The sequence below is a fragment of the Rhea pennata genome, chromosome 17 (genome assembly GCF_028389875.1).
Source record: "Rhea pennata isolate bPtePen1 chromosome 17, bPtePen1.pri, whole genome shotgun sequence".
Lineage (NCBI taxonomy): Eukaryota > Metazoa > Chordata > Aves > Rheiformes > Rheidae > Rhea > Rhea pennata.
Genome location: NC_084679.1, coordinates 650,961 through 723,049, shown reverse-complemented (window position 1 = coordinate 723,049; position 72,089 = coordinate 650,961). Strand labels below are relative to the sequence as shown.

Genomic DNA, 72,089 nt, shown 5'->3' with positions numbered 1-72,089 from the left:
AACCCAGCTAAGCATGCAGGTCTCTTGTCTCACTTTAGCAGAGTAAACCCCTGCCATAAGTCTCTGTAAAAAAAGTCTGCATGTTGCCATTTTTTATTTGGGCAATGAAGCGGAGGTCTAAGGAGCAATATATTTTTTTAGCTGTGGTTATAGCTTGGAATTAATGATCTTCCCACAAGCACTGAGCTAACTGGCATTTTCTATTATCTTATTGAGAAAAATACCACAGAAAACATCACTTCTAAAGTATGTAGTACAGGCAGGTAGCTTGGGAATATCAGGGAAATTTTCTAATTAGTTGCTCAAAAAAGTGCAGAAATTTAATCTGAAACTGTGGGCAAAAGTTTCTTCACTCCTCAACAGGGTAAATCCCTGCTTCAGTGATGCCATCCCACTTTCCCGGGCCTCAGTAGTAGCCACAGGAAGAGCAAACAGATTGTCTTGGCAAGGTGAGCGCAGGCTCTGCATCATTTCAAGCCATAAGCAGATCCACACAGCACCTGACAACCACTTTGACGACTGCCCCCAGGGTGAGGCATCCAGAGGGTTGGCAAGTGCCTGCTCTGACCATCAGCTGCCAAGAGTAGCTTGAGGTCAACCCTAAGATTTAACACACATTTTCAAGAGCATAGGAAAAGGCATTCTTCGTGATTAGCTCTATCAAATCCTCATGCACATCGATCTCATTACAGCCCAGAAAGCTCATTAAGTCTCTCAACAACAAGGGGAAATGAACTGTGATTCTGAGCACAGCCCACCAACAGATCAAGAATCCAGTTATGTTGAGGATACAGTTCATATTACAACCAAGCAAGAAATCTATCAAGTCACTTTAATTAATTCCCCTCCTCCAACATGCTTGCCTTCAAATTGGAAAGGTCACACCCTCCTGTGAGGAAGTGTTGTCTGTTCATCTATTCCGTTTTCCCAGTGCTTTCAACTATGGACTCTTAGAAATCACTAAGTTACAAACTATGTCAGTAAAAAGAAGCAAAGGTCCCCCTAGCTACAGTACCAGTTCAATCTTCCCATCCTCTGCCCTAATCCTAGGATTTTTATACCACTCATTCGGTCAGCGAGGTCAACAATGCCTTTTATTAAGACTAAACAGTTGTATCCATTTGTAAGCACTTCAAACTCTGCCCAGTGCAAAACTATAGAGAATGACTGCTACTTTGCTGGAAAGCATCTCTGAGCAAACATCTCACAGCCGTTCATGGGCTAATTCAGCTTCTCTTCCTGCACACAGATGACCCACAGTCTAGTCAGATCTATCCACCTCAAACCTAGTCAGAGCTGATTGCACCCCAACCAGTGCTTCAGGTATTTCACATTCTATACTGAATGTAAACATTCCCAACTCACTCTGTTCTGCTATGGGCAGCTGGCACTGCCATGTGGCTCCTTCCTGTTCTCTGCTTGGCAGCCACCTGCCCCAACCACAGAGCAGTGGGGCACACAGACATTCACACCCCAGGCTGCCACTGCCTGGGCCACAGAAACATGCTGAAGTTGGGGGCAGGGGAGAGCTCAGTGTGTAGAGATTAATTTTAGCACGCAAAGAACCAGATGAAGACTTGCCACCTTTGGCCAGCCTGTAAACAAGGCTAGGAAAAGAGCTTCCAGAACAGCTTTCTAATGGAAAACAGATAGGCCTATTTCCTGGGCTCCTCTCTGAGGCATCTTCCCTCTGGGAACGGAGGAAGACAAGCAGATGTGCTGCTCTGTAGTGTCCTCGGGGCCAGCTTGCAGTTACTTGGGCACTGTTCTTTGCCTCCTACAATGTTTTACAGAGCATGAGCCCCTGCAAACACCGACCAAAACCTGGTTAGTACTTCATAAGCTGCATGCAAGCATCATCAGCTCCCAGAGCCCTCCTTCCCATTGGTCCCAGGCTCCAGACACAAGACCTCTCAGCTACTATTAGCAGCTGATGACAATGTTTGCATTCTGCAGCATATGCTGGTGACAGAGCAAAATGCTCTGTGTTCATATCAGCTTCAAATCCTTCCACTACAAGTGCTTAAAACTTCTATTTGGTGTCTCAAGTAGGAAGGTAACAAAAATGTTAATGGTAGTTTGTCTTTTAGAGCATTTCCCAATCAAGCTGTTATTTCTTTCCACTGAAGAGGCACTCAGACAGGCAAGGTGCCAGAAATAATCAGACCAAAGGATGTTGTAATCTCTATAGAAATAGCTCATCTTTTTTTCTAGCTGAGATTTTTCTGAGCCATACAGGCACACCTACCTGAGGCTGAAGTGCCAACAGCCTGAGGAAGAACCCGATACAGGAGAGCTGGGATGCATCAGGAGCATCCCTGGGCCTGGCTGCCTGCACTGGGCTGCCACCAGGACAAGGGGTGGGGGCTCAGGCTCACAGCTCTTTTCCTGTTTTCTCAGAGAAAGAGGCTGCTGGTATGCAGGCTGCCTGCACAATAAGTACCCTGCAGAAAGAGCACAGGCAATGCCTCAGCTGCACAAGCCATTACAGGGACTACCAGCAGATCACAAGGAAGGCTCGAGAGCTCTGGGTGACCATGGTACTGTTTCAGGGTTGTGAAGACAAAGGAGAGAAGGTTTTCCCATCTTTTACAGAGTGGATGGGATACCCTCACTAGGGCAGAGCACATCACTGAAGAACATCAAGGAAAGCATCATTCCTCACATTACTAGGCTGTACCTTAATTTATTTGCACTTCTCACAGAATTCCAACTCCTCTCTTGCAGTCCAGTTACCAACTGCAGTAACAGCTTGAAAAACACCAGATCACCACTCATCCACACTCAGGAGAGATGAGCTCAACCAGAACAGGGGCAGAGCAACTAGGATCACCAAAGTGCTGGACAACCAACGTCACAAGGCATGGTAGTATTGTCCAGTCTTAGAAAGAGTGTGTTTGGATGGTTCACTGAAGGTACAGAAAGCCACTGGGAAAGAAAAGCCTTATAAAAACTGAAGGACAAATCTGTCACTGAAATATAGAGGGAAGAGCAGGGAAGAGCAGGCCAGGAATAAACTGAGACTAGAGATCATCAGGACGTTTCCCACAACTGCAAAAGGAGGTTCTAGAGCAAAATATCTGGGTTTGCCTCTACTTTACATGTAGGACTTGTTTGGTCCATGTGGCAGCACACACTGTGTGCTAAGGATCCCCTTGAATTTGTTATTCCCAAAATTCCTCCAACCAGACCAACCAAGCCCCTCCCACATGCCCAACTCCCTTTTCACACTCAGAGTATCCAGAACCCCATCTGAATTTCTCCCTAAGCCCTTTTCCTCTGCTGCACACCCAGACACCCACAGCTTCCTTTCCCTGCCCTTATCCATGCCACCTTCCTCCACCCATTGCATGCGGAGCAGCCCCATATACCCACATTCTAAAGCCCTCCCAAAAAAACAGATACAGCACTCTTCCTTCAGTTACCTGCAGAGAGAAGAGTGCCTCTGAGTTCAGCTCCCTCCTGAAAGTAATTTGCAAACTGCTGCAGACTGATGAGCTTAAATGCCAGCATCCAGCCTCCCCACTACATTTATCAGGAACTCTTCAGTTGCACTCACATTGCTCACAGCTTGTCAGAGGGTGACAAATCAGTAGGAGAATTCACCTAAGAGGGCCTGACCCCAGGATGGGATGTAAAGACAGTGCCCCACAGGTCATTTAATGAAAAGCACCAACTCCAGCTCATCAGCACACACACACACAGCTCCAAACACCTGGCTCACCTCAGCCAGGCACCTCCAGATTGGCCGAGCTACCAGCCAGTCCCCTACCATGCACACTGCCACAGCCATGCACATCAACTGAAGACATCACAGAAGAGCTGGATGAGGGTCCTCACCTTCCCCTTTCCAGCCCTGGGGCTGAAGAAGCAGAGGAAAGAGACTCATTAGCTGTGGAAGGGTGAAAAAAGGCCTGCAGAGCAACCTGGGCTGACACTTCCCAGATCCCCACTCCCCCCAACCTCAAAAAAAAGAAATCAGTTGCTTCAGAGAAAGTTTGGAGGTCTGCTGCCCTCCAGGGTTATGCACTCTTAGGAGTGAGAGCAACATGCAGCAGATACCCAGTTTTCCATACAGCACTCCAGAGTGACATACAGGCTACAACTTGTGGTATTGCATCCTGCCTGCCACAGGAATAAACAGCATCATGCAAGTGACAGCACTACAACCAGAAACTGAGGTCTCTGCCCACACAGCAGGGAAGCCAGGAAATGCAATACTGGTGCTCCACAGAGCCTCCACCCTGCACACACCCAGGCTTAGTGGCCACACATCCTGGAGGAGGTATGCCTATATCCCTTTGGAAGACATGCTAGTGTAGCCCCAACCCAACAGCTAGCTCCTGCTTCCCACACACCCCAGCAAAGCATGCCTCATGCTGCCGAGGTGCTCCAAGACAGAGTTCATCTCAGGCTGGGGGAGGCCTTTGGCATTTTAGGAAGAGCAGCAGCTTGGGTTCATCACTGCTCCTCCCAGACGATCACACAGATGCAAACACACCCTCCCAAGGCACACAAACACAAAGGGGACATCACCCCACCCAGGGCACCTCACCGAGCAGCTGCCTTCAGGGACGGTGCGCGAGGCCCGCACGCTACCGGGGGCTGCCCGCCCTCGCACAGCAGCTGTCCCACGCGTTCCGGGCACGCTCCATGCTCCCGCCCCAGCCTGAGAGCGGGCCTCACGCCCGTCGGGGGAACTGCGCTCGCTTTTTACCTGCTGGGCCCCTGCACCGCTGCGCCAGCCGCCGGCGAGCCCCCCCCGGGCAGGGGAGCGAGGAGCAGCATCGCCCACCGCAGACGCGCCTCGACGCGGCGGCGCCCGCCCGCCGCAGCGCCTTATATAGCTGCCGGGGGCGGGGCTGCGCGGCCGGCCGGGACTCAGCCAATGGCGACCGTGGTGCTGGCCCGCCCAGCGCAGGATTGGCTGGGAGAGCCGCGGGGCGGGACGGGCCCTCTGCCGCTCTGGGCCCTCTGCCGCTCCGGGCCCGGCGGGTGAGGCCGCCGCGTGCCCGCTGGCGCGCCGCGGCTCGCGGAGGCGGGCCGGCACGTGAAGCGCGTGAGCGCCGTTAGCGCCGCTAGCGCCGTTAGCGCCGTTAGCGCCGCGGTCGCTTGGAGAGGGAGGCGCTTGAGCGCCCTCAGCGCCGGGGGCGGTCACGGACGGACGTGAGGCGCCGGATGAAGGGCACGACGGGGCCAGTCCCCACAGTGTGTTCCCAGTTAGGAGCAGAAAGCTTCGGGGAGTTACTTATGTATCGATTTTTAACCTGAGTGCCATCCAGTGTGGTCATAGTAAGCACTAAAAGTAACTTAGCATCTATAAATAATTTCTCTTTTAATTCAGCTGTCTTTCGAGAGTAAATGGAAAGGGCCTAGGAGGTGGAGATAATCCACGAGGCTGCGTGTGGCAGAGCTGCAAGCAGCTCCCCTTGCGCGCCAGCAGCTTCGGGCCCTTCCCTGGGGTGGACGAGCGCCCGGGCCACCACTCTGGCCTTCTGGCCCAGGAAATGCAACCAAGGATCTGGCTGACAAACGTTACTGAACAGGTGTATGATCAACCTAAAACGAGAGCATATCCTGTTTTTCTGTGCTGCACCTAATGAGGGAAAGTAAATTATTCCTCATAGAAATGGTGAACTTAAAATGCTGAGTGTGTCAGCTGGGAGACCTTCGAGCGCACAACAAATGGGAGGTGATAAACGCAATCGGGAGGACTCCCGCCTTGGACCTGCTGCCGTGGAAACTGGTGATGCCTCTGTGGAAATGCTGTCCACAGCAATAGCTACTCAAGGCTGAGACCCCAGTTGTCTCTAACACCAAGAAACACACCTTTTCATCATAAAGAGCTATCTAGAGTTTAACTAAATGAGCACTCTGAAAAGGGTAGTAGACGGGTTATTAGAGGCAAACATGCTGGCAAACAAAATCCATTTCAGATAAGATAAATTCAGAAATCCCTAGAGAATGTGAGACGATGGTGAGGTGATTAACAATGGAATGGCCTAGAAAGAGAAATTCAACCCCACTACCTTCTCCTTGAAAAATCTTACTCCTTCACTAGCAAATTTTTCTTATGGACATCCATTATGCACCATTCTCTTAAGACAGATAGGATGGACAGTCAGAAAGCCCCATGATCTAACAAAGAAGGCATATGTACAGCAATTCTATCTGTCTGGATATGTAGGCTTTGTTCATGACCATAATACTTGAACAAATGCCCAAGTCTCTCAAAAGAGTATTAGCTGATCCCAAAAGGCTCACAGATCTTGTCCAGGAGGAAGTTTGGGAGATGTTTTGCCAGATTTTATAAATAAAACTTTCCTCAGTATCATGAGGAAGCATTAACAAGCCTTATGGCTGTTAACATAGCTGCGAAGCAGAAAGATTACTACAGACACTATACTGCTACCTGCACACTCAGCCAGTTGGGTTTTCGTTACAAATCCATTCATCATCTCATTACTGTCTATCATGAGGGCTCCAACACCAAGACCAGATTCACTTAAGCAGTGTGAGCCTTGCACTCTGCTTCCTAAAGCAGCTAGATTAATGGGAAAAAACATCTTAGGGAACATCCTACCAAACAGAGGAAAACAGTAACATCCTCTGACAGTTCTTCAGCAGCAAAGCACAGATCCCTAAAGGGAGAAAAGTTCAAAGAATCTCATGACCTGATGGGGCAGGGACCTTGTGAAAGACTATTCATGACATGCTTTCCTTTCTGTAAAAAGACTTCACAGCTTGAGCTGCAAGAACAGGAGGTGCATTTTCTCTACGCAGACATGGTTCCACATAAAAAGATGGTACAATGTCAAACTCTCAGCACTGCAAGAGAACAGAAGTAAGATGGAAAAATATAAGCGTAAAATACAAATACAAGAAATAAATTACTGTAATCCCATTTGCTAGGAAAAAAAATTTAAAAAGACATCGCTGTTAGCTGAAGCACAAATGTTTACTGTCATTAAGAAAAGCATTCAAAATATCGGTGAAAGGGACAGATTTCTATCACTCTCTTTTACAATCTATCTTTACATTATGCTTTTTCAGAGCCACAGAAAAGGATCTCCAGTGCCCAAGTCAGCTATGTTAATCAAAAGAAATCTCATGTTAAAGTTGTTGTCTTTCCTCACTGAGCACCTTCTCAAGCAGCATTGGTGTTCCCAAAACTAATTTCTGTGGAGAACTGAAACCTGCATGTGAAAATACAAGTAAAAGCAAGAAGTGGGAAGATTTCACACCAAACTGTTTACTATCTGCTTAATCTATGCACTCCTCAAGTTCAGGCCTAATTGTTAGACACACTCACTAAACAATTAGACTCACAAAATCTACAGACAAAAGTCATGGTGCAGCTACTAACCAATGTGAAGGGAAAAGGAACAGCTTTATTCTTATTGGCTCTGGCAAAAGAGTCAAGGCCCATTAAGGTAGTGTCAATGGCATTAATGGATTTTGCAGGATCTGGTTACACAGGTTTCCTGCCTGTGCAATGAATCAGTACTTTTCCACTGAATTCACCAAATACCATCCCATGGGTCCAGCTCCTAGAAGAAGCAAATTCCTACATCTACAGCAGGAGAGTTGCTGTGCCTACTCGCACCTTGAGTAAGAATCAGAATGGATGCTGCATTGTATCCCTCACTGCAGCTTGTCAGAAGTCGGAACGGACTACCTCAGGGAAATGAGAAGAACCTGCAGCTTCAAACATTTACACAGTGTATCATAATTTCTGAAACAGGAAGATGTTGCAAAATCTGGTCCCCTACTTCTTCAAAATTAATGAATGATTTTCTGAATACTATCTTTTACAGTGGAAGATTCTAAGATTAAGATAGCAACTGATGGACAAACAAGCTACATAAACAAGGAGTAGTGGCACACCATAATGCATACATTATAGACAAGCCATTCAGGTGAATCCCTACAAATCTGTACGCAATTTCCTTAGATCAGTGCAAAGCCTTTAGCTCTGTGCCTCCCACATTTTTCGCAGATATATTTCACTGCACTCTTGGGCCTTCTTGTCAGCCATGTGCTCCACCAGATCTTACTTGCAGGATATGAGACAGACTGCCTGCTGATTCCCTTCCTAGAGAAGGCCTGACCCTGCCTGAGGGATGCAGAGCAGCATGGTCAGCCACACATGGTGGGAGAGCATCACATCTGCTCCAAGGGTGGCAGCTCTGAAGGTGCATTTCCATAGCTTGGATTTCCATAGTGTCACACTGGCAAAGAAAGGAGAGCGCTAGGGAAAGAGTGGCTCAGGAAGGTTAGGAAGAAGGCTCTCTTCCACCAGCCTTTCAGACACAGAGGTCGAGGGCTTCCAAGGGTCAGCAACCCCTCTTAATATTCACCAAAGCAGCAACAACAAAGGCAAGCTGGGGAAAGGGAAGCGTTCCTGTGGAGTCCCATCTTCACTCTGGATACCACTCTACAATGAAGTTATTTCAACCCGCCCATAGGTTAAGCTATGGCTTTCATCCCAATAGCAAAGTTCCTGCTGAGCTCTTCTTGCAAAGGCACATCAAGCAGAGACTCTCAGATGACATCTAACCTCACCCAGCTTGCTACAGCAGCCACCTTTCTCAGCCAGGCTGGTAATTTAGATAACAGAAGAGTATGTGTAAAATGCATAATATTTAATAAGACCAGCACAGGGTCAGCAGCCCTGTCTAAGCAGCACTCTGAAAGCTCGCATCTGATGTAAATGTTATCTTGGACATCAGCAGTGCTTGGTAAATAAAAAGACAAGTTCCACCTTCCAAAGTAAATTACATGAACGACGCTTGGTTTTGATGATGATTCCTATGAGGCAACTCTCTATTATTTGCCTTTCATACACCTGGGCAGTAACCAAAAAGCCAAGGTCACTTATTGCTTTCTGATTCAAACAATCTGGATTATGTCTCTCCGAAATCATCACCACATTGTGACAACAGCTGGGAAGCCCAGTGAAAGCACTTCCCTCTGCAGTTGTACAGCTGCCAGGCACACTCATGTGATCAGAGTGTAAAAGAAAGGCCTGGCCACAGCTCCAGAGCAGCACATTTGGACCGTACACTAAACAAGGATGGATTCTGGAGTGCCCTAGCTCCAAAACTAGCAAGCTGCAACTGGATGTCTTTCAGCACCCATTTGGTTCTGCAGAGGGAATGTGCACACTACATCTTCTCTGGTATATGCAATGAGAAAAAAACCTGCCAAGAGATGAGAGATGGCAATACCCACTGGGGCTTGGGATGCTATTTATGCCTTGTTCAAGGAAAGAAAGGAGTTCTCTCTACCAAAGCCTTTGGGAGACCTGGGACAGGGAGGAAACATTGCATAGCACTGGTAGTGCAAGGGAAGGAGCCATCGCTGTGCCATGCATTAATTTCTACACCATCAAAATCAGCCCAAGACTGTGTTGTACAAAATCCTACGACTCCAAAGTAAGCTCCAGGTCTACACCCTTGTGCACCCCTTTACGTAACAGTGAAGAATATTCGGCACAAGCCACCTGATGCAGCAGAATTGGAAGAGATAAGCATGTAACCAGCTTTTTCATGTAGCAAAGCACACTGGAGTTAGGTAGCAAGCAAAATTCTACCACGATAATAATAATTCTTTATAAAAGCAAATGTTACACCAAACTGCAAATGCAAAATCCACTACCAGATACAAGCACCTGGTTGGGACATAATATTGTTGCTCCCCTGTATTTTGCCCGCAGCAAAAAGACAATTCCCTGTACAAAAGAGAATTAGAAACTTTAACAATACTTTGAGATTGGTAGGAGAAGCAGACATGGTGGATGAAGCATTTCTTCTGCTTAGGGATGGACTCATCACAGGGAACAGAATAGTACTTCAGAAGGCCACGGAGCAGAAGATTTGAGTTCTACTGCCACTCTTCTGAACATCAGCTCTCATCATGCCAAGCTGAATGAGTGCACTGGGACATACACCTGAGGGAAAAGGGACATGCAGCAGCACCAAGGCCAAGCAGCACTGGGAGAGACCGCTCCCTTCCTTCTCCCTTCTTCCCTTGGTCCATACTCTTCCTGCTGAATATGTGGCAGACAACAACATCTTGTAGATGGTGGCTTGGCACACTTCAGTACTGATTGTGCTGACAAAGTAGACAAACTAGAACATGGGGATCCCAATCCCTGACTGCAGAAATACTGCTACAACCCATCAGAGGTGCACACGTTCCCAGGCAGCCAGGCTGCAGACAAGTGGCATTCTCAATGTGTCAGAAACAGTGGCTTAAAAGGGGTGCAGATAATGTGGAGAGTGACAGGGCCTTAAGAAAACAGTAAGCACTTTGCTATGGTGACTGGTGTCTGATGCAAATCTTGGTCAGCATGACTGCAGGAGCAGAGGCCCTCCAAAGTTAGAGGAAGGGATGCACACTCTCCTGTCACACCACACTTGAACTTTTCACAGGTAGTGGAGAAAAAGGATCAAAAACTCTGCTATCAGGCTGCTGATGTGTTAGAGAGAATAGGGTCAAATTCACCTGCAGGTCACCATGACAAGCAGGGGATGCCTGCATATACCCCACAAAGCCATCCTGGAGTGCACCACATTTGCTGGGGCCCTCCAACAGCCAGGACAGACCATCTCACTGGCTGCTGGTAAATACTTGCACACTTTCTTCCCTCTCAGAGCCCCAAAACTGGATTCTAGCTCATGACTTAGAAGTGTCAGATTGGGAAAGACAGGTCCATCCAGTGCTCTGCTGATACAAGCACCAGGAACCCAAATCCTCTCTTACAATGAAGCAAAAGTCCTACACTGCTGCTGTCAGTGACATAGAGATTTTTGGCTTATGCTTTCTTCCACCTCTTACCTCCTCTCATCCCACTTCTCTTCAGAAGTAGCTAGTGCAAGACATCATGGTGGCCAAAGGCAGAGACATCACTGCAACACACCAACTCTGCTAAGAAAAACCAAGCAGATGAGTAACTCTTCTCCAGATGAGCATATCCTGGCCAAACACAGCATTTAATTGTCCCAGCAAAATGATTGTATTCTCTCTCTATATATATGTATCTGGTTTGTTTCTTGCCTCATGTCTAAAACTCTTCTAAAAGTCTTGACACATATAAAATCTGCACTTCAAAGCCTGTTTGTTAACCAATTGCTTTGGTGCTAATGGGTAATAGCCACTGGTGTGGTGACAACTGTGAAAACTATTCCCTCCCTAAACAAAGTTTCTCTATAATAAAAGATGTGGCTGTCACTAGGACATGTCACCTACCTGTTTTCTTACCTTGGTTCTTAATCATGAATTTAGCACTGAAGAGAGGGGCATGGCCAGCCCCATACCCACATGCATGCCAGGCTGGACTGAAAGTGGCAGAAGGGACAGTGCTCCTCCCAGCAGCTAGATCTGGTGCCCTCAGCACCCTCTGCGCCAGCGTGCATCACATCACCATATGCGCACTGCATTAGAAGCAAGATTTAGTTAGCAGTGAACAGTTTATATGACCCTCATGTCTTGCTGAGGCAGGCAGAGCTGGTGAAAGCACATGAGGAGTTAAGCTTTTTCTTACAAAATGTTTAAAGATGTGGTCTGCACACTTGGTGAGCTGCAGCATTTGTAGGCCAAAACGTTTTGCTGCATATTTCTGAAATTATTTGTCAGAAAAGAACGTCAATGACATAGAAAATGAGTTGCAGATGTAACCTTTTCAAGCATCAATAATAACTTAAACCATTTGAAACTGAATCTTAACTCACAAGTGACTGCATCACACAGGGTAGTTTCTGAAGCAAGGACTAGCACATCAGCTGCAGAACCATAACAGATTCCAACAATGGCACTCTCAGTTTAAGTGCCTCACTCCAGCTCCCCCACTTAGCAAAGAACAATTTAATCCTTAGACTTGCCAAAGCTGCTTCCCTTCCTGGGACCTTTCTTCCTCATTCCTCGGCTGCCCTTGGGACATTCTACAGTGGGGAAAGAGGTTTCCAGATCAGGTCCAGCTGAGTCTGACAGTTCACTGCAATTAGGATGGACAGAGTGCTTTCTCTTACATCCAGCATACAGGCAAAGACACTCTTGCAAGAAAAACTCATACTTTAACATTTCCTCATTTGCTCCCACTTTGATACACTTCTTTGCCACAGTGAGAGTCCACATCCCAGACTAATTGGGTTATGCAAGAACTCCTCACTAGAAAAGATGTATGTTCACACTGCAGCTGTCCTATAGCTAGCAAAGGATTTCAATATATGCAGCAGCTTCCTCAGTTCTCTGCATGGGGACATTTGCAGCTTAAAGGAACAGTGCTGCTGTCTCAAAGTCCAGTGGACCCATTACTGCTATGGGTCTCCTGACATGGCCAGATATCCAGCATTGTTACCACACTGGTATTTCTGCAATAAATATCACCACTATATTCCCAGAGGCACAAGCTTAAGGAATTTAACTACTTTAATACAATAGGCTCAAATTGCCTAAGAATGTTTGTGCATCAGTGTGAAATCAGAAATTCGGGGAGGGGGTGCTTTATCTGTCAAAGGGCAACATCAGGGGGCTGACAGAGCAGACAGTGGGAAGCTGGATTGCATTTGATACGCATCAGCCCATCAAACACAAACAGCCTTTAAAGTGCTGAAAGACCGAGCCAGCCCTGTTACAGACTGTGTAATAGCCCCACTGGGGTCTAACTGGGAACATTCCCTATAAGCTGTGCTAGACCCTGGATAGGTCTCTTGGCCTGATCTTTGCATCATAAATCACAGAAAAGGGGATACTTCTTAGCAGTTCAAATTAAGATAAAATGCCTTAATTATCAGGCCAACAGCTACCTGTGCCATCTCCTGGCTGTGTATTATTTCAGAAGCGACTAGGCCTCAGCCTTGCTGTGCTTTATGGCTCTGTCAGAGCACAGAGTGGGGAGCAAGCAAAGCCCTGCGTGGGGGGGGGGGGGGGTGACAATCACACGGGACGAGGGAACGCTGATGCACTTGAGCTGTAAATATTAACAGCTAGCCTGGTAAGGTCAGCGGACGGGACTGACTTCCTGCCTGGCTACCCTGAGCCACTGCTCCAGACCAGCAACTAGGCCAATTATCATCAGTTAATGACTTTTCAATAACAGTTCGTTCAGGACAGAGAACAACAACAATCTAGGCCATAGCACAGAGCTGCCAGCAGCCAGCAGAGTTTGTTCCATTTCCATTAGGGAGGCCAATCTGAAATTGAAATCTTGGCCTAAATGAGCAAACATTAGCCAAGTATTGACAAAGTAGAGGCTGGCAGGCCCACACAGTCGTCCACAGCAAATGCAGCCGCTCCTGTGGCCAGCACAAGCTGTCGGGTCTGCTGGCTTTCGGCACCCCCTCCCAAGACCAGTTGGTGAACAGCAAATCTGTGTTTTCCTCTTTGCCTAGTTATCAGGCATTCTGCAAACTTGCTGGAGAGTTACCAGTATTTAAAAAAGAGCTGAACTTAGATTATTCCAGGGAGGAAAAAAAAATGTAAAACAAACAACAACAAAAAAAAACTTTGCTTTCAAATTAATCCCAGGACCTTCACCTCTGAAAAGATCTTTTCTCCAGCCCCCTGCTGCCATGGCCAGCTTCGGCACCTGGGCCCCATCCATCCAGCACAAGACTGGCCTCAGGGCCTTTTTCAAGGGGCTCTGCAGCTTTCTGTGGAGCATGAACACAGCCAAGGGGAATAAATAACATCAGCCTCCACACATAAAAAATAGCCCTGTTTTACAAAGCAAAGTCTCAAATAGTAAGGGGAAAAGGAAGAAAGGAGTTAGAGGGACATGTCTGACTGACCCCTCCTAACTGTGTCCAGAGTGCTACTGAGTCACTCATCTGAGCAGGGTGCATGGCTCATAATAACCGATCTGCCGTCGCCCCCTCCCCCCGGCACCGAAACCCCATGCACCAGAGAATACAAGGGGAACAGATGGATTTTCCATGGGAAGGAGCTGTGACTGTTCCTTCCAGTCAAACATGTCAGCTCCTCAGAGCCATGTGTGTAAAATATTAAATGCGCTGCCTTTGCTAGGACAGCAGCCCTGGGAGAGGGATTTTTTGGAATATTTAGAAGGAAATACCCCTCAGTCTGACACAACAGAAACAAGCAGCATTCACAGGCTCACACAGCCAAAGCCTGAGTTTATCATTTCTAAGAATTCAATGGTAACAACCAGGTTTTTCCTCTTCCAGGTGCTTCTTGTCAGTAAGATGCTACAATGGTAAAATATTAAATTGCATTAAAGCAACAGTAATCTCTCAACACAATGGCACGCCTTTACCAGGGATTGTAAGCAAGAGAGTTGATAACATGTATCAAGTTTACAAGGCAAACAAGCTTAGGAGGTTATTCACACAAAGTGCAAGCCACTGGGGTTACCTCAGGCCAAAACTTGCGCAGAGCATTGTGCTAGACAGAAAGATCTCAGAGCTGAGAGTATCACAGCCGTTTATTAGGAAGTGGGGCAATTCCTAATCTCAGTGCATCAAGAATAGACACCTCAAAGGTTCATGAACTGAAACCATTTGGTTTATTTATAAATATAATACACGTCTGTCTATCTTTATTAACCTTGGAAATTTTAATAGTTTAAAACAGACTGAAAACCAGCCTCTGCCACATTCACTGACAGTGCTGCTGGGAGAGAAGGCCACAGCAGACATGGTAGTAGTTCACATGGGATAGCAGGCCATCAACCTCAACCAATTCCTCAATAACGTGTCAGAGTAGTCAGCAGAACAGTGAGAAGCACAGTAGAAAGCCTGAGGCTTGCATGCAGATCTACAGTGGCACAGGCACTGCTGCGGTCCAAGTCCAGTCTCTGTCAACCCAGCCATGATACAGGGGGAGCCAAGATCTCCCCAATCCAAAGACATCAATATCCTAAATAGCCTCGTCAGTCTGCTAGTCTTCCCCAGGCCTAGGCTGGCTTCTTCAGAACTGCAGGAATGGCTTGTGCACATATAGGCCTGCATGCTCACACACAGGGCTTAGTGCTTGCAGGAAAGGTAGCTCATTCCACCCTCTTTTTGCTAGGAAGCCTCAGCTATGTATCATGTGGTGTTTCCTTGCATGTAAGAGAGGGGGGATGCAATGCCGATGGGGTCAGGAGCACAGTCAGTTCTGAAACACTTTCAGTTTCACATGCTCTTCTGAAAGACAGAAATTATTGTCCACAGAAATTAACAAAATAGTTCTGTTAGCAGTAATAAGAATAATTAGAAGTTATATATTATATGTAAATAAAATTACACATCAAAACACAGCGTTAAAAGAAGGCTAGGTTTGCAAAGTCAGAAGCTAGGGAATGCCAGAATTCGTGTTGACTGCAGTCTTCAACAGCACAGAGCCCTTGTGCTGAAGCAGTATCTCCAACAGCTGGCAAGACATGCTGCCTGCTGTCCTCAGCAACACAGCTGTTAAGAAAGGATGCACAACACAGCAAAACTGGTTCTATGCACAGCTAGGTCAGGGTTACATACAGAATATCTGGTTTTATTCCTGAAGGACAGGAGTCATTTGACCTGGGCATAAGCTGCTGTGTGAAAGGCTTCAAGTCTGTCACCAGGCATGTTAACTCCTAGAGAGATAGGCAGTCTTGTGCAATGACAGCCTGAGAAGAGCACAGAAGTATCACTAGTAGGCAGTAGGAAACTGAGACAAACTCATGATTTTTCTGGTTTCCATCCCAAAACAATTCTTTTGGCTGAGTGATGCTCTGAGTTGTTTGGCAGACCAAGATGAGGGAACATACATAAGCCACAGAATTTGGATCATTTCAAATGTAAATACTCTAAAAAAACAACCCAGAAAAGCTTCCTAGTATTGGAGGCCATCCTTTTTGACAGTAAAGCTCCACAAAATCAAAATATTTCCAGAACTGACTTTTCACTAAGAAGCAGGAAGAAGAACAAATAAGGTTTCAAAGACTAAAACACTACAAGAGGTGCAATCCTTAACTGGACAGTCCCTCTCAGGGATGGCATCTAAAGTATAGCAGGTGTGAAGAAGGGCACCTGAGATGAGAGAAGGACTGAAGAGCTGTCCTATAAGCAGAGGCTAACAGAGCCTAGCTTGTTTAACACACTGTAGCATCAGTTGAGAAATGGTACCATTTTTCTGTATAAATATATTGTATAGATAAATACTAGGAAGAACAGAGAGTTATTTAAGCCAAATGATAATCCAGCACAAAAACAAATGGGTGTAAACTTGCCTGGGCACTTCTAGGCTTGAAATAAGATTTCCAGCACCATGAGGTGAAAATCTGAACCATCAACCAATAAGAGTAACAGGGACAACACATAATTATTTAATGTGTTCAGGAATCACATGAAGGCCGGTGAGAGCAGGAAGCAACTCAGAAAGGAGGAGAACCTTTCCGGTTCCAGTCCAGTATGTGAACACAGGGCATTAGACAATGACACTGTCACGACTTGGATTCTACCAGATACAAACTGCTTGTTACAAACAAATGAACTTAATTTTGTGACAAAGAGGTGCTCACATGTGAAGAGGCATAAGCATTGTCATCAGCATCACAGCAACCCTGGTCAGCATCATGCATCTCTGGGCTGCCCTTCTGGTGCCATATGCAAGTTATTGCAGAAGTCCCACACAGGTTCATTGCATCACAACATTCCTACAAGCCACATAATAACCAATCTGAACATGTCCAGCTTTGTTATTTTAGCCATACTGTAGAGGCTCTTATTTACTTGAGAATCGTATGTTTTCTGCCCTGGTCCTCACTGTATTCAGAACAGTTATTTAGCTTCAATAAGCCCCTTGTTAAAGCCTTTCCCCTTCTGTAATCTCATCAAACTAACCAAAAGGAGTTTGTTCTGAAATAGAGTCCCATTTTGTAACCTGGCTTCCTATAGGAGTTCTCCCCATGCACACTCAGCCCCTCTGCCACAAAAGGGGTCTGCTTGTCCTAGCGCGCTAACAAAACACTGCAGTGTGTTTGGGTTAGCCAGCAGGGGGTTAATGAAAAGCCCAGCCCTGGGGACTCCCACCTTATCTGCAATCATGAATTTATTGAAGAATGTGTTAATGTGCTGGATTTTATTCATCAGGGGTCAGGGCTTTTCAAATTCTTCCTCCCAGCTCCCCCTCTTTCCATCCCTCCCCAGCAAGCTCACAATGCTGTTTAAACAAAGGGCTCCCAACACAAAGAGCAAATTTACACAGTAAAGTTTTCTTGCAAGCCCAGAGCAGAGTCTGGAAGAATTCCAGCTTTATAAAGAGAAAAGGGGGTGAGAGGAATGAGGGGGAAGGGAGAGAGGGGCATTTTACAGAGGATAAAAAGAAATTGAGAAAAGTTCCCACCTCCTGAAGCTCAGAATTGAGTATTCTCTGCCAGTTAACCCAATCCCCTGAGGATGTTTCTTCAGGATATGAGCCCTCATAACTGCAAAGTTTTCAGTCTTCTTCTTGAAGGAGGCTGAAATTACTATTTTAATTAATGTTTTAATGTTAAATTTAGGGTGTCATCTCAACAGCTTCTTTGTCTATGGATTAATAACATTTGCCACTAAAAGGACACCAGAAACATTAACTAGGGCTAACAGTTTTTCCCTCATACCAGTTTTACAGTTGGTGATGTAAGTAGGATATAACTAGAAATAGTTCAGCTAAGTGATGGTCTACAGGCCATGCAGTGACTATGCCAGAGGTGAAATCAAAGAAGTCTCTCTTCTCACATCCAGCATCCTTGTGTCACGCACCTGTAGCAGGCCAGGTGACAACCGGGAGGTTTCTGCAGGGAGCTCCCCTTCAGGTTACCATTCTATGACTCTGAAGATGCACACACCCACGGACTAGAAGAAAGGTGGTCTAATTCTAGTACGCAGCCTGTACACCTCGTGAGATCTTTTTCTCTTCCATCAGTTTGGACATTATCCCGAACTCTACTGTTGGGATAGAGGGTGTTTTGTTTTAACTAAGAGTTTAAGACCTCCCCACTGTTTTGTCAGTTTTAATTGTGCTGGTCAGAGCTTTGGGAATTAGGAAACAGAGAGCAATCCTGTACTAATTAACCAGAGATGACCTAAATGATTTTCTTCAGGTCTTGTCACCTCTACTTTCTACATTATCATTAATAAGCTCTGGCAATGACTCTGAAAGAGGGAAGGCTCAGACTAGACATCACCTCTATTTCCGTCTCTGCCCAGCAGGCATAACATGAGTTTACCAGTACAAAGAGTTTTCAGACATTCTACAAGCAAAATATATGTGATGTTATTGGCCATAAAGCCACAACTGCTGGGGGCCACACACTATGGTCATCAAGTGGGAAAGTAACTGCTTCAGGCAGGTAGCTTGGAGACTGTGGGAAATACTCAATTCATATTGAACGAATACAATCCTAATTCCATTTTCTAACAATTTTCTCAGCCAAAATAATGTCTTTGACCCAAATGTTCATTCCTGCATTTATTTATTTTGGTTTGCAGGGACATCTATGTTTTCTGCCATACTCATAAAATCAGCAATAGTTTCAAAGCAGCTAGTACAGATAGTAACCTGGAGAAAAGGGTTTTAAATGACTCCCTGGGAGTAAAATACAGTAGCCCACAAACAACAAGGCAGTACACATTTCTGTTCATCTTTGTTCTGCGCAGCTCTGTACTGAATCAGACAGGTATGTTTGTTCCAACGTCCCAAAAAGGTTCAAAGTGAGGGTTCCTTAGGCTAATGGATTTTAATTCTTAATGGGCAAAACCAGGAACAAAGCAGTTCTGAGCTCTTTTGCCATGTTCACAGCAGTCTCCTCTGAAAAGCAGATATATTCACAACCTGCTGCACAGCTACTTGTTTTCCAACTGTTAGTATATTGTCAGGTGACTGCAGAGGGGCCTGGCAGATCCTCAGCAGAGTGGATCCAGCTGCATTGTGGATGGATCCCTGACTGCTGAACATACAATACATATTTATAGGGTCTCTTCCGTGACAAGAATTTCAAAGCCTCATGGAGAAAATAATTCAAAGGACATAATTAAATCAGTTACATGGCTTGGGAAAAGAAAGATGTCTGCAGCCAGATTTCAAATCTCAGCACAGCTTCAGAGCACAGGGAACAAAGATTACGAGAGCAAGAACTATAAAAGCTCTCCAACCAACTACTTGCTTTTTTTCAGTGAATAACCTGTAATTCCTGCTTAACATTGATGCAAACCAAAACTAGCCTCTGAGGACAAAGAATACAGGCAAATGTTCAGGGGTAAGCAAGCACCTCGCCAGCATCACCAGAGATCATGGATGCAACCCGAGCTATATCTAAAGCCAGCACAAATTGCAGAAAATCAAGAGATCAATCAGTTTATTTTCATATGTTAACTTGATGCATGATGAATAGCTAGCTACTCTATTCTTCAGAAAGGAGGAGCAGCAGCAGTGTCTTTGCATACAAGCAGCTCAAACTGTCAAGAAGCAGCTATCACATGTACTAGAGGAGCCATGTGAATACAAATGTTAACACAAATTATGGCCCCCCCCCCCCTTTTTTTTTTTTACTAAAATAAATAAATAAACAAATGGAACAACAATACTTTAAACAGGCTGGGGAATAGTGCAGAGTCTGCAGCTGGGAAGCTGCTCCTTGGAGACTGCTCTCACCGCCTACCCGCCTGACTCGGAGAACAACACACAGACAGCAGAAGACTATAGGAACTTCAGTCTTCTCCAGACAAGCGCCAAAGCCACAGGTCACAAGAGCAGAGTGAAGCTGTAGAAGAGAGAGGATACAATGAGGCCAGCAGAAAGGTCTGCAGAAGCCCAAGACAGCTGTTTGGGCAAAGCAGCCCAGACTGAAAATTGCAGGAATGTCTCAAGTATCCATGCAGCTGAGAGGATCATAATGATCTTAACAGTACTGAGTCACCATCTCCAGAATGGGAGGACTGGAAAGAAGTCAAGAGCCATCAATATGCATGAGGGATACCAGAAGCTCTCTGCTACCAAAGTCTATTAATCTGGTTTTGCAGAGAAACTGGAGGCTGCATGGGAAGAGAGAACTATCTCACCTTCTGTGGTTTTCAACCGCGAAGAAGGAACTGCAAACAATCCAGGAGCTTTGTTTCTCTTTCTATCTCAAGAGCAGAAAGAAGTCCAAACTTATTAACACCAATAACCAAGAAGTAAAAGTAATCTCAGTAAAAACTTGTCAAATATTAAGGTTTTATAGGTGAAAATCAGGGAAACCATGCACACTACTTACATGGCAAGGAGCAAAAAGGTGTGAAAATATGTAGATTTATTTCTCAGAAGGGTCTCACACAAAAAAAAGTAAACAAATAATTATTTTTAAAACTAGAGTTATCAAGTATCTAACTTATAATTACCAGATTTAGTAAGAGATGGCATTTCAAAATCAGTTAGCTCTTAATAGATAAGGTTAGCAAATGCCTGTTGCAGTCTCTGTACCTAGCCAATATAATGAGGTAAGCTCACATCCTTAAAGCAAATTATACTTCTGTTCCATACATTGTCCTTTCCCTTCAAGAATATTAAAAGTATGGTTTGAAAAATGAAGCAAGACTTCTCCCTCAACTCATTTGAAATGGCTCTCAAAATATAGTTTTTTAGTTTTCCACTTTCTCACTCAATGCTGTGAAAATCTGTAAAGGAATCTTATGGGGACTACAATTTTGGGGTATTTTCTTTCTTTGTGATGCGTTATATATGAATTAGTAGATACCTAATTAGGTATAAACACATACTGTAAGATGCAGGCACAGTTCACTAACCGTGTGGGAGACCATATGGGTTCATCCTACTATGTTGCACATTGAAAAGTAAAGTTCTGGGTTTTAAACACTATACAGCTTTCTGCATCTCAAACTCACTATGAATGTGACGGCCAAAGGAAAAAAAATGTACGAGGCTGAGCATCTTTTGTTTTCCCACAAGTACAAAAAATGTGGAAGGTTACTCCTCAGTTCAAAAACACTGTGTCAGAACATTGCCCAGGTTATTGCTTGCAGTTTCTTTGCTTTGTAAAATACTATATGCCATTTCTCCTAAAGGATTCTCTAGAAGACTTGCAGGAATACGAAGGAATAAGAGTTTTATCTGAATAACTGAGATATGAAGAGATTTTTAAGAATCTAATAAAACTTCTAGCCTGTTTACTTTTTATTTATAGCATTTAACTCAAAAATCTTGCAAGAAAGAAAAACTGTGAAAGACCCAGCATTCTTGCTTAAAATAAGGTTTGGAAAAACTTCCTCTTCTACCCAGTGATCCTCCAAACCCACGGAAGATCCTTCTAAAACTCAGATGTATTAATAATCCTAGATTTGTGTACTCTTTCTCATGAAGCCACTTTTACCATAGACTGAGTAGCTCAGCCAACCTCATGGATTTGCTACCTGTTGCATTATAGAGGAGAAATTACTTACACTGGAAGGATGCTTGCAGCCACCCAAGTTACTTCCAACCTTGGCTAAACTCTATGTCCATCACAGTTTGAACCAGAAATTCTCAACAAGATAGACAATTTGACTAAGGGACTGTAACAAGAACACCAAGTGACCTGTGCTGCCACTTTACATGAGAGGAAGGAAAGGTCATTTTACCAGGTACAAAAAGGAAACCCACAGAGCCTAACAGTTACTAGGAAAAAACTACATCCCCACATCTTTTTGTAATAACCTGCCTTTGTGTAGAAGCCGTATCAGTGGGAGAAGCAGACTGACAGAATTAGGATTTCCCTAGATCACTGGCAAAATTTGTCCTGACCATAACAGGGCCCAAGGTTTACCTATTATCTGAAAAGCATTATTTCACTTCTTCACATCTTAGGGAAAAAAAACCTACTATAAAAATTAAAAATTATGCTATGAAATATACAGTAGCCACCATTAACATCATATTTATTGTTATTTAGTTGCTCAGTAAAACATATACAGATATGTACAATATGCATGAATACAGAAGACTGCACTTTACATATTTAAAAAAAAAAGAAAGAAAAATAACACTCAATTTCATGAGCTATTGTCACAGTCTTCCAACCAAGCATTTAAGAAATGAATTTAACAAGATTCAAAAAAAAAAAAAAAAAAAAAAAAAAGATTAAAAGATTACAGGATTGCCTAACACACAGCAGAGTCAAGTTTTCATATTTTACATGTGCAATAACATTTTTTTCAGAAGAGTTTGCTATGCAGTACGGATTACCAGTGTTTTGATTCTTTTTCTTTTCCATGAACCAAATTTAGTACAAAGAAATAACATCCTTTTGCTTAAGGCTGTTTTAAAGCTGTAATATTCTTGGGTAGTGAATAGTGATAAAGTTATAACTGCCGGAAATCACAGCCTGCAGTTTCATCAGTCAGAATCTATGAGCGGATGGACTGAAACCAACAATTTTAATAGAGAATTTCTAAGACAAAATTAGACTATTTCCTCCATTAGCCTTAAGCAATAAAGGAGAAACAATTCTATAAAAATGGGTTATGCTCTTATACACCATCCATTGAACAGCTGTGAATCTAGTATTTGAGAAAACCTTACACTGCAGATTAAAAAAATAATCAAAATTTACCAGTTCTGGTTTTGTCTGCTTTTCCCCACCCTCCACCCACCACCTCCCTCCCTCCCAACAGTAGAGCAAACACACCCCACTTTAAGCATTTTGATGACCTGTGGTCACGTTACATTTTCCTACTTTAAGGAACGTGTGAACCTTTTGTCTTAGTATTGGTGCCTGGAAGCTTTCATACTGATTTCCTGTTTTGGAAAGGTAAACTAACCTTAGAATGACCACCTCTAAGTATGGTATCAGAAAAAGTTCCCTAAATGACACAGATGACATGATTTTGATATTCATTCCCTTTCACCCAAACCACATAATGAAATCCTTACATATTTGATGAAATTCACTATAAGTGAATAAAAATGAGTCTAAACCCTCTCTCAGATGTTCTAAAACTGAACTAGAACAGCAAAGAACTATGAACCCTATGAAAAATGATCTGGAGAAACTTCTCAAGAGCATTTAATAAATAAGGCCTATTTTTTCTTTCTTTTTTCTGGCAAAGAGATATTTTTTATCACTTCTCACAATTTAAATGTAAAAGATATATGGCTTAATTTGCTCTTACTTTTTAACTTAAAGAATAAGTTAAAAGTTTAACATATACTGAAAAAAATCAGCAAGGTAGGTCAGGATGAAACTCACCCCAAAAAGGGCAAGAACCAAAAGATATGCAATCTCCAAAGTATAACTTAAATTGGTGCGCGTGCGCACATGTGTGTGTGTGTGTGTATGTAAGAATGGAAAATGCTAGGTAAGGCAGAGAGGATTTTCCAAAATAAATTAGAAGCCATATTTTTACCTGTTGTTCACAAGATAAAGCAAAGATTATACCCATCTTATGGGCACATTTACTATATAGCTCTGACTTCTTAGTGCAATGTTCTCATTGTTTTAAAGCCTTACATGATACGCAGGTGCAAGTTTAAATCATTCTGGCTTTATGCAGTCATTTGGGGGAAATTTGTAACACAAAATTTCACTCTCTGTTGAACTGGACCATCCTCTAAAGGAGGCAAGCTTAGACCTGTCTGGCAGAAAGAAATGGCTCAGTGACGAGGTCTTTTGAGTTAGAGATCACACGTAGGTTATAGCTCAGTTCTGCCAAGGATCTGCCTTTGACACAGCTCAAGTTGACACTCTGTCTGTGTCTCAGTTTCCCTGTCTAAGACCATCTACATCTTACACAACAGGCTTTTATCTACAGCTCTCAAACATTCAGCTGAAGGTACTATTATTCCCAAAATTAAGTATTTCAATTCTTAGCATGTAGTGCTATGCTGATATTTTACACATGTTAAAAAAATACAGTGCATTAAGTGTCAAATTAATGGAGAAAACGAGTAGAGTAAGATTACCACAGGCAATAAAAGCTTTGTGACCAATTCCTAGTTGTTGTCAGTGGCAAACACACCAGGTATGAGCATGAAGTTACACTTGTCCTGGTCAGACATATGTACCATTTCTGTTCCGATCTTTGGCAAGAAGCAAAGAAACTGTAAAGTCCAAACTACTCCAAACTGGTGTTACCTAATAGCTACAACTCACTGAGCTGGCATATTCTGATTTTCTTCAGTTGAGAATGTCACTTAAAAATAAGCTAGATCCAATAGAATAAGATTAGCAGAAGGATTGCCTGTAACTCTACTAGTTAACAAAACTATATGGACAATAAGGCCCAGAAGAAGATCAGTGTTTATTTTTAACTCCTGGTTATCTAAAAATTCTGTCCTCCCATTAATAGCACCAGCAATACCAAAGCAGATATTCAGCTGCTGCAGAATGTCAGAGCTCCCTGGGCCTCCAAACTGTACAGTTCACAAGCTGGACATGTCCCTTAATTTCAGTGTATTACAGATCTAATCCTCCTCTCATTTCATAAGATTTAAAGCTCTTCCACTGTTTTTTATGGAATTGTTTCCCACTTACATTCCTATAAGCAAGCAAAAAAAAAAAAAAAAAAAAAGTCTCAAGTGAATGAAAATAACCACTTCAGGATAGACATACAAACTGCAGAGAGCAAATCAGAAGAAAACAATGGGTAAGACCAACTGAGTCAGTATCTTTCTACTTAAAGGAGGATTTCTTTTTAAAAACAGATTTGAAATGGTTGGTCCAGTCTTCATTTAAAGGTCTCTTCCTGGTAGCATAGGGTGTGCACCCCTGACCTAAGGAAGCTTGAAAAACCTGTTCTCTTGAATGTAGAAGGAAAAACTAAAAACAAAGAAGTATGCCATCAGGCCTGCGCTATGGTACAGGAATGCCATCAGACCATGAACTCTTCCTAAATTCTCAGCTCTAAGTGCTGAAAGATAGTGTCATGTGTCTAGGCATGTGTTTTGTCGGGTTTACGCCAAGACACACCTAACTTGAACAAGCATAAGCTGCAACAAAACTATTAGAATTGTGGAACTAATCCACCAAAGCACTTATCCCCACGTTTCATCAGATACATACATTTTACTTAGTTTAGCATATACAAGTGCTTTGTTAGAAAGGATGTAAAGTTAAACACATATTTAGATGAACTGGGACTTAAAAAATCACAGGCAGAGAGGCATATGCCAGCACTGGGAATGCTAGCTATTATTCTGTGAGAAGTATTTTAGTAGGGATATTTTATTGCAGGCACAGGGAAGAGCTGTTCTTTTCAGTAGCACAAGCACCTATAAATGGTACGAAATATCGTATCTTTTTGTTCCAAACCAGGTGAGTATAAGACAGCTCCATTGTCAATTGCTTCAGGATGGGCAAAAATTCTTATCCTAGTGGCAGCCCCAATAAAAACTAAAACAGTATTAAAAATCAAACTTCACCCCTCAAAACTTATACAGAATAAAGTCACTGACCAGAACTATAATATTAAAACAATCTGTGCATGGCTAATAAGAGTACATAAAAATAACAGAGAAAAATCCTGTCTTTATAAACCTGTGATTTTTCTTTTTGAAGTCACATATGATTGAAAGTGAAGATCCTGTGGCATTAATATTTTAGGCAGAATTCCCTCTCCACTGATGTCTACGGAGAACACTACTTCAAAATAATTAAAGGCCCAGCACCATCATCCAAGATAAATACAAAGCAGTCTTCAAAGTCCATCCCTTGAGAAGGGGCACATTTTGTGATTCCATAAAAGAAACAATAAATAACACTAGAGACTCTGACCTTTATTTCACAGCTAAAACCTAAATATCCAATGAAGTTTTTAAGTTTCAGGGAGCAGAGGAAACCAAGCTGGCCTGAACAAGGGTGGGACTGTTCACACTCCCTGTAAACAGAGGATACACAAATAACAGACAGTGTTACGTAAAACCACAGGAGTGTCAGATCATGTCATTTTTGTTTTTAGTTGGTTTGCTTCCAACTTACTTCTCAGATGAGTATTATCTATCAAGAGCAGGAAAGCATGTTTTTCCTTTTATTGTGTGCATCTAATAATACTGTTCTTCATATGCATAGCAAAAATGGGTCCTAGAACGAGCTCAGGGCATCTAACTTGGGGTTTCCCAGTCCTGATAGAGGAGAAAACATCGACCCCAGCATATGGGGAATGGTGTTTGAAGAAGGGTTAGAACAAAAACACTCTCACACCAGGACAGAGATGCACGCAGATCTGCAGTCCCTGCTCTGACCCTGGCAGTCCCTCGCTCGGCACCAGCACCGCTACGGTCACCACTGCGCCAGGACACCATGGCAGGTGCCCCAGGGACAGCGCCACAGCCACCACGCTGTTCCTGACTATGGACGAGTATGCAGGAAGCTACCTAACACTTCCAGTCGACAGCTATCTTCCTTCAGCAAACGAAAGGGGGAAAAATGGGAACTTTGCTTCAGTACAGCCTTCCAGGGACTTTGGCAACTCCAGTAACAGCAAGATGGTAGACTTAAACCCAGCCTGGCATGAGGGAGCTCAGCATCCCAGTGCCACACCAGGCTTACCTCCATGTGGCTAGGACATTGCCCCGCAGATTAAGAGCAACACACAGGCGGTCTTTGTAGCTTTGGGGGAGATTTCTTTAAACAGTTATAAAATAAAGTGACAACTCCAACAACTGCACCACAAATGTGAAAGGCTGCAAACCACACTCTGGAGCATGTCTGCACCCCTTACTCAGCCTTGCAAGGGAGAGAAGGAGGTAAAACAAATTCTACTGCAATCTGGGTGTTTGGGGGAGAAGATGATAATTATTAATCATTTAAGTAAACTTCCTGTTAGACTTATTTAGAACAAAATTCAGGGCTGTTTGCAACAGAACTCTGTATCTGGGCTTCGCACCAGTAAATAAACCAAATCCTGTCCTCACCTAAAGAGGGAGAGATGGAGAAAGCAAACGTGGGAGGGAGGTGGTTAAATTGTGTTATTAATGACAAAAAAAAATCTTTCCAAGAAAGAATAGAATCATTGCCTGAATATCTAACAGAGCATTAATTGTTTGGTTTGTATGTGACTGGCGAAAGCTGGGTGTCAACATGTAATATAATGATGATAATTTCGCTTTAACCGGCATTTATTCCTGAACTGCTGTTCTTCAGGATTACCATTGTAATAAGCACTGAACAAAGCAAAAAAAGGAAAAGGAAAAAAGAAAAAAAATGAAAAAGAAAGGGAGGAGGAGAAGTAGTATTTTCGTCTTATTATGACATATGTGACTTGGACATACGCTGAGATGAAAAAGGAAAGGCCTCATCTATAAATGTATGCCAAGATTACAGACTAATGGGAAAAAGTGGTCTAGCAGGAAAATCTTAAGCAAAAGTGTGCTAACTGCAGAAGGGTTAACACTGGTAACATACTGTGGCAGAAGATTAAAAAAAAAGTTGAGGTTTACTTTAAATTAACCCTTTCCTGTCCATATGCCACTAAGCAGGTACCAACCTAGAAAAATAGTCCACCTAGCAGTAGCGGCCCTTTGAAATTAAAAAGAGGAAAAAAATAATTTCTTTTGTTCAAGTCAGGGCAGCCACAAAAGTCCCAAATCTGTTGGAGATGTCTGAGTGCAGGGATCTCCATGTCGGCACCGCAGTCCGGCCCTTCGCCTCGCCCATGTCATCCGTGCAGTGAACCGAGAGGCATTGCAAGTGGCTGCCAGTCTGCGCCGGCGCTGAGGTCTTGTTCGGGGGAAGGTCGTGGGCTGGAAAGGGTTAATAGAGAAGTTATTATAACAACAGCGCAATACAACGAAGCAAATGCACAGCAACAGCAATAACGCAGCTCCCAGGCAGGAGGCCAACCCCAGGCACGGCGCGGGCAGCAGAGCAGCCGGGGAGCACGCAGGCGCCGCCGCGCAAGGCTCCCGGCCGGCCCAGGCGACACGCTGGCACGCGGGCGCACGCGGCCACCCCGCTGGCTGAGCCACTCCGGCGGCAGAAGGGTCCGGCCAGGTGGCTCCCGCCGGGACGGGGCTCCAGCGCCCGGGCGGAGGAGCCCCCAGTGCCTGCCGGGAGCCGTTCCCAGCTGCTCGCCACTGCTCTGGCTTCTTCACGACCAGTCAATCAACCTCCACCTCCGTGACTTCCATCACTTGCAAGCTTTCTATCTCTTCTACTTGTTGGGTCCGTCTGGCTGAGATAAACTGCTTAAGGATTTCTAATTAAAGCTTGATCTTTTTTATTCAGTATCTCATGGTGGTGAGTTTTACAGGTTAATTTTTCACTATGCCAAAAAATCCCTCAAATTGTTTTTACATGCACTTCTCCATTCCAAACATATTTTTGTCATCTTTCAATTTTGCCTCAGTGCACGTGCCCTCTTCCCCACCCTCTGCAGGCCAGGGATACCTTTCCTTCGTCGCGCTAGCTGACCTTGCTTATTTAGTCCTACTCCATTGTTCCTAGTCAATTCACACAAAAAAAATCAAACTTCTACTCTCACCTTGTCCAGCCCCACATTTCCTTAATAACCTTTTCACAGAGACCTTCTCAAAGACTTTCCGAAATGGAAAAACAGAAGCTCACGCCAATCACTGCTTCTGTCAGCTAACCCTGGGCAAAGAGCAGGCTGCTCCCTCACTGCCCTTTCCAGGACAAGCCAACCTGCAGCCTGACAAAGAAAGAAAATTCTCTCAAAGATAACACAGTCCCCCAGGAACACTCCTTATTTTGCCAGTGAGGATGTCCAAGCTGATGCAGACAGCTCCCTCCAGTCCCAGGAAGCAGGGCTTTTAGCAGGATTAAAAACTGTAAGTAAACAGCCTAACAGTGTAAGTTAAGACAAAAAAAAAAAAAAAAAAAAAAAAAATCTAAACAGGCTGTTTGCATTTTCTCTCATTCACTATTTCATATATATTTTCCCAGGAAGAGTTGAGAAAAAAATTGACTGCGGTCTTAGCAAATGCAGGGCTCCATAATTTCTCTCTGATAAACACAGATGATTCTGGAGCATGTCAAATATGCCAAAAAATGGGTGTGAATGTTCAACCTTGTTAAGACTTTTCTTCACATTGTCTTTCTAATGTTCCATAAACTTAAGCAGTGTGGATTTATTACACTTCATGGAACAAGTTAGATTTGCTTCATTTAACCAACTACAAAATCAGATACCCAACAGGAACTGAATAGCACTGTTGCAAGATCATAGTGATATCAAATTTATGTTAACCTCTAAAATATTTTAAACTAGTCTGAAGTCCCTAATTTAAACTCAAAAATGCTTTAAATGCTGGGTTATAGGATGCCAGACATGTTTGTATTCAAAACGTTATCATAACACCATGCAGAGAAACAAATTAGAACCTGGGGACATGATGCCATAGAAGATGCGAGAAGGAACCTTGCCCCAGAGCACTGACTACTACCTGCTTAGCAACCCGCCCCAATTGTGCAGCAATCTGCAAAATCAACACAAACCTACATTACAAACCTCAGCTTAGCACACTGGCACTGTTTTTGTTCGAATGTCTATAGGATATCATTACTTACCACTGTAATACAGAATCAAAATATCAGTTGGTCAAAGATGCTCATGTATTTTAAATCCAAAATGGGTTACAGTATCCTGCAATTGGCTAGTTTTTTTATCAGCCAGTTTCGATAAATAAACAGCAGAGCCGAAGCACAGGAAAGAATTCTCCACATAACCAAATGCACGCTTTCAGCCAGCAAAGACTGCATTAGCACATCCTTTCTTTGGTCAAGCACTGGTAACTTTTATTCTTTTTTCCTGTTACCTGCTCAGCCTCATCACATCTTGGACCTTCTCCCTTCCCTGCATAGTCCGCTGCCGCCTCTCTGAAGAATAACAAGTGTTTTTACCCCCCCTGGACGTGCCTTTCAGCCCTGGCTGTTAACACATCGCTGACACGTCCTTGCTGTGGAGCCCGTCCACTTGCAGCCTTCTGCATGCGCAGCAGCAGGCACCGCTCCACAGCCACTGCCGCTGCCAGGCAGGGAACAGCAGACACGACTCCAGGTACATTATTAACAGCTCTATTAGTGCAGAACAGTGAATCCAAAGCTGAGCTTACAATGCCACTTCAGGAAAATCATAGGGCAGAGGAAGACTCCCTAAATACATAGCTTTTTAAATGAATGTTGATTGTAAATATACCTGCAGAAGTTTATAAAATACATAAAAATCTGAATTAAATTACAAAGAATTTAAAAAGAAAAATGTTTTTCTCAATTGTATTTGTTCATGTCCTTTACCATGCACATAGTACCTATTTTTTCCCCCTCTTAGGTCTCCCTTAAACTACAGGACATGCTGGTCTCAGTACAGGAAAAGCCAGCGCCGTTAGATTAGTCTTTGTGACAGCAGCGTTCTTCCTTTGTTGCAGAAAAAGAGGAAAGAGTCCTGCTCATGAACTGCTGTCACAAGAGGCCAAGGATATCTGTGGCGTTTAGGCAAGAAGCGTTCACTGTAGAATGTTGAGACCAGCATTTGAGCCGAGAGCACAGGGATGTTTACAGATGTGGCACAGAAAGAACATTCTCAGACCAAGATCTAGCAACAGGCTGTGTGTCTCCAAGCTCTCCGCTTTGATCAAATCGGGAGCTTCTGCCTGCGCAAGCCCGAAACCTTTGGGCACGGGCCGCGCTGTCTGCACCAGTCGTTCAGATGCCAACAACACCCATAAAGGATCAGGTCCTCAGCCAATAATTAACTTAGGATGTTTGTATGCCACAAGCATCTAAAGAATACAAAATTAGGCTTCTTTACTGGTAAACCTGTGAACCAGTTTTAAAGTATTTGCTGAGGATAAATAAAGGAATTGAGGCAAAATATATCCCACACGGATTACCAGTATTTGTTGGCCCCAGAGGAAAATTCAGGTAAATGAGGTAAGCAGGACCTGATCCTAAATTTGTGAATTAACACTGACCATCACTGTCCACATAATACCTAACTCAACAGCATTGTGCAGGAGCTCAAGTTGTCTTGCTCTATTGTTAAGAGCACAAAATATGATGCATTCAAACCCAGGAAAGAAAAGGAAGAAGAAGAGAGCTTGCAGTATGGCTTGCATTAGCACAAGTTGTTTCAAAGGCAATTTGGAGGAAAATATTCATTGCTATTTATTTTTTTCAGTCATTTCTGTCTTGACAAAGCTTTTCTGAGGGAATGCTTCATATTTAAAAATGAAAGTTGCTCTGTTCCACTTGGTAAGAATCATATTGTTAAATACGAGAACCTCTGTCTGATGCTTGTCCAAAACAGGAACATTCTCTCAGCAGATCTGTTTTACCAGCCTTCCTCGGTATTTTACTGCCTCATTCAAACTAACAATGCCAGAGCACCTGCTTTATGCAATACACACTCACTCCTGAGGGGTATTGTTAGCAGAGACTGATGGGACTCAGTAGGTTAAAATTAGTCAGATAAAGCAAGATGGTGTCATCACTTCTTTGCCTTGCAGTTGCCAGGTTTCACATAAATCATTGTCAGTCATGAAGTACATGTAAATTTTTTGAAAGCAAGGAATTTTAAAACAAATTATGTCTAAATTGCAAAGCTGCCTCTATTAGCAACTACTGCAAGAAAGCTGTAAATGTTATTAGTAAAAGCAATACCCTTCTCACAAGAGCCATCTTCCCCACCAAAGATCTAGAGATGGTCTGGGTGGGGATTTCCTGTCCCAATTGAAGGATGTGACAGAACAGAACCTGGGAGAGAGGCTAGTGAAATTATTCAGTTTGTATGATGTGCCATTTGAAAATGGATAACTGTTGCTGGCCAATGCTGAAGTAGAGATAAAAGCTAAAACATTTTATGTAAGCACAGCATGTTCAGAGAGAAGACGTGAAACTCAAAGCAATAGACTGACCAAAGACCAAAAGGAGTCTGGAAATGGCCTGGCCATCACAGTATTCTCACAACAAAAAGCTGCGATTAGTGCAAGGCCTTGTCATGGCAGCCTCTACTGTCTCCTTTATACAAATCAATACTGGATTTATTAAGCCAACCCTCATGAATTACCTATTTTTCCCACTGCTTCCTTACTTTGACTCCAATTACATTTATTCTTTTACAGAGCATTTCTCTGAATGCCTGGTTGGTGGGCAGTCCTTTCAGTCTAGGGAGGGCAGTTGTCTTCAGAGCAAAAACAGTCCAGCTGCCTGCGAGTGCAGCACGGTTTCTCCGACGCATCCGTTCTCTCCTTGCTCAGGTGGCGGCAGCACGTTCTCACACAGAGCAATGGAGAGTCATGATAGTTCTGAAAGCCAGTTACTGCAAATACCAAGTTTAAATTTCCAGCACTGGAAACAATTTCTTCCTTTTATCTTGATTATAATATCCTATCCTAACCATTATTCCGTGCATAGCAACAAACCATACTCCGTATTTCAGAGGAAGATAAAAACAAGCAAAAACCCACAACTATGTATCTCAGCCAACTGTGCAAAATTGCTCACAGCAGAGAAAATTCCTGCAATAATCACTGAATGGCCTGGAAGTTAACATGAGGGTTGATTAATATTATTAGCTCAGCTTGTGCACAGGCATTTCCAAAAGCCAGCCACAACATCTGGAAGAGTTGGGTGACTATGGCAAAAAAATATTTGCAAACATTCATTTGAACATTAAAGTGAATTAAGTCTGACCATTTTCGCACCCTTCATGTGCTTGTGTACAGCCAATATTCTAGCAAATTTGTTTACTGCTGTTTAAACTGTATATTTTAGGTAAATATTTCAAAATTTTCTCTGAATAGTTTTGTATCATTCACCAGTAACAGTAACACACAGAAGAAAGTATAAGAATTTTATCAACCAGTCAAGACAAAAATACCATCCTTCTCTCTTTACAGAGGAGTACGCATGCACATACATTTTCACATTCCCAAAAGACTTAAAAGGTATTTATTTAGTACTAAAGTTTGCTTTTGGGCAAAAGCTATACCTCAAGCTTTTGAACCAGCCTACCCACATTTCAATGAACACATTTCAATCTTTAAGCTCCTCAAAATAAACAAACAAACAAACAGAGCACAGTAGAGACTCTCTGGCCCAGCCTTTCTCCCATGCCCCTGTATCCTCTTGCTACGACCTTACACATTTAAGAAGCCGCTCTTTCGTTCTGCTCTATTTTGCAAAGGCATGCATGCATTCAGCAAATAAAAGGTTGCTGTTTGTTTGTTTACACAGTATTAATGAAGGCACTGCAACTAACACAGGACAGAACCCAAGGGGAGGCAAGGCAATGTGCTGCTTTCACAGGCATCGGGTGTCCAAAGGTAAGATACAGGGAGAAGACACAGAACTCTTCTCAACCAATAAATTCAATACCAACACTTCACACTGATTTTTCACCTCAGTCAAAAAAAAAATACATATATATTTTTAGTGAGATTATATCCTGACAGTCTCCTTATTCCTGAAGTCACCAAGTACGCACACTTTCAGTCAACCTTTCTTCTCGCTATCTTTTTACTTAGTCCTTACCAAGCTGCTCTGAAAAATCTTCTCCCTCACATAACATTTTCATATGTACTTTTAAAAGAGAAATGTGTTCTCTTAATTGTGATGACCCCAAACAACATTATACAAACCAAGATGTGTCCTGATTTTTACGTAAACTAATCTCACTACAGTCAAGTTCACCTGTTACACTATAATGTATTACATGCATCATCTCACAGGAGACGAGATTAATTCGGGAAGGTACAGTGTGCAGCCAAGCAACAGGAGATGCCACACAGAGGCAACAGGAGTTTACACTACCCTTCAGGTGCTGCTCCTGTCATTTCTCTAATTTTTGCCAAAAACAGCAGCAACAGAAGAAACAGGAGACACTGACGGGCAGGGAGCAAGAGTGCGCAGTTACAGTCTGGTGAAGGTCTGGTTTGCAATGGGTTCCACTCCGCACTTCAGCGTTACTGTAAGATTGAAGTGACAAACAGGAGGTGAAGATCCCTGGAACGGCTAGTTGCCTTAGGGCTTGTCCCTTACACTTCTTCACCGGCTCTGACAAAGCCCCGGCTGCAGCGTCGCGCTGCCCCAGAGTCCCATCCACCCCGCTCAGCATGGGCCCCTCACGCCGCCGCCCGCCCTCAATGACCACTCGAGCGTAAAGCTCCTGGCTTGCTACTGATCTGGGTAAAACTAAATCAGATGATTTGGCCAAAAACACTATATTCCCTGATCAGAGATCAGTTTCCCCTCTACCATCTGATAACCACTCTTAAAGCATGCATTAATAGGTTTCTGCTCACTCTGAGCCCGTTAAGTAGGGGCCAAGCTACCATAAGAGGGAATAGATTTGAGTAATGATCTCTTATGAGGCAGCAAACCTACATATAGTGTTTAAAATTATTCCCTTAGGACAAGATGTTTTTCACCAAATCTCCCACATGACAGTTTGACATATTGGTTCAGGCACATAGCTCTGCAATTGTACACACTACAAAATCATCTTTTTCAGTTTTCAAGAAAAATAAGGTCTGAAAACATTTCATGTTTCTCTGCACACTGGACCTGGTCGCCACAGATTAATTTACTCCTAAAATGCTATTTTTTAAACACAACTAGTGCATTTGTGTTTATAAACAAATGAACCATCTCCTCCCTCACCACTGTAGCACTGGGATAAAGGTATTTTTCTGAGCTTGGAGTGTAAGTAAGCGCACATTGCATTAATTTGGAAATACAAAGAAATAAGTCACCTGCCACTTATTTACTCTATAAAACTTGCACTACTTTCCATTTTCTTCCTCTCTGGCATCCTGTACCCCTGCTTTGGACTGGCTCATCTGTCTCTTCTGACGACTGTCTTTGGCTCTGGGTCCTGTACAGTACCAAGCACTCTGCTGGCGCCTAATGAAAAGCTTAATTTGCTCCATTACTGAAACCTTCTTGTCTGATTTTATTCCTTCATTTATTTTGTGTAACTTGTGCAATTTTTAAAGCCCATAAAATGCCTAAAGATGTTACCTTCCTGAAGAAAATTAAACAAAAAAAAATTTTATGCAGTTATTAAGATGAACAGATAAAGTCTATGACTCCTAATGATGAGTACAATTTAAGAGGGGAATAGGAGAGCCCCCTCTTTGCTGACCAGGAGTGGCATGCATAGATGTCTCAGTTCCAGAGTATTGGTCACATCTCATTCATTAACATTTCAAGAAGTCATTTGGCTTGGTCAGCCCATAGATTTATTGCAGAGATCCAGCCTCAGAATTTTTATAACCAGCAGGGCTACACTATAAAAGCCTTTCCTCACAAAGGACGGAAGGCTCTTTAGTGAAAAACGTGTGCACAACACTGAGCACTGTCCCACACCACCAATATATCCTGCAAGCCAGAACCGAGAGCTTTGCTCATTAAAGCACTTGACTTTGCTGCATATAGACAAGACATCACTCACCTAAAAGGAAAAGAAAGGAAAGGAAAGGTTGCCACTGCTCACTCGGCCTGGGAACACGGCCCATTTAGCCTTAATGTTGAGTCAGTGCCCACCCCTCCATCAGCCCATCAGGTCTGGCAGTGTCCTCCAATCCTCACAGCCTCTTCCTCCACAGAAAGGATGATTAATTGGAGGTGCCTCCGACTCTAAAGGGAGCATGTATCAGACCATGTTGCAAAGATGTTTATTTTGCTTTAAGTGGTCTCAGAGCTGGCATGGGGCTCTATCAGCACTCACTGCTTGCACAGAATTTAGATAACAGGAGACACAGAATGCTTGCTGTGAATATACATTTTTCTTTTTTCCTCCCTTGACCTCCTTTCATGCTCATGTTTTCACCAGCAGCCATGGAAGAACGAGGGTACCACAACAGGAAGGCACCCCAAATCCATGGCAGCATTAGGGAGACATTGCTGATTCTTTCACTGAGGGCAGGAGGGTTGCAGTGAGAATGCAATTTCCTACTCTAGGGCTCCAGTGGAAAACTTGGGGTGGATATTGCTTGAACAAAAACTCAGATTGCCAGCCACATGACAATGTCTGAAGTAACTGGTGAAAATACTATTAAGTAGAAAAATTATTAACCCAAACAGTGGAAAAGGCAGCAATAAGCTTACACATAACGTGACCTTGAAGATGCAGAATGAAGGATGTATGGATGAGGAAAAAGACATTGCAATTTTAAAAAATGTGTTCTTTCCATCAAGGTGGGAGAAGGATAAGAGAAAGAGGGAAAACAGAATTCCCCATTTTGCTTCCCACTTGCCAGTGGAAGAGGAACATACAGTCCATGGTTTTATGGGAAAGCATGAAACTGTCTACAACTTTTTATTTCTCTGGAAGCTATTATTAATTTACTTCTTTCCAACTATATGACTGAGAAGAAGCAGAAGTCCTGTGTCAGACCGGAGAAACCTCAAGTCCAGTAGAAAAATCACTACGTACCTTGGGGTAAGACCAGTTTCTTTTCTCTGTTAGATGGATATGGGAGGGAGTAAGGGAAAAGGGGGGCAATGGATTGTTTTTAACTGATATCCTTCCCTATTTTGGCTACTTCCAGTTCCTCTTTTCAATTTAACACATTAACTGGTTTACTGCAAAATATACAAACCACACAGTGAAGTTCTGTCTGCCTCCCTTTTAAAGAGGTTGATTTACGGGATTTTAGTTCGCACATAATAAAAGACTTCTTGCAAACCAGGTCCTATCACAAACTACAGTGCTGAGGTACTGCCCTCTGCTAGCCTAGTGCTGCCTTCCCCTGAGCAGACAAATCATGGCTAATGCGTATCAGTGAAAGCTGAACCCCCGACAGCCAGACTTTCACCTGCGATCTGAACTGCTCCAAGCACAGGGCTTCCACACACGTAGTCTGCGCTCCCAGCACCACTGCCAGCACTGTCCTCATGCAAGTCCTCTGCATAGTTAGAATCTGCTTCCATACCCACACGAGAAAAGCTTGCTTAAAACAACAAACCAAACCAATGGCCATCAACATTCAAATCATTTTTGGACAGTTCCAAAAGAAAACAAATTGCAGTCTGCAAATTACAACATGACTCATTATAGTTGGTTCAACTCTCTTGACATTTATACGATACCAGTCGGAAGACAGTAAATCCACTGGGAACTCTGAATTATTTTCCAGGGCCTCAATTCATGACAAAACTGAAAGTCATCCTGTTCTTCTCTCTTCTCCATCGATTCACCAGGCCGAGACTTTCTCCATGACCAGATTTGAGGAGGTATGCATAAAACACTTCACAAACATCATATTTGCAAGAAAACAGATTCTGTTCTCTAAACCAATAAAATACTTGCCAATCAAGAAAGACTGCTATTCAAAAGAGAGAGACATTTATGAGCTGTACAGCTCATCCAGGTAAATACCTGATAGGTACTGGTGCATTCTCAACCAGTTTTGGCAAGCAATATTTCACACAGTTCTGTCTTACTTGTTGTCCAGTGCCTCTCAGGAACACAGCTCCACAACGGGTACAAAGAGTGCACAGGATCAACAACAAAACAGAAATCGTACGCATGCCTCAGCGGCAGGTCTCAGAAAAGGCAATCAAGCCTAGCATTTTTGCTCCTCTTGGAAAGGAGTTCATTGCTTAACCCCCTTCCTTCATCCTCAGCTCCCTCAAATTTGCATTCTGACCTAGGGTTAGGGAAAAAGGTTGCAGCTTCTCCTAATCTTCTTACCAAAGGACTGCAATTTTTTTCAGCCATCTCTCTGTCTCTGCATGCAGCATGTAACGTGGAAAGGAAAGTCCACAGTAGGAGCGCATATTGGCTGACTGATCTCATGTTTTATCTACTGTTGGCGTACTTCACTCACTTGCACTAACAAAATGCTTTGAGCCTATTTTCACCAAGGATAACAACCCATGCAACCATGATGAGTAAGGAATTACTGCTTTTTGTGCCCAATAGTTTCAATCTTGTTTCATATGCATGCAAATTATCACATGGCAACTTTATGAACAACTCTATTCATGTGAAATCCATCTCTTGATATTCAGCATGCATGAGCAAATCAAAAGTTTTTCATGAAATTCAAAGTGGAATTTTTTGACTCCACAGAAGTCATATGAAATTGTTAAATGTGAGTTCATTTAACGAAAACCAATTCCTGGGTATTGTTTAGTATTATTTCAGAACAGGCCAAAACTGAAAGAAACTCTGCTTAAACATTCTGCATTAAATTGCCACCTTGACATTTAACAAGGAGCTAAGTCGATTAATGGTGACTAATACCTGCAATTTCTGTGCACTGGATTACCTCACAGATCTGCCCTCTCTAGGAGGCATGTACCAACTGGCCACCACTAGCCAATGCTCCTGAGAGCTCACTGTCCGTCACAGAAGAGCTTTAAGAGCATAAAGCTCTTTAAGAGCACAGAAGAGCATCTTGGTGGTATCTTGGGCTATGGCCTGAAATCAGTTTTTATCAATTCATAAGCTGGTTTTACAATTATGAAGTCACTTTCTAATGCATGTTAAATAATGAAAAACGGCTCTGAGGTTGGCCTGAGCTTTGCTCTGCTGGCTACACCATCACCGCTAACTTGAATCTTAGCCAGAAGATGGTAACTGAAAAAGCAATATTTACTTTAACGGTCAAATTCATTCTGTACCAGTTGTATAATTTTAGTAAGCCTTGTTGCAGCTCATTTCTTTTTGAGGACACACAGGTCAAAAGTACTAATATTACCTTGAGTCTAATGTGGGTTTCAATACACAGAATAAGCCTCCAAAATAGCATCAAAATGCCCACTCACACTGGCAAGAAAAGTGGGTGTATTAATGGAGTTTGTAAAGGCAGTGAATAGATGGTGATTATGCACAGAGTGAAACAGAGAAAGAAACATGTAAATTCCAGCTTTCTCTCATCAGATTTGTGCAACAGCTTCTACATAATTGCTGGGAAAAAATAGAAAAGACAACACTAAGTAGGATATTTAAGCCCTGCATATCATACATGAAAATCTCTATTTTCCTTAAATGAAGTGAAAGGAAAAGATTCTCTTCAAAGAAATTTGTTTGTAGTAGCTTAGTTTCACGAGGAAAATTAAATGAGCACTTGTTAGCCCAGTGTTAAGAATGAATTTGTCTCTCAAATATTATCAGTCTCTTGTGAGGAGTTGGCTGAAACCTTTTATATATTTAGCCATCTATTTCCCAAAGAATTTGGAGGAGCAGTGTCCTCGTAGCCCAAAGCCAGATCTACATCCAGCTTGACTACCAGGGTGGGGGTGTCCAGTCTTCCAGCTACTAAAAGAAGTTCATCTTTCAGTCCCTCCCATTTTCTCCCCAATTCTGCCTGCAGCTCCTGTAGGTGCCTCTGCCATACCTATAATTCACAATTACGAGAGCCCATAATACAAAACTGCCACAGGCAAAGTCAGTCATTCCCAGGAGCCTCACACATCTGAGGCTCTTGCACACCAAGAAATGGTGATAATGTACATTAATGCTCTGAGGTAAACCAAGCAAGTTCAAGGATATATGTGAAAATACAGCCTTAGTTCACAAAAGGCTTACAGTAGGCTAGATGAAACAGCATCCAGGTTCTTTAGCTAATTTATCTCATCTGTTTATAACATTACATTGAAATACACCCCATTTCTCGTTAGGATACCCCCAACCGCCATTTGTTTTCTCAGAAGGAGTGGTTTATATGAGAGGACCTTGGCAAACAGTATCCCTAAAATCAAAAGTTCAATTCATTTCACTGTTCAAAAGAGTAAGAAAAAAAACTAGTCCAGAGATGTTAGAAAAAAGCCCAAGTGTCTCCCAAATAATCTGCAGAGATGAGTTTTAGAATCAGACACTCCTCAGTCCATTCTGTGCCAATGAACACAAAATGCATGGATGTGACTCTCCAAAACTGGCGGTTTTCAAAACATGATTTACAAATTCCTGGTAGCTCACAGACAATTTCTAAAGAGTCTAAGAAAAGTAATTAAAAAAAAAAAAAAAAAGGCAGACTTGTCAAGAAGCCAAAGTTTGCTAAAGAAGGGTCAAAATCAGTGCTGGAAAACATTTAGGTGTTTGCAAATCAAATTGAGATCTGATGCTATAGACCCAAAAGGCACTTTCTGCGTCAGTTTTTGTCAGGCCTTTTCTGCTACAAAAAAATCCCAAATTTTACTGTATCTAATATTTGATTTTGGCTGCAAAAACAGATGGAAACATTCTTACCAAATAATGGATTCAGCCCATTCAGAAACATCCCATAAAGCAGTAGAAGAAAGGTGAGATGAGTCAGCTGGAGGTCATAAATCTGATGGAGGCCTAGGGTTTTTGTTTGCACAGAGTGTTTTTAAACTAAATCTATTTAAAGGAAAACCAACAAAACCTCAGAAGGAAATATGCAACCATGCGAAGGAGGACTAGCAGTTAGGGAAATTCATCTTAAAAAAAAAATTAAACATCTAGCTTTGTTAGGTAAGTCTGTAAGTGTCATTGCCAGGATAAGTAAAAAAACATCTTTTTCTTCCGATTGTCGTATCACTGTGGAGAATCTTCATGAAATTCTCAGAATAGCAACGAATCAGGAGCAAACAGCTGTTCAAGCAAGAAAGTCATGGATAGACAGACTTTCACTGCTTCAACTAAAAATTAACTCTGAAGTTTCAAAGGCCAGTAAATCAGCAGCGGGTCAGTAAAACACAGTATGGATAGTCTCATCTTCAAACTAAAAGCTAAAACATGGGCCCACACTCACATTCTAGCCATATACTCTTATGAGTATATTACCCACAACAATTTCAGTATCACTGGAAAATGAAGTAATGACAATTAACTTGTCGCTTCATGCTAGCAGTCGTGTAGGAGCTACTTTACAGTAATCAGGGACGAGAACCCCAGAAGTATCAACTTCCACTTGGTAAATGTACAGGAGCACCTGGGAGAAGACAGGGGAGTAAGCAGCATTGGAACACAGTAGTACTGACACATCAGACCACAATGTGTTTCTGGAAATCCCACCGTGAGGAGGAGTCTATACAGGAGTAGTAGGTAAGAAATTATAATTTGTTTCTCTCCTATATGCAACTGTAGCTCTCTGTTTAAGATTGCTATTAATCTGGCCTGAGATTTGGACTGATTCTGGTTTTACCTTAGCAGTGCTTACAAACATTCACACAAAGATGAAAATAGGAGCTAGTTTCTAGATTACACAAATTTATTTACACACAGTCTACCAAGTAAGGCACTAAGATGCAGAATTGTCCAGTTTAAGTGTGGATTTGTATATACGAACCCTGAAGTTCACTTTAACATCTCTCACAAAGGCTGAGCTGGGATCTAACATCTCACTACTTTTCATTAACTAAGCTAACAGAGGAGTGCTGGAGGAAGATAATTTTAAAGCAAATACTGCATATAAACAGCACTAAGTGACAGAAGCACAAAACACTCCTCTGTGAGGATACACAAAGAAAGCAGAGATTACTTCACTGTTCCTCACCGAACTGAGGCCTCGCAGAGATACAGCACAAGTGGTGATGGGGATAACAAGATACATCTCTGCAGTCCTGACATGCTCTAGACATGGCAGGGAGCCATTCACAGATGAATGTTAGCACAAATGGCCTTATTCTTTTGGACATAAATGATACCATTAACTAACTTGCAGAAGTTAAAACAGAGAACATTGCTTTGGCATATTTATCACCACTACAAAAAGTAGTTCTGTAGTACAGAATAATTTCATAGGTGTGGCCTAATTAGACCACAGCTAAACAAACTTCCCATACATGCACTCAGACCATATGTGCAAGAAGCTAAAGGCTTAGGGACACCATCACAAAATCAGTAGCAAACCAGCTAGACCAAGAACCTCACCCCTGCACTTCGTGAAGGAACTCTGCTCCCAAATGTAACTCTGACTCAGCAGTTAGGACACCCTGCATCTGTGTCATTTCACACCCTCCTACGCTGTGCCTTGTAGAAGGGTCTACTAGTTCTATATATGCGAGTTCCGAATAAATATATCCCAACATAAATAAAGATAAATATGAAGAAGCTACTAAGTAACTGCATAAGGACTACCTTGTACTATCACTCTTAACGGTTTCAAGTAGGGCACTGTTCGCACTTTCATTGCTCTAGCAAACTAGGGACCACTTAGATCTTAAGCAGCCCAGTTCCCTCCAGCGATACAACTGCAGAGAAGCCACCAGACAAACAAAACAACCTCCACACCAGAGCTGACTCATATGGGATGAGATGTGGGTAGTACATGACCCATACAACTAAAACTCCCACAAACTCCAACAAGCCACCCCTTGACCATCAGCTAGGACTTTTGCACATATAAACCACTACACTACATGCATCTTCAGGCATGTTTATTAGCAAGATGCTAACTGAATAGGCCCAACATCAAAACTACTTATTCTGAAGTCTAGAGCTTCAAGAACAGTTTAGACATCTTTTAAGCAGTAAACTCTAAGCCATGCCTCTACTTTAAACAGTGTCTTCAAACAGTAGCATTATGTCCTTTGTGGATGAATGCTTTGTTTACCAGAAAATGAACAGAGAAATACAGACATTCATAATAGCATCACAACAAATTATTCTATATTCTTTCCCTCTCAGAGGTTTAGATCCATGCAGCCTCATCTTCCAGATGCCCAAATGCCAAGATAGATAAAATTTTAGGCCCTCTGGTCTTAAGTATGAGGGTAAACAAAAGCCAAAGCACCCAGCACCAATGAGACTACAAGGATATATGCACAGCACGGACGAAACCAAGTTTTGAACATAGCCATCATGACTCGGTGATGGCTACAACTCAGATTCTTCAGGTCTTCCTCAGCAGAAAGGCATCTGTGCTGGAAAGAGTTAATCTTCCCTGGAACGCATCTCAGATTTCTCAGAAAGTCAAAGACTGCGGCTGAAGCTGGGCTGACTGCTCCCTGCCTGCCTGCAGTCTGACCCCTGACATTTCCACTCTGCTTCTCACTGGCGTAGAAAACTTAACCATACACAAACAAACAGGTTGGGAGGACAGATACATGGAAGACAGGAGGAGGAGAAAGGAAAGATTTCTCAGATTTCTTTTAATAATGATTAAATAAAAACAGCCACCACCAGCCATGGGTGAGTGGCTGGTGTTTATCAGTAAAGCCCTGAAGTCTACAGCAAGACATGGCTGTTTAATTAATCCTGAAAGGGTCCCTTCCCCCTTCGCCTTCCTAGGAAGGTTTGGAGGATCCACAAGTTTAAAGATACAGTGGGTCCTTTTTGCTTTTTCCTTACAAAACACAAGGGAACAAAGTGCCAGTTCAAAAACGTTACTAGGATTTACAAACTCCACAGTGAAGAATTTAATCAAGCGAATTCAAACAGGCAAACCTTAATTTAGAGGTTATTTTTTGATTTATTTGTATTCACCCCACTGCAGAAACCTACACATGAAGCAATGTATTTTTACAGCGAGCTACTGTAAGTGCACACAAAGACATAATCACAGCCACAGGGACCTGCAGACACTGCTTGGGGTTTGGCTCTCTTGAGTTTTCACAGAATATCCATTTCCCGAGGGATAAATCTGTTCAGTGCTTGATGCAGCTCTACCACCCCGATTTTCTTCCAGTTTTCTCTGATACTTCCCACCGCCGCGGTGGCACCAGACTCACTCAGGGATGAAAGAGATCACACGCACACGCGGGCCTCGACAGCGGCGCCCGCCCGGGGCTGACGGGCTGCGCCCCAGCTCCCGCCCGACCGCCTTCGCTTTGTCCCGGGAAGCTTGGGAGGGCCTGCGAGGCACTCCGCAGTTCCCGGGGCCCCCGCCCCTTGGATTCCGCTCCGACTGCTCCCCGGGGCCGAGCGCTGCCTCCGAAGCCTTCGCCCGCGGGGCCGCGGCTCGGCCCAGGCGCCGGGAGAGCCCGGCCCCCGGCCCCCGGCCCCCGGCCGCAGCGCCGCGAGGCGGCCCGTCCTCCAGGGGCTGCGGCGGCGGGAAGGGGTGCCGCCGGCCCCAGCCCTCGCCGGCGGGCGGGCAGGCAGGGCCGGGGCCAGGCGGGCCACCGCCGCACGGCACCAGGCAGCCCGGCCGCGCCGCGCCATGCCGGAGCGCGGAGCGCGGAGCGCGGCCTCCGCCAGGCGCCAGGCGCCAGGGCAGCCTCCCGCCCCCGCAGGCGGCGCGGACCGCCCGTGCTGGAGCCGGCGGAGACAGCGGCGTTTCTAAAATAGTACCCACCCACCGTTTTTTCAAACAAATTTGATTTTTCATTTTTTTTCAAGTTGGCCATGAGAGTTCAACTTCCCCCTTTTCCCTTCTCTCAGTGAGCATGAAAATGATTATTAATGGATTTTAATCTTTTTCTTATCTCCCCCCAACATTTTCTCCCCACGTTACTTTTCTAAACTTTCCCAGCCTCAGAGAATATTAGTACACAAAATGGAAAAAATCTGGTTTTCTTCTCTGTAACAGAAGAAGCATCATTTAGTTTTCTGCTCCTGCTTTCTCATTATTTTCCAAAACTTCTCAAAGCTGAATAAAGTGGTGGTAGAATTGCAGGGATTTGCTCTTTTTGTGAGGTGTAGGTCGCCAAAATAGCAAATGAAAAGGTGGAAGGAAATCTTTGACATAATTATTTCTACACAATCAAAAGCAAAAAGAAGGGGAGGAGGAAGAAAAAAGTTTGAAATTTTGAAAGCATAAGTTCAAATTGTAAACAAAGACTGTATTTCATATTGGATTTAAAAAAAAATCCCAGAAAAAAATTAAATTTAAACCAGTTATTTTCTTGCATATTTATATTCTTTAACACCTATTTTCAACATAGCCTCACTTTTAAGAAGTCCTGGGCTAGAGGAAGAAATATGATGAAATGAAAAATGTATCTGTCTACCCCCAAAAAATCGTTATGCTTCAAGGACAGGAGACAATCCAGTATATAATCAAAGACAGAATCCTGACATGTTCAAAGAGAAAATTATCGTAACAGCACAGCAGTGGCTTTGAAGATGAGAAGTTTTTTTTTTTTTTTAATAGAAACAATGGCCATCAAGATTTTTTCTGTTACAACCTATGCTTAAATGCACAACTTAGTATGCAACATGCCTGCCAGGTACAACTAGCACCAACGGGGGGGGGGGGGAAGTGATGCATAATAAATTCTTACCTACTTTGGAACCGAGCAGCATTCTTTGCACAGTTAACCGTTCACACGAGGGTAACAAACACTTGTAATTACAGGTACTTTTGTCCTGGGACCCAAAACTGGCCAACTTAGAAGTGTTATAGCAGCCCACAGTTTGACTAGTTGAGTGCTATTTTGTTTTCCTTGTACAACACTGAAGTTCTAAATTTCCTAATAAAATGGCTGCCCACGACCTAGAGACTCTGGCATAGTAGTAATTTTTTTCACCTGAAGAGCAGGGGAAGACTTAGTGCTGCACGTAGATGTTTACTACATGTCAGCTAATCAAGATCTCAGTATTTGCACATGGTTTTTGCCCTATAGCAAAATTAGAGCTCCAGTACCACCAGGATTCCAGAGCACTTCTGAGTAACAAAAAGCAATACTTGGTGTAACAATGTACACTATGCCAAACATTTTCAAGTACAAAAAATAAGAAAGCAGACTATAGTTATTCAGAAATACTTACTTTATAGAGTTACTTTAAGCAGTAATTTTTGTGGGCCTTTTTAATACAAAACCTCAAGAATCAACATTCCATTAATACAAAACTTGCAAGTTGCAAATAACTACACTGAAATATTTAAATTCTCAACATTTGCTTTCAGGGAATTGCATATTTGGCTGTAAAACTCATGATTTGCAATCTACACTGAACTACTATGATCCACAAAAAAATGAATCACAAAAGGGAAGGTTTTTTTGACTATACATATTGCTATTATGTAACCCATATAATGAGGAGTATAGTATTTTTCTGTTCTTTGATTGGAAGACTGCTGTAAGTAGTCACAGAAGACTCACTGACTATAAATACCCCTTTCAAAAATAGAGTTTGCAACCAGCACAGTTTTAGTTAGGAGTCAGAAAGGAAGCAAAACAATGCAAAATGACTTAAGTAACGTATCAACATAAACTGAAAGTCACAAATGCTTCCAATTTAGAGTATACAAAGTGATAATTACTTACTGAAGAAGCTTGAGAATATATTTTCAATAATGAAGTCAAGAATTCTGTGATCCGTTTCCCAGTAATTTGCAAATCAGTAGGGGGAAAAAGCTATTGACACAGTTTATTTCTTTGCAAATAATATGCACAAAACAGTCAGAAAGGCAAACCCACAGTGAAAAAAACTTCTTCAGGTGGCAAAAAGCAAGTTTCAATGACAAGACAGTTAGGAAACAACTTTTTAGGACTTTTTTCGCTCTGTAGAATATATATAAATTTGTTTCCTACAGAGTTTGAAAAAGATATGGTTTTGAATAAAACTCTGCTGTCCTTCCAAAAAAAAGAAAAAATACCAAAGTTTGTAAAAACATTAGCTGCCTCTGCACCAAGATTGAGTATTTCAATTCTTTTGTCTGTGAAGTGCACGTAGCTGGTGATCAGGCATATTTTGACTATTTGGACTTAAACTTAACCAGGTGTCAAATGCTTAAGATTATTTTCAAAAATGTCAAAAATGTTTACTTTGCAGTTCCTTCCCAACTTTCTAAACAGACCAACAAACGTGGACTAACAAAAACACTGTTTCATCCTTCATTTGACTGCATTCATATAACATTTAAGCCAACACTAGTATTTTCACTGACTGCAGTTAAGAAGGAGCAGAGCTTTTGAACACAAGCCAGAAAGCAAAAGTTGAGCAAAGAACTCATTAAAACCCCAATGACAGGGTGCCTGCAATATGCCGACTAGATTTGGGGTTTAACTAAGATGTCCAAAATATCCATTTGCAAACAATATTACGGACACAAGTGGTTTTGTAAGCATCAGAATTGCTCTGATAGCACAAGGCCCTATGTTTTTCTTGTATTTCATGTATTGGAGAATATCACAAGCAAAGAAGAGAGTCCCTCAAAGACAAGTTTCTCACTGAAGCTATGCAAGAGGCTGCTCAGTGATACTGCCAGAGCAGGTTTTTATTTTGAGAGAAAGTGGAGGCTTGGAGGGCTATCAACTCCTGCTCATTTCTTAATCACTAAGAGTATAGTTTATACATGGGTACTATTTTACTAACACTGAGAAGAGACCAAACAATTTATTTACTAAAACCATTTTATCACTGCAACTCAGCAGTGAATAGCTGCTTAAAGCAGGTGTCTTTCCATTAGCCCTATTCCTACAATATAGTTTTGTCCTCATTGCTATATTAAAACCCTTTTATTAAAAACCGAAGCAGTTAAAAAGCATAAATATATACTTTGATTTTCTGTTGCCTGAAACTGGTTGCTTATGACCACTGCATATTTGCAGGAAAGAGTATTATATCCAAAATGTGCTTGCTTGTCTTATGCATACCTGTATCAATGGAAGAATCATCATTACTCACTTATATCAGAGAGTTGTTCCTTCTAATCCAAGGAAAAACTGTCAAAGGGAGGAAAAAACACCTTGGCTTTCACATGTCCAAGCTAATGACCCATGACTGCTTGAAGCCAGAGTCAATGACAGCAACACATTGGGGCCTGTTTGTGATATAATTGCTCTAAAAAGAAAACAGCAAGAAAATAGTAACACTGCAGAGGGAAAGAAATTACTGTCACCCAAAATTAGCCATGTGTGTATACCTTCAGACTGTGTAAAATTCCTAAGTACTGTGTCCCACTGAGACTAATTCCTACACAAATTTAGAGCTCTCATCCATGCCTCACAAGCCAGCATGGGGCACGCTGCTCCGGCTGACTCGGCACAAGGGCTGCAGCAATATCCTTTGTGGGAGCGCTGGCCTGGGCTGCAGCAACAGCGACCAAGCAAAAGCAGCAACCGAGAAGCCCAACAGCGGCCACAGAAGCATCCTCTGGCAGGTCGAGTCTTTCAAGGACCATTTCCTCCTCCGTTTCACTACTATCACACTGTATTCCTTCTTTCTTTTTCTAAATAGGCATTTATTTACTTTCTAGAGAAAAGGTGTTTATTCAAGATAATCTGAAAGGTACTTCAGATAAACTGTTGTGTTTTTTTCAAAACGTGAAGTTGTGCTATCAGATAACAATGCACTCAAGCGCACCATCTCTGCTTTAGGTTTATTAAAATGACAGATTATTTCCCAGAACTCTCATTGGGGGTGAAAAAGGTAGAGGCCACGAGGAAGTCATCTAACCTTTGGTTTTGGCAGTTCTCTCTTTTGTAGTATTTCTTGCAAAAATGACTTGGTAAGTGACATATTAATGTCTTCATTGCTTTGTGGCCACAGGCTGAGTACTCTAGCAGAGCCAGTAAGAGCACAATTGACATACAGATCATTCAATCAAAAAGCACAAATAAGATGTGAAATTGTATGGATAAGAAATGCCCAATAACTTATATCCTGCGGAAGGAAAGGAGAGTCAAATGGTGATATTGTTTGAAACACACACCTTTGAACCTGACACATATTTTCCAGAAAGTACTAAGATAAGTCTACAATAGTCTTTTCAGCAAGATTTAACTAAGGGAGGGGGAAGGGAAGGATCACTGAGGATAAAGATAGATCAATTTTCCTCTAAAATTTTAAATGAAACACTCCTGTTTTGGAAAGAATTTCATTAGGGTGAAAATATAATGTAGAAGTACCCATTTAGAAAGAATGTGCTATTAATTCTTAGCAGTGTATGAAGAAGGGAAAATTGCATTTTTATCTAAATGGCTTTTTCTGCATAACCCATTTACAGTATTCTTTTACAGCTCAGTAATGGGAACTTCTCACATTAATATTTGGGCCAGACCACCGTGGAAAGCAGGAGTAGTCTTCAAAAACATTTAAAATACAACCTCTTAAATCAGATTCCAAGAGAAGCTCTTGGAATGGGCCTTTTTTCCCCTCTTCCTCTTCCAGGTAGACTCACAGACATATGCAAATAGTAAAATGGTGTGGCATCACCACTTTGAAAAATTGCACAGGAATATTCTGGGCTATAATAGTTACCATCACATACAATGAAAGAACAAAATTTAAGATATGAAAAACTATTTTTATCATCATAAACAAACATTCATTTCTCATTACAAATAGTTTCCTACAATTTGAAACTGAATATGATCAAAACAATAACTTTAAACAGTTGACACCATGCTCAAGGTTGCCTGATATATTTACATAAGGCAATAAGAATAAACTCCAAGGAAAAGCAAAAGCAGATTCAGAACTCAGTGACCATGTTTCACTAGGTTTGCCTAATCTAATAGAATTAAAAACCAATATGAAATTTAAAATGTTTAAGATTCTAAGTTTTATCATTAAGTATCTCACACTCTAGCAAACACAAAAACAAAACAGCACACTGTTGGTGCATTTATTTTTAAAAAATCAACAGATCCTCAAAATAATGTATTAGGACTCACAAAAGAAGTTAAAGCTGTATAATTTCTATGCATTGTTCATTTGACATTCTTCACCTCTTCATTTATTTTCTGTGTTGTCTCTTTAAAACTCATTTTTGACAATTAGTGTAACATAATTAATCTCTGAAAACAGAAGTGCAAGGTGCAGCAGTTAGGGTGATACAACTGGACAGTGCATAGTTTTTATTCCCTTTACCTAGCTGTACTCTTCACTGCAAAGCAGTAATTACAAGAAACTACTTTTGTTTTAAGCTTTACATTAAGCTCTTTACAAATTTAAGGCCAGCAACCAACTCTTCATTATGCTTAATAGGTAGACATAAAAACATAATTGTACCACAATCTCTCCAGCTGTATGTTTTTCCAGCTCCTGGAGTTCATACTTGTCTGATTCAAGGAAAAGATTTTCAATCTATTCTTTTCTGTGACTGAAATATTTCAGAACAATTTGTATAATTTGGTTTAAAAAAAACTTAAAATACATTAAAGCAGTTCTTTGTCAGCTCACAAAAGTAAGATTCATAGCAGTATAGTAGCAGCAAGAAAATTCAAGCTATACTTTCACGAGCCTTATAAAAGAATTTTGAGATTCAGAATTACAATAAACCTTCTTCCCTACGATCCAGAGTATTAAGAAGCAGTGTATCTCCAAGCAGCAAATTATTTTCTTCCTTTCTTGTATGTACCTCAGCTAAGAAAGTAAAATCAGGAATGAATCAATTAACTTGATTCATCTGCAGGACATGCCTCTTTATTATATAATATGTAGTACTATTTTGCACGCACAGAATTTAAAACTGAAGATAAAGCAACGAACAGGCTGACTATGAAGATCACTGTAGTTTTTCATGCAACCATTGCCTCAGACTCCCAGCACAGTCTCAGACCCATCTAAATTTACACCCCTTTTGTAGACAGCTACAACAAATTAAAAATTTATAGAATGAAGCTTCCTATGGACTGAAAATAATGATTAGGGAAAAAAAATCCAGAATGAAGAAGGATTTCGCTGTTCTCTCTTTCTCTTTTTTTGGTAGTTTTCCCATATCAAAACAGCTAGCATGCTAGCAGGAGCTTTTAATTGTATTTGAAACAGTCTTATTTTTTTCCTCGGCCACTAAAACCAAGGAGTTGTATGGAGAACACAAGTAGTTGGGAGGCCGGCTGTTTATCTCCTCATGAAAAGAACAGCATGTGCCTATATTTAGAGGTAGAGAAAGGGATTACAGCATCAAAAAAAAAAGATTTTTATCTTCAAAAAAGTACTTGTGTTTTTGTTGCTTTTTTTAATCAAGTATGTGTTGCAAATGTTTGACCCTATATCCAGCAAAAATAAAATCTGTTCTGTCTTAAAATAGCTGCTGCACTTCAAATGATATTACTATTTTTAAGTATTTCAGAATCACTGTCTCATAGATCACAGTAATTTTTGTTATGATTACTGCAGAATTCTCTTTTTGTAGAATACAAACAATAGGCCCATTTCTATTATTATCTTGCTTTCAAAATCATATTTGGTCTGAAATTCGGGTTACTCTTCAGATTGGGAGAAAAAAGCTATATAGTGTAATGTTTTGGAATTAATAAAAACAAACAAAATAGATCAGATGAAAAATACCTATACCATTAAATGTAAAAAGTTACACAACTGTCTTATGCATCTAAGATGCATACTATTTCTAACACTATCAGTACAACTATAGGTTTTAGTTGTAAGAAATGAGACACTTTTTACTACTGTTTTTGCATGATTTTCAAATGATAGAAGCGTGTGTATGCGGAGGGGGTGGGGGGAATATTCCCCTTCCCCTTCCCTGGAAGAGAGAGGAAAAAACCACCCACGATTCTTCTATTCTTAGGTTTCTAGAGGAGGCGACAACCCACCTTGCATCAAACTATTCTCGCAGCGTTTCGGTTTATTTTTCTGTTGCTCAGATTTAAGAAATTAATGTAGGTTATTACATGCCCGCATGGCATCAGAACTACTGCGATCGTTTTCTTTCTTTTTTTGGTCGAGGGGAAGTACTCCGCTGAGGAGGACAGTGTGACTCTACAGTTCTCTCCACCAAACGCAATAGAAGAAAATGTAATTGAAACAGGAATTGGACTGCAAGTGAGGCACGATACCTCAGCGCTTCTTTCCCCTTTATTGTGAGCTGTTCATGGGCGTTCGGTAATTAAAGCAGCCCGAGGCTCCTGACGGCAGGTCCCTCCTCGGCACCGTGAGGTGCTGAGCGCACGAGCTGACCACGCGCAGGGCTACCCAAGTGCCGCGATCTGGCTCCGCAGTCCCGGCGCTCCGGCAGCGCGGGAGCCCCACGCGCCGGCCGCGCCGGCCGCCCTCTCCCAGCGCGGCTGCGGCCCCTGTGCGCGGCCTCGGCTGAGCCGTCACGCGCCTGCAGCCGCCCCGCGGACCGCCAAACACCTCCCGCAAGGCATGTCCACTTTACCTCACTCGGACTGTAAATCTTTAGCAGTGGGGATGTCTCTTCAGTTTCTAAAGTACAGCATAAAGCCTCGCGTCAATTTATGGAGCAATAAATACGATCTTAAATAATAAAAATAATAATAGAGTGGGACCTTAATATAGACTCCGCTGTGATTTAAATCAAACATAAACCCAAGTATCCATAAGTGCAATGGTAATGACTTGACCAACTGTGCCATCTAGCCAAGAGACAGGAGCACTCGCATAGATGCTCGCACTCCGCCTGTTTTAACCTCGCAGACAATCAAAAGCTTCACCTTTACCAGTGAAGAGGAGAGAATATATAGCAGAGGATCCCCAGGGACATGCCAGTTGTTAGAACACATTTTTATTTTTATTTTTAGGTATCTTTCAACTACTGTCGTTCCATACCTTTTATGACTTCTCTTACTCAAGACTGCAAGGCTTTAAAATGTAGTTATGCAGGAAGATTATGTAAAAAAAAAAAAAAAAAAAAAAAAAAAAAAAAAAAACAGTAAAAGATCTTCTTAGGAAAAAGACTCTGGAATTTGAACCTGGTAATAACCGCAATTAAACTTTCATCTGCCTATATTAATAGATTAATTTTGCATTTTGCTAAAAAAAATGGTTTCATGGTACATTTTTCAAAATGAGTCGTTGCCTTCTTTTAAATTGCATTTTGGGAGAGAGTGAAGAGGAGTAAGGAAGGATATGCCTGTTTCCAGGGGGTTTTAGTGTATTTGCTTCACGCAGCAAATTAAAATTCTCAATTTAAATCAATAATATATTCTTAATTAGGACATAAAATATTTTAAATTTTTCCTTACTTTACAAATAGCTACTTTTTCAGTTACCTATCCTTCCTTTAGCTAAGGATGATCATTCTATTAGCAATAAAATTCTTTTTAATATTTTGTGCGTATTAATTCACAAAATTAATTAAATGCAGACTTACCTCTGAAAATATGTATTTCACAACAGTCAACCACCAGCTCATAACTACTGACTGATTAAAGGCTTTCTTATGATCATGGATATCAGTTCTAAAGGCCTAGCAGTCAGAATTCAAGCTAAGAAGTTAAAAAAAAAAAAAGATAGCAACTCTATTTCCTCATCTAGTTTTGCCAAGACTCCGAACAGAGAAGAAAATAAATACTCAAAAGTTTAAATAAACTAATCATTAGAGAAAGGCTGTAGTGCAATCTGTAATACAACATTTTGCATTAAAGAACCCTCTTTAGCTCTTCAGAGCTCATACGTATGTTATTCCTGTGTTTAATCTCAAACAAACCGTATTTATCTTAATGCAAATATTGATCAATATAGCACTTAAATGCAACCAGATTTCTGCTAATCAAACCAAAAAAGCTTCTTTAGACAAACCTCAAAATCTACTAAAAAGTGTAGACAGTGCAATTATCACACACTGTATTTTAACATAAAAATACCACACCTTGATAAAATTTAAACCAAAAACATATAAATTACAGAACAAAAGATTCAGCAAAAGTGAAGCATGCAGACAAGAAAAGGTTCATTTTCAGGAGCTACTAATGACTGAGACATATGTGCATCTTGGAGAGTGAAACCATTAAGATATGCTTATAATAAAAGATACTGTCTAACAGATGCAAAACAAAACTTTGAAAAAACTTTATTTAAAAATGGCAGGCACTGGATTAGACTTGCTTTTTCTGAAAGGAATGCATTCTAGATTCAAATGAAGTTTCCTGAAAAGGCACAAGCCCAACACTCAAGGCTGCTGGAAACAAATACTCTTTCGATAACCCCTGTACCGTTACAGAACAACTATTCAAATGAGAGGGAAAGGACTACTAGAAAAAAAGTAACTACAATAATTTTTGCATCAATATATAGACAAAGTGCAGAACATTTAAGAAGTAAATTTCTGGATCATCAAGACTTACAACTGATTAAACCAACTAAAGAAAATGTATTCGCCTCATATATATGCTTTTGTCATTTGCAAGATGAGTGGAACATAAATACTAGAAGAGGGGTATTGGAGGGAAGAGGCAAAGCAATATCATTTAAGATGCTCTCTTTGAAGTATTAAGAAAGTCAGCTTGTTAAAATTAATGGATTAGACCTCCAGCTGTTAAATTCTCTGCTTTAAATTTAAAAGTATTCAACTTTGGAATACTGGCATATAATCCTTAAAAATATATTCAAATTTCAAAAAATAAAAAAACCTCTATGCATTAAGAAAGGTCACTTATAATTAGCAATGTTCTAACTGCTCCAGTAAAAAAGTTTTTGGAAAGAAAAAGCAACTAGCTACAAACAATATCAATATTTTTGCATAAGTTAATCATCTTATCTCTATGCTCAAACTGGGTCTAGCTACAGAATAGAGAAACTTCTATGTAACATTTTAAAAGTTGGAACAACTTAACCAAGATCAGGAAAGTCAGGGTGGACCTTTTATTTCCTGGAAGATTCCACCGCTTCATCTACTTAATTTCCATAAGACACCCTGCTCTATGTCTCTTACACAAAAACTTTTGCTGAGGAACTCTGTATGCAAATCATGTTCTAATTATACTTTCTTAATGAAATCTCTTTCCTAAAAATGACCTCAAATAAATTAAGCAAGAATAATCATGTATTTCAAAAAATAAACAAACCTCACATCTTAAAAATGTCCATCAAAATATAAGCATATATTTAGAGATGTAAACTTTGTTCTTTTCAAGGGCTTAGATTTTTCAATAAAAAAACACAGAATAAATTGGCAGAATGATTGCTTCTGGTTGGAGTGGACGCCCGTTTAGATACATATTCTGAGTTTGATGTAGTTTATCCATGACTCGTGCATACAAAGCACTCAAGCCTGAAAAATGGTGAAGACAATATATTTTATGCTAGTAACAAAATAGGCAATGATCCCACCAACCACAATTTAACTGGTTACTTCTGATATTCTGAATGTGGTCTAAGAATTACATAATTTAACTCTTTACAATATTTGAGTAAATTTTGTATGAAAATGCGCGCGCGCGCGCACACACACACACACATATATATATTAGACCACCTGAAGATTCATTTTAGAACTGGCTTTACATTTTCTGTGGATACTGTACTCACACTTATATTTCATGCAAACACACAAAAAAAAACATGCACTAAAAATGTACAGTAATTCATCTAGTATAAAATTTTATATGGCCACATAAAGACATTCTGCTGTACCAAAACCTCATACTGGCCCAGAACATCACAGAAGCAGGAAGTCAACCGTTAGAAATAAAAGCAGCCTATATATTTTTAGTTTACACGTTTGCTTAATGCCTTATCCTTTGCTCTATACAGCAATAACAAACAACTGTATCTGTAGGTAATGCCCAGCAATAACTTTTTTTACTAAAAATTAATTATAGTTTATAGCAGATCATTCAATTAGATCATTGCTAAGAAAAACAGGTATTGCACATTAAAAATGAAGAGAAGACATTGTATAATATATCACACATCAGAATAAATCTATACTTTGACCCATAAATATGAAGTTTAATTCATCTCCTTTTATATCATATGTAGAGCTGTGAAACAGATTCAACACTCTAATTTCAAGAAATATATCCCCAAGTGTCTCTCTCATGCACCCTCCCATCCTAAGCATGTATGAAACATCCCTGTTACAAATAATCCCACAACTGAACACAAAATAGCAGATTTGGTTAAAAGAAGGTAACACGATACAAACCAAATTTGTGATCTGCATTAATTCAAATACAGCTAGACTCTCTCCACTACACTGAGTAGAACAGATAAATCTAACAACCAAAACTAGATGGATAGATGGATGGATGGATGGATAGACAGATAGAGGCAGAATGGTTACAGTAGTTACTAAAATGCCAATATATCCACACATTTTCTGCATTATGTATTTTAGTACAATATAACAGCCATAGCAAATGACATGGAAAACTGTACTTCTTGCCTCCTCTAGTATTTGCCATAAAGGACTACTAATACATTGCTGGAGAATATTTATAAAAACAAAGGCAAACATTTCTGAACAAGACCTTTTGAATAGCAGATACATAAAAATGATAGGTGGTCAAAGTAAACAATAGAGTACTACTGTTTTTCAAATGGCACTAAGTCAGACAGGGCAATCTCACTTTTTTCTTTTTTCTTAACAGATCAGGAGAGTTTAAAAGATCATATTAAATCTGAATCTAAATGCATACTGAAATCTTTCCTACAATCTGCAGTGGGAGTATTCTTTCCTCGTAAGGCTGCCTGCTAATCCAGATCATTTATTAAAGACGTGTGTTTCTTAGCGGCAGAGTATATCACATAACTTCTTGGCAAAGGTAACAGTATTTTTTTTTTTTTGGTAACTCTTAAAACTCTTTGTGCAAGTTTAAATAGCTCTTTCAAGCAAACAAAGCAGCATCAGCAATCACACATTCATCGCTGCAAAGTGCGCTGAGTTTAGTCAGTGAACTTGTTTGCAACCAGCTTTACTACAATGTAAATCCATTTCAAATCATATATGGCTTTCGATGCTGTTTAAGTGTTTGAAATACCTCATAGGAGGGCTCACAAACTCAGTCTCGGTAAACAAATCTATTCTCTTGGTAAAAGCTCTCAAGGAATTTAGCAGTATTTTAAAAGAATACAACAGAACGCACTAAGAAAAGAAAGAAAACAAGGGCTCACTGCCGCATTTGGTCTGAGTTTTTCCTTTGTTAATATGTTTGGTAGGAATTCCCAAATGTTACATACCACTTAGCCAAAAGTTCTGGCCCGATGGTTTATTCAAATGGTAGGTTCAGGATTGTTATGAAATCTTAACACAGACAAAAACTGAAACCTACTTCACTGAACTATGTGAATGCGGACAAACTCCAGCGCAACAGCCACATGCTAACTAACTGCAGGTATTTACATTTTTTCCAATTAACATCTGCTCTGCCTTACATACTGATATGTTCACCTGACACTTGCATCATGAGATCTTCAAAATTTCAATTAAAAGCTGAAAAAAAGCCCACTAGAACTTAATTACTGAATTTCTAGAGAATACTGATAAACATTTCAGTGAAGAGAAAATTGTTCTGGTTCAGTCAAATCAGGCAAAGCAAAAACCTATTAAACTAGTCCAGGGTTTTAAAGTAAACTTGATCTAGTTATTCTTTATTACCTAGAGCTATGGTATAGGTGTCAACACAACCTCAGTCGCTTCAGCATTACTTTATCTCACTCCTGGCTCTAGCTCTGTGGCAGAGGAAAACACAGAATTCTCAAATGCATTTTGGGAAGGAAAATCTACCCTCCACATCACATACACATGTTAGTACAAGAAACTATATAACAAAAACACTCTTAACTGAAATTTGTGTCTCAGTGAAGGAGATCACCAGTCAGCATCAACACTAAATTCAGAAACAAAATGTGAATACATAAAGCTCACTAAAGGCTAATATCAAATCATGTGGGGTGTATGTACTACACAGACCTACAGAATAGGTATCTGAACTAATGTTGTCTATGGTCATCTACTTTTAAAACGCACGAGTCACACAGACTACCAGCTATAAACAAATCATTTTAACAACATTATGAGAAAACTGAGATTAATTAGCAGAAATCTGAACAGCCATTAGAGCAAATCAAACAAGTTGTTTCCCGCAGTAATCTGGGCATTAAGGGAATATTTGAAAAGTTACTCTTCCTGCAGAGTTTTACATATTTTGCCATTTACAAAAATGCCCCTCTAAGAATCCCAATAAAACCGGAGCCTTAGATCTCCCCCTTGGGCATGGACTCCCCTCCAAGACAGGGCAGCATCAGAAAGGTGGAACGCTGAATTCAGCACTCAAAACTTCGCCTGCGCACATCGCCCTTCGCCCTTCTTCCACCTCTCCCGAAGCCCAGGGATGAACCAATGCCAGTCTCACACTCTCATATTACGTATAAATCACAGAACGCATTCTCTCATTTTCACCAAAGTAGGTGTAAGTAAAAAGCCCACCGACAATGTGTATGTGCTGGTTAGGGAAGTTAGGTGTAAGAAAGAATTCCACTCTTAATAATATTACCCAACATTACAAAATGCATGCCTTGGTAAGCCCTCCTCTCACCAATGTACTATCAAGCACATTTAGCAACTGCTTGCATTTAGAAGAGTGCTGTTGGAAGCTGCATATTCATCCTGCATGTGTTCCACGGGAAACGCTTGGAACAAATACTGCTGACACACATTCCAGTTGACTAAAAACAGTTAAAATCTCAATCATAGGTTAAATAAAGCCTTCTCTTAAACAAAATGTCAAACACTCAAGGACAGGACAATGTAAAGTTAAATTATTTCTACTAAATGAAGAGAGTGGCCTATTTTATCTCACCTATCATATCTTTATCGCTTTCAACAACAGTTAAATTCTCTACTGGTCTAAATGGATCTTCTCACCTAAAGAACCAGTCCTTTCAAATCCTTCAAGTGACTGAAGTGCAAAACAAAATGAATGCGTCTATCCGTTGTTGTAAAACTGGTTTGTTATTTTATGTTAAGCCTCTGAAATACTAAAACATATCCTTATATAGGAATAGCGATTAAATGGCTTTCCCTCCAAGTGATGAACTAAAGCAACATTTTGGTTATCACTTCCAGAAAGCAATTACTTATTTCCCTAGATGTTACTAAGAATAGTGGTGATCAAAGTGAATGTAGGAGTGCCGTTAAAGACACTAAAGAAAGCAATGCTCCATATGACACATCCACACAAAATAGATATAATTTTAAGTCAAATTACACTTTCAATAAATATACGCACCATTCACTGTTTGGCATTTAAAAAAAAATCCATGAAATTAAGATCTATGAAATAGATCTTTTAAAATCTGTTTTTAAATAGAGCAGGGTATGTGTAGCGGTTCCTGTCTGTATGCACATATATGTGAATGAGGGGGAGCATGCATTACAGAGGGAGATGTGTGTTGTGTGAGAATGTATAAATGTGTTCGAGTCTGCCAAGGTAGAACTGACAGGAACTGTGATTTGTGCTAACTAGCTATTGATCCAGTCAGATCTAGATGTTGTGTACAAGAAACAATAAAAGAGAAGGGGCCAGGAAGGATGCTGTGTGCAACTCCATTTAAAAATGGAAAAGAAGGGCCCCAAACAAACCAATTTATGTCCTTGCCTGGGTGAAGCATGGAGAATGCTGATGGGCTTCCTAGAGTCTGCTGTGCATGCTAAACACTCCCGCTTCAAATGAGAGTCTCCTGAGCGGGGCATTAAACATGAACAAAGAGACAAACAGTGGGGGCTAGGATTCATGCTTCAGAAAGCCAAAGCTGGAAAGCCAACCAGAACTGGGGGTAGGAAATTGTCGAGTTTTCAAACCACCTTAGTTCCCCTTTCATTTTCCTAACACCTTTCTTAGCTAAATTACTAAACACAGAGCACTATAAAAAGCCATTCTTTAAGACTAGACATGACGAAAAAGATTTTGAACTACACTAATGGTAGCAAAGTATCAGCTTTCCAAGACACAAATAATGAGTTATATTGTGTAAAACACATACGTGTACTTATAGTATTTCAAAAAAATTGCCTGTGTGCATGCATACAGTACATTCATGCACGTGCATCTATTATAATATTCACACACAGAAGCAGGAAGCTTAGAAAATAAGGCTTTGATAAGATAAAATGGAAACCAACTGAATCTACAATCATCTTTATGTTAAACAGCTTTTAAAATAGTTTTGTATTAAAATATTTTTTCCTAAGCTTAGAGAATTATGATGCCCTCTGGATACACAGGAGAATCAAAGCCCGAAAACTAATGCTGAAATTAAACATCTGTCAACTAAGCAAGTTTTATACTGGTAGACCCAGAACCTGATCTTAAATTTCCTTTCCATCAAAGAAAAAACGGTAAGAGCCTTTCAGTTCAGTACCACGCCACTATGAGTGTTTTAACACACACAGGAAAACACCTGAAAGCAGAGAACTACATTACAGATACACTTTGGAGATTAAGGAAGGTCTGTGTAGGAGTATGGGGGAAAACGCTGCACAGCACAGCAGGTCAGGGCTCCACGGGAGCCCCCCACCCCCCTACCTCCGTCCCTGCCTGTCAGGGCTCCACGGGAGCCCCCCACCCCCCCCACCTCCATCCCTGCCCGTCAGGGCTCCGTGGGAGCCCCCCACCCCACCCCACATCCATCCCTGCCCGCTGGGGCTTTGCGGGACCCCCCTGCACCCCACCTCCATCCCTGCCCATCGGGGCTCCGTGGGAGCCCCCCCACCCCATCTCCGTCCCTGCCCGTCGGGGCTCCATGGGAGCTCCCCCCTCCCCACCCCTGCCCATCGGGGCTCCATGGGAGCTCCTCCCCCCCCCAGCACCCCATCTCTGTCCCTGCCCGTCAAGGCTCCCCGGGAGCCCCCTTGCCCCCATCCCCGCCCATCGGGGCTCCATGGGAGCTCCCCCCCCCGGCACCCCATCTCCATTCCTGCCCGTTGGGGCTCTACGGGAGCCCCCCTCATCCCTGCCCGTCGGGGCTTCATGGGCGCTCCCCCCCCGGCACCCCATCTCCATCCCTGCCTGTGGGGGCTCCATGGGAGCTCCCCCCCCAGCACCCCATCTCTGCCCTTGCTGTCGGGGCTCCCCGGGAGCCTCCCCCCCACCTCCACCCCTGCCCGTCAAGGCTCCGCGGGAGCCCCTCTCCTCTCCTCTCCTCTGCTCCCCAGCACCCCACCCTGCACTCCATCAGGCAACCGCTCTCCGGGGTGCGGTGGCCCCGGGGCCGGCGGCAAAGGCAGCCGCAGCGCAGGCAGCCCCGGGGGCGCAGGCAGCCCGCAGCGGCCCCAGCGCGGAGCAGCACCTGCACCCTGCAGCAGGCAGAGCGGCCCCAGCCACCATCCTGTGGGGCTGCCGCCCCACCACCTCCCCCTCCCTGAGGGCCGGGACCCGCGCGGGGCAAGAGATACCTTCTTTGCTGGAGTTCGGGGGCTTGGGCTTCTCCCAGGGCGCCATGGGCTTGTCCTCATCCTGCCCCTCCATCATGGCCTTCTCGCCAGGCAGGTACCAGGTGGAGTTGTGCTCTGCCATCAGGGAGTCCAGGTCAATGGTACTCATGGCACCCTTGACGCCCTCCGAGCAACAGCTGCCCAAGTCAGTGTCCCCGTTCTGCCCTGCGCACTCCCCCTTTTTGCTCTTCAGCCCCAGGGGCTGGTCTTCCGAGATGCTGAACTGCTGCCGCTGGAGCTGGATCTGCGCCTGCAGGATCTCCAGCGGGTGGATCTCATCCTGGGCTGAGGTGCTCGTGGGGGTCCGCACCTGCTCCATGCCCGGCGTGCCAGGGTGGGCGCCCGCCGTGGTGCTGAGCCCGTAGCTGTCGGGGGTCGAGGTAGATGTATTGAGGAGGCCAAGGGCCAGGGGCTTCTGTCCGTTGAGAAGGGCGTGCTCCCCCCGGGGCAGCTTGGGCGAGCCGCCCAGCAGCGGGCTGCGCGTGGGCTTGGAGACGGCGTTGTCGGAGCTGGACGACACCTCGTCCTCGTTGCCGTAGCTGGTGCTGACCTCGTCGGGGAAGTCCACGTGGGGGGAACTGCCGTCTGACTTGGTCACGCTCTGAATGCCGCTGTCCAGCGAGGACATGAGGTCGGGCTGCTCGCCCAGCAGCAGCTCGCCGCCCTTGCCCCACGACGGCGAGGTCAGCGGCTTGTCATGCGGGGTGCCCCCGCCGCGCTCGGCGCCCGTGGCCCCCGGCGGGCCCCCCGGCGGCCCCGGGCTCACGCCGGCGCCGCCGCCCTCCGCGGCCGAGAACTTGTCGAAGAAGGTGCCGGGGCTCACGTGCCCGCTGTCCCGTTTCCGGCGGCCCCGCCCCCGCCCGCCGCCCGCCTTCCCCTCGCCGCCGCCCGCCGGCTCCAGCGCGTAGCCGGGCGAGAGGCTGCTCTCGGCGGGCAGCAGCGGCGCGGGGCCCGCGGCCTTGGCGGCACCGCCCCCGCCCGCCGGCGGCCCCGCCGGGAAGTAGTCGGGGGCCGCGGGCGGCGCCTCGGGCTCGGCCTGGCCGAGCTTGCGCTTGGCCTCGGCCGGGCTCTTCTTGTTGAAGGTGACGTTGAGGTTGGGGGCGCCCAGGCTGGCGATCATGTTCTGGCAGGCGGTGGAGAGCGCGGCCAGGCAGCTCTGCCCGAAGACGTTGTCCTTGGCGGCCGGCTTGCTGAAGGAGCCCAGCGAGAGGGCGCCTAGCTTGCTGGCGGCGGGCCGCGGCGGCGGCGGCGGCGGGGGAAACTCGGATGGCGGCGGTGGGTAGGCGCCCGGCGAGGCGCTGAGGGCGGGTGCCGTGCCGTGCGCCGCCGGCTGCCGGGCGGCCGCCGCGAAGGCGAAGCCGGGCTGCGCCGCGAAGTCAGCGGGGCCGCGGCGCTCCGCGGGGGCACTGGGCAGCGCCACGCCGCTGCCCGGCGACTGCAGCTGGGAGAGGCCACCCATGGCCGGCGCGAAGGGCGGGTGGACGCCGGGCGAGGGCAGGGCCTGTGCCGGCCCCTCGCCCGCCATCCGCAGCGGCTCCTGCAGCCCCAGCGCGCCGGCACCCGGCCGGAAGAGCACGCCGCCGCCGCCGCCGCCACCGGGCTGCAGGCCCAGCTCGTGCGGGGCGGGCTCGGCCGGCAGCCCCGGAGCCGCCATGCGCCGCGGCAGCAGGTCGCCGGGCGGCGGCGGCGGCCCCGTGAACCAGGCGCTCTCCGGGGCCAGGTGCGGCGCTGGTGGGTCGAAGCCGCGGGCAGCGCCGCCATCGCGCTCGAAGGCGGGCGGGGGCAGCCCGCCGGGCGGCCCCACCTCACCGTGGTGGCCCAGCTGCTGGAGGCTGGGCGGCCGCAGGCGCTGCTGGCTGCGCGACGCCATCTGCTTCATCACCAGGGCCGCGTTCTGGCGCTGCGCCAGCGCCGGGTGCTCGGGGCCGCCGTGTGGCAGCGGCCCGCCGAAGGCCTCGGGCGCCGGTGGCGTGAACTCGCCCGGCAGGCCGGGGTAGGCCGTCGGGGAGAGGTGGCTCTCCACAGCGGGGCCGTGCATGCTGCCGCCCCAGGAGGCACACCGCTCCGCGCCGGGGTTGCCGGGGAAGTCGAACCGCGGCCTCTTGGCGACGTTCACGTAAGGGGCATCGAAGTGCTGCAGTCTTTGATTTGGTGGCTGTTGCGGAGGAGGGTGCTGCATATTAAACACGGGGTCGGCGTAGGGATGCATATTCCTGTTCTCCAGTCTGTGAATAGGGTATTCAAACTGTGCGTGCTGGTTCTGCATTATCGGCCCATTGTCCTGCAAGTTGGGATTGGGAGCACTGGCTTCTGCTTGCTGTTGCCTAGGGATGGCTGGCGGGCAGGAGTTCTGTCTGGCCAGCAAACCGGGCTGCTGCGGCTGCGGCTGCATCAGCGGGTGCCTGGCGCTGGTCCCCGGCTCCAGGCCGGCGGACATCTTCCGCGCCCCCCCGAAGCGCTCGAAGAAGACGCCGTGCTGCTGTGGCGGGTGCGCCTTGGCCACGGCCATGCCCGGCGGCCGCGGCAGGGCGGGCGCCCCCGCGAAGCTGCCGCCCGCCGGCACCTGCCGCCCGCCGCCGTAGTGCGGCAGCTGCCCCTCGGGCTCTGACGGGGAGAAGACAGGCAGCTCGAAGTGCCCAGCGGGGCCGTCGCTGGGGTAATTGTATTCCAGAGAGTCCACGCCGCCCTGCGCGGGAAGTCGCCGCTGCTCCAGGCCGTGGGGCTCGGCGGAGCCAGCTGCGGGCAGCCCGTGGAAGGAGGCAGCACGGTTGGGGGACTGGTCGAGGGGGAGGCAGGGCGCTGGCACCGCGTGGCTGGAGGCGCCGCCGTTGTGGTGCTGAAAGTCGGGCAAGTTCCCGGGACGCTGCTGCCCGAAGCCCTCAGCACCCTGGCTCTCGGCCATGTGCTCGTAGCCGTCGGCGAACGCCGTCTGGCCGCCCAGCGCGCCGCTGTAGCCCAGGAGCCGGCCACCGTGCACGCAGGAGGCGCCGGGGTCAGGCCCGAAGTTGCCGCCGAAGTGCGGGTGGTGCTGGTGCGGGTGGTGGGCGCCGGCGTGGCCGCCGTGCGGCTGCTGCCCGCCGAAGAAGCCGTGCACCGGCGGCTGCATGCCGCCGCCGTGCAGCTCGGCGGGGCCGCGGCCCGGGAAGCCGTAGGCGTCCCCGGCCAGGCTCATGTTCATGCCCAGGAGGGGCGGCTCGCCCAGCGCGCCCAGGGCCGGGTCCACCGCCGCCGCCGGGCCGCCGCCGGGGAAGGCCGGCGCCTTGAAGTGCGAGCTCATGCTCAGTCCGGGCTGGCCGAAGCCCCGCTCGCCCTGCCCGCCGCTGCGGCTGCTCATCTGCGGCTCGAACTGCTCCAGCGCGAACATGCTGCGCGGCTCAGAAGGGCATGGCCGCCCGCGCGGCTCCGCCGTCCCGCTGCCCGCCCCGGCGGCCCCGCTCACATCGCGCCCGCGCCGCCGCGGCGCTGCCCCGGCCGCCCGCCGCGCTCACCCCCGGCACCTCGCCGCTCGCTGCCGCCCGGCGCCGGCCGCGCTGCCCGAGAGCCGACGGGGCGGCGCGCCGCCGCTCATAGGCTCCGGCGCCCGGGAGCCGCGCGCCGCATCCCGGCCCGCCGCGGAGCGCACGCCGCGGGCTGCCCGCGGCCGGCGGCTCGCAGGGCTGCGGCGGCGGCGGGGCGGCGGGGCCGGGCCGCGGGGCCGCCGCTGCGTCCGGGCGCTCGCAGGGCTCCGCTCCGCTCCCCTCGCGCGCGCTCCCTCGCTCTCACCCGGCGCTGGCGGAGCAGCAACAAGTTTTGCATTTCAGCGATGAATTTCAGCCATCGGGGCTGCGCCAATGAGCGCCGCGCGGCCCGGGGCGGGGCTCGCCGTTAAGGTGGCTCCGCCGAGCCGGGCGGCCCCGCGCCCCGCCCGCCCCCTCGGCGCGGGGAGCGCCCCGCTGCCGCCAGGGACCTGCCGCCACCCGGGACCCGCCGCCCCGGCGGCCGCGGACGGTCGAGGCGGCGGCAGCCGCTCCCGCTCCCGCAGCACGCTCGGGAAGCGGGGCCAAGCGGCACCGGGGCTAGAATCGACGGGCCTGAATGGGACCGGCGCTGCTCCCCGAGCACGGCGTGCCACGGTGGTCCAAGTGCAAGCGAGCAGCTCCTCCCGGTCTGCGCCGGGGCCGAAGCCTGCCCCGCGGCTGGGAGCCGAGAGAAGGAGCAGCGCCGCAATCCCCGCGTCCCAGCAGAGCCGGCAGCGCCGAGCGCAGCCACTGCCGCGGGCAGGCGGTACCGCACCTAACGCTCGACCCGAGCGGAGCGCCCCGTCGGCGGCCGCCCCGCCACCGCGGCGCTCCGCCGGGCACAGCTACCGCGCGGCCCCGGGCCGTGCACGAATGCAACTGCCAAAGCGCGGCACCCCTGCCCGGGAAACGGCTGCTGGACCCGGGGGCTTAAAAGCACCCGGCAGTGTAGGGGACTTCAGGTGTGCGCAGTTCGCACATGTCGATAGTTTAAAAAAAATAAAAATGAAAATTACTCCCACCAAAAAAAAAAAAAAAAAAAAGAGATCTATAAATAAGCGGCCGAGGAGTATTTGTATATGGCAGGAGAGTTTTAAAGGGATTTTTTTCTGCAGGATCAGGATGCTGCGCTGTGATTAAATATTGATTTTGTGTAATTAGTTTTCATGTGAACTATCCTCCTTGCTGATGGCTTGGAGATTTCAGAACTAGAGAAGAAATGGAATTGGACGTGGAAATTATTACTTAGCAAAGTGACAAGGGGGGGCCGCAAGGCCCGGGTGCGGCGCTGGTACCAGGCACGGGCAGAAAATGAAGTACGTTCAGCCTGACAGCGGCACAAAGGAATAAAGCGACAGTTTCGCTCGCTACGGGGACAGGAGGGACAAAAGGAGCCGCCGGCTCCCCGCGCCCGCGCAGCAGCGCTGCGGACCGACGGCTGCGCCGCCCCGCGGCCCCGCACCTCGCCGCGGCGGCGGGGCAGCGCGACCCGGTCCCGGGCGAGGAGGGCGCGGGGGGGCCGCCGCGGCCAGGCCCCGCCGCCCCCGCGCCGGCTCCGCGGGCGGCCGCGCCGCTGCCTCTGCGCCTGCGTGCGCGCCGTCGGAGCCGCTCTCTTCCGAACGGGCACAGCGCCCCCTGCCGCCGCCGCGCCGCGCCCGCGCGCCCGCCCCCGCGGCGGCCGAGGCGCGGGCACCGCCGCCCCCGCCCCCGCCGCCGGCTTCCTCCCGCGTCGGCGGAGCCGAGGGCGCCCGCGCCGCGCCGGGGAGGCCCCGCCGCCAGCCTCCGGCCGCTCCGGCCTGCTGCCCCGGGGCCGCTGCGGCGGACACCCCTCCCCGCGCCCGCGCGCGTTCTCCGGCCGAGCCGCACCCCCGGCGCGGTCAGCGCGCCCCCCAGGCCCGGGCCCCGGCAGGAGCAGGGTCCCCGCGGCCACCCAGCCCCAGCCCGGCCCTGCGGCCCGAAAGCTCCCACCGTGCCATCCAGGAGCGGGCGCGGCCGGTCAGGAGGCTCTCTGGGGCCGTGGAGGCCTCACTCACGGTCCGTTTGGGGCCTCTTCCTGGCCTCTTTGTTCAGCTTCAGTAGTGCGGATCTGTTGGCTTCAGGCCCAAGGTTTCAGCCCATTCATCACTATACACATCTTGGCAGTAAAATGAGTAACACGGAAAATAAGCCCGGGGTCTGCAGTCTTCTGATGGCTGCCCGTCTTGGAGTCAGGGCCGGAGCCCCATTTGCTACAAAGCCACTGCTGGAATTGCTGGAGGAGGAATTTCTGGAGGCTCATCCACCTGTGGACTGCCTGGCATAAGAGACTATTCCCAGCTCTCCCAGAACCATTCTTTCCGCACATGAACGACTCCAATTGACTTTAATGGGAATTGGACCGTGTCCCAGCTAAGAAACGTTGTCGAAGCAAACAAGGTCTCTTGGTACATTATGCTTCCAGGAAATGCACCTGGTGTGTGCCCTTAGTTCCTCGTACCTCCATCTACACAGGCTGTACAGGTGTGGGATCTCCTTACAGAAAAGTGAGGAACATCAGGTATCTGCACCCTCATGCTGGCCGGCATGTGGAGGCTCCATGGACAGCAAGAGCTGCTTTGGTTGAACACAAAGCTCACTGTAGATTTAATACCGTTTCCTGAACTCTGGAAGAGAAGTACACTTTTATCAAGAAGATTACATGAAACCTTGGCAATAGGATTGCCTATTAATATCAGTGTGGAAGAGATTTCTCTGTAAGATAATTGAGTTTTTTTTAGTTTAAACCTCATAAGGAATGGCATTAACATGCTTTGTTTTTTGCTCCCAAGATGTTTTGTGAACAGCAAGACTAGCACTAGATTGCTGAGCTCTAGTATTACTGCTACTAAATGTAAAAAATTGTTGTGTAAACCTGTGTTCACTTACATGATCCACTTTTTTTCTGGCCTAAATGGCCATTGCAAACCAAAACAATTTTTGAGTTCTAATGCCAGTCTTGACTGTACAGAATCATACAATAGGGCTGAAGCTGTCAGACTGCTAAGTTTTTAACGTGGATAAGGGAAAAGTGATCAGCCATTGCTGACACAGACTGGTGAGGGAAAGCATCAATCACTGAAAAGTTACAGCATTTTTATCTTAGTGAGAATCCAGTTTTTGGTGGTGTGTTCATCCTAGGTTGGCATAGCAGGTTAGTCTCCATTTAAGTTACCACATACCAGTTGGACGTTATATCCATCAGGAATACTATTAGAGATAATCATTTATTGTTGCAATCATGCTGGGTTTCCTTTATAGGTGACCTTTTTTACTACAGTTTTATTGTCCTGTTCCTATATAGGTACTTTGCAAAGAAATGATCTGTTCTCTCTGCACCACTGAAATGATGGAAGTTGTATGAGTGTAAAAGAAAGTAACTTTCCTTCTGCAAGAGCAACAGATTTCTGCTCTGAATAGTTATTTTATTGATATAAAAGACTTCATGCCTCTGTGAAATCACAGCTCTTTTCTAAATCAGGAGGTTGGGCCTTTAAGAAAATGTTTTCACAAATACCTCCTGCAGTGCATTATGTACACTGGCTTCCATAGGAGGCACCAAATACTTCAGAAAAGACAGATCCTTACTGATTAAGGAGATTCACCTTACATTTCCTGGAAGATTCAGAATTCATTCATTCCTCAAGCGGAGAAAGCACTGTCTCTCTGGAAGAGCAGAATGACACTGAAAAGGAGAATATAATTAGAGGAATGGAGACCTCCTGGATCCGTACGCTGAACATCTCAAATGCTTTGGGGCAAACATTAATATTCGTCTCTTCTCCTTTCTTGTGTGTGCCTGCCAGGAGAGAGCTGCAAGCGTCCCTGCCAGCGCGCAGCAGTTAGGTTTGCCATTGTGTTCTGCCAGCCATGGCTAACCGTTCACTCTCCTCGGACTACTTCACAAGAAAGCATTTCTACTCATCCACTTCTAGCCTCAATATCAAGTCTTCCAGAAGCAAATTTTAAAATTGAAAGTTTCAGCACAGTAACCCACAGGAAGTGCTCCATGGATCTGACTGCGACTTGGGAGTACTACATAATTAGCTGATGACAAATATGGGAATAAAATCAGCCTAAATATTTTGACAGTAAAAACAGTGAGACGATTGAAACTGTAAGATGCTATACTAGCTGTAGTGTTCTGCAGGCCTGTGGTATAAACTTTTACTATTTGTTAAACATTAGAAGAAGGACCAACCCTGGTTTCTGATGTGGAACATACTCTGGGCAATGCAGCTTTCCAGTATGATGTCAGGGGAGCATCAACAGGAGATTGCCACCATGCTGCTACCATCACAGTTGGGAGCAATTCAGTCGCATAGGATCACAGTCAACCAGCTAAGTAGAAAAGAAGAGTTTCTTAAATTGTACTAGTGAAAAGTATATTCTGCACAACATATTTTTGCTTTCAGTCCTTGGGTTTTGGTCATCTTGGGGGAAGCAAAGAAAGCCATTATTTAAATAGTTTTAGCTGCAAGGGATTATTTTCTAAATTAAAAATAGTAATTGTTCCTGCCAAATCCAAAGTTTAGGGGATTCATTTATTTCGACTCTCAAGACAATAGCACAATTTTTGGTTTCATACTGCAAGCTCTGAAAAACAAATGGTGGGGTTGATTTAAAAAAATAGTTTAAACAACATCAATTCATCAGACTTGAATTCAGCTTTTTCCACGGTGCCATTTTAACTTGCACTGAAAAAAGTTGCTGTTCAGCAAAAAAAAAAATTCCTTTTTAACGAAATGAATGCATCATACATAAAACATCATGAACCATACAATTAGTAAGCAAATGTAAGAGTTCAGCTCAGTTCATAATTATTCAGCAAACCTATTCAGAATGATTTTTTTCTCCCTGCAGCAATCAACTGTGTGGGCTCATTACCACTGAGGATCTAACGAAAAAACCACCACATAAACTGTACAAAACAAGCCCATATGCTAGAAAAACTTTAGCCTGGCTAGCCATTAGCAAGAAACCTTTTAAACTGTTCCATCAAGCAAAACCACATCTTACTTCTCTGTGGTGTTTATATCCCCAGCTCTATAAAGATGCCATTTCATTAATATGTCAAGCCTCAGGTATATAAATTTTAGCTAATAAATAACCTCTACAGTGTTCGGTAGTGCAGCCATCTGGAACAATACAAAAAAAAGCATTTGGTTGCTGCCACACGTCTCGTACCGACCACAGTGATGAGCCCTGTCTTTAGAGCACAAGCTCTTAACAGTTTGCAAAAAAGCTGATACGTTTTTCTTGGCAATGATTTCTACTCCTAGCAGGGCTATTCAATAAAAGGAGTTTGAATATTTTGAAGGACAGGTTTCTAAGTCTGGTGGCTAACATTATCAGGAAAGTTTTCAATATTTCTGCCTGGAACAGTTTGGGAAAGTACTACATCTCCTCCACCTCAAAAGGTGAGTGAATGTGATGACTGGACAGACTCAGAAGGTAAATACACAGGATCATGAGATGAACTTGACACTGCAGTGAATGCAGAGCAGGATCATTAGGAATGATATTACTCAAGAGGAGATAATTGTTATTTACGTGTACTGCCTTTAATTCCCAAGAATTGTAATGAGTTTTATGTAAGGAAATGCTCTTTTGTTGCAGCTGTACAAATCCATAGGCTCTGCACGTCCAGGGCATGGCACAGACTATGCCTGTGGCGGTCAGACTAACTGAGGGTAAAGGGCTCCCAGACACAAAATCTTTCCAATATCATAGTTGGACAGGGGTCTAACAGACTTCCCAAGGAATATGCTCAGGGGCCATCACTATCATTTTGTCTTCTGGTTGGGACTGCACTTAGTCCTAAGGTATTACTCAAAAGGCAGTTTGTGAAGATGTCGGGATCTGCCTGATATCTTCCAACCTCCTCTTTCCCTTCTCATCTTTCCGTATTTGAATGATTTCTGGAGGTTACTCTTTTGTAATTAAGATTAAAAATTAGTCTCAGCTATAAACTCCAGTTTGCATGTGATTTCTTAAAAGTTCATGTTACAGATGTTCAGAGTTCAAAAGCCACCAAGCAAATAAAGAAGAGGGTGCACAGTCTGGTGACAAGGTTTGGCGGGACCCTGGGGCGCTTGGCCTTGCCACCAGCCTGCCAGCCAGCAATGCAGCAGCAGGGCAGGGAGAAGAGCAGAGGGCACCTGGGTGGCTGCGGGGAATGCCCACACACCTCCGTACCTGGGATCTCAGCAGCACCTGTGCCTTTCTGAGGAGCTGATCTTCATCCACTCTAGAGAAGGGATTACATGCTTTTTTGACCTGAGTTACTCAAGCATCCTAACAATTCATACACGCAGCAGTTCTGGCCACCTCTTATGCAGTGCTTGCCACCTCCTCCCCATGAACACTCAGGTTCTGCTTTGCAGAAACAAACCTGCCTGGCTCCCTGCCACAGGCACAAAGAGTTAAAAATCTCTTGCCATCCATAACCATTGCTTTTCCAAGATCACATGGCCTCTCAGCATCTTGGTACAAAAGGTCTGATTTAATCCCAGTTGCAGACGACTCGCATTGTGCTTGCAGACTTCTAGCAATGTCAGGCTATCAGGTTTCCAACTAATAACCAAGGCACAGCCCAAGCAAAGACTAGGAACAAAGACTTCTTTGTTACAGAAAAAAAAAATCACCTGAAGATATTAACAGTGCAGTAGAGTTCAAACTATTAAATGATTCAAATGTTATTTAATTAATACATGTGAAATGAGGTCTTACAACTCAGAACACTTTTTAGATCATCAGTTACGGAAAAGTCTTAGTTTACCTCTTTATGAAAGTCGTTGCTTTCAGGTTTTAATTATAACCATTTTGCTTCCAGGCTTTTTCAGGGACTTTACTTGTTGGTGTAGCTTGGTACTTTTTATTATACAGTTTAGTTGGTTACTACTGGATCTTTCACAAGCCTTTATAATCACATTCCCTTATTTTACCTTGGACTGCATTCTAGAAAAAGAGAGCAACAATTCACAATACAAGTATCAGAAAATAAGGCATAGAGCAATAACAGAACTACCTCCAGATTCTGTCAGTAGAGCACATTACAAAGCAAAATGTAAAATACATACCCTTTATATTAGCAAATTGTACTATTACCTACTGCCTGTTTTTATACATTAAAATAACCACTTTAGGTACATCTAGAGGAAGGAAAGGGGAGGAAGGTCAGAACCATAATCCACTATTCAAAAACAGGTAGTAAGTGATACAAGATCATACATGTCATAATTTCACTCAAGTGAAATTAAAGGACCAGTTTGTCCTCGTGTAGACAATGCCTCAGGTGGAAGTCATTCAAAATAGGCCACCAGAAGCTTTTAAATTATTGCAAGTGCTAGAACTTTGTTCTTGGTACAGTTTGCTTATTGAATTCTGCCTGCAGTAGATATCAAGAGGAGGTTATCAAGAATAACAGGCTGAGAGGTCCTCAGTGGCTGAATACACCCTCGTGACAGGCATGGGAGAGTCTTCATCATATGGATAATTACAGTTTCATTATTCACCGTTCTCAGAGCTTAGAGACACTCTCCATTTCTTATCTAAAGGAATGGTCTTCTTACTTTGCTAAGTTCCTTTAAAATCATTCATTTGTGGCATAAATATGAATAAGGCTGAGTCAAACCTTGCAGAGCAACACTACTGTCTTCTCAGTTACTGCTGATTAAAATTCATTTTCTATCTAAAGTCTAGCAAGATGAAAGTCATTAATAAAAAAAAATCAAAACT

The 72,089-nt window shown here is 44.4% G+C and overlaps 1 protein-coding gene across 2 annotated transcripts; it reads right to left on the bottom strand.

The window, feature by feature from the left end:
• Positions 1–25,689: 25,689 nt before the first annotated feature.
• On the bottom strand, positions 25,690–64,201 carry MN1 (MN1 proto-oncogene, transcriptional regulator). 2 transcript variants are annotated; one of them, XR_009960168.1, is made up of 3 exons: positions 60,799–64,201; positions 27,420–27,675; positions 25,690–25,811 (listed from the first exon to the last, which is right to left on the bottom strand). XR_009960168.1 is itself a non-coding variant. In XM_062590129.1 (2 exons), the coding sequence occupies exons 1-2, from the start codon at positions 64,199–64,201 to the stop codon at positions 27,491–27,493; spliced, it is 3,588 nt and encodes a 1,195-aa protein (XP_062446113.1). In that variant the 3' UTR covers positions 25,690–27,490. The 2 variants fall into 2 exon arrangements, 1 of the variants encoding a protein (XP_062446113.1); XM_062590129.1 differs by having other exon boundaries at positions 25,690–27,675.
• Between the last annotated feature and the right edge of the window lie 7,888 nt (positions 64,202–72,089).

Bases quoted from the DNA above. Each gene is read 5' to 3' on its own strand.
- MN1 (XM_062590129.1), bottom strand. From the start codon at position 64,201: ATGTTCGCGCTGGAGCAGTTCGAGCCGCAGATGAGCAGCCGCAGCGGC. The intron at 27,676-60,798 runs GTATCTCTTGCC...AACCCTTTCCAG, and splicing joins CCCGAACTCCAGCAAAGAAG to CCCACGACCTTCCCCCGAAC.